The sequence below is a fragment of the Myotis myotis genome, unplaced genomic scaffold, assembly GCF_014108235.1.
Source record: "Myotis myotis isolate mMyoMyo1 unplaced genomic scaffold, mMyoMyo1.p scaffold_m19_p_5, whole genome shotgun sequence".
Lineage (NCBI taxonomy): Eukaryota > Metazoa > Chordata > Mammalia > Chiroptera > Vespertilionidae > Myotis > Myotis myotis.
The window spans coordinates 4,033,528-4,105,616 of record NW_023416357.1 but is presented as its reverse complement, the minus strand read 5'-3'; positions in this window follow the sequence as shown (position 1 = coordinate 4,105,616).

The following is a 72,089-nucleotide window of genomic DNA, read 5'->3' as shown; positions in this document are numbered from 1 at the left end:
ATCAAAATTTCAGCAGATTTTTGATAAGCTAGTTTATATAAAAAATTCGTAAGAAATGCAAAGGACCTACAACAGCCAAAACAGCTTTGAAAAAGAAAAAAGGTTTAATGCTCCCTGGCTTCAAGACTTAAACTAACGCTATAGCAATCGAGACAGAGCAAAATTTTGACATCAAAACAGACACATTGATCTGGCCCAACCACGCAAAACAGAAAGTTTAGAAATAACCACCTATTTGGAAAACTGTGTCTTGACAATGCTGAAAAGGAAGTTCTGTGGGAAAAGTGTAGTCTTTTCAATAAATAAAAATAGCTCAAAATACATCGTAGACCCAAATGTAAAACCTAGAACCATAAAACTTCTAGAAGAAAACCCAGGAGAAAAAAGTCTGTGGCTTGGAGTTAGGCAAAGATGTCTTAGGTACAGCCAGGGGATACTCACGTATTAGGTAGTCATCCAAATGCTCCATAAAGGTTATTATTAAAAACACATTAAGCATTTGCTCATAGCAAACTGGAGGGAATCCCATGGACCCCAGTTTGAGCAACACTGCTCTCAGCAGTGTGTAATCCTGAATAGAGTTCGTTTTTCTGTGGCCAAATGAAATAGACAGATGAGAAGACTGGCAATCTAGACCCTAATATCCCTCCTGGCCGGGCGGGGGGGGGGGGGGGGGGGCGGGGGTGCTGAGAAGGGATGGGTCACTTCAGTTCGCATGAATAAAACCATTTCATGATGGACATTATGCTTCACTCTTTCCTGCCGTGAGATAGTCAGCAGCTTTCTGTCACATACCACAACCCTTACCCTCCACCCCAACACACAGAAAAGGGTTCTTTCAGAACTTCCGCCATTATGTTTTCTCCGACTACAGGTTCTATTTGTGGGAATTAAAACCAACAAAGGCAAAATCTAAACAGTAATCTAAAACCCTATTCATTAAAAACACCTCAGATGAACTTTCCGCATCACTCATGGACACATCTAAAGGTAGCCCTTTCAGCGGCCAGCTATTTTTAAGGCAAATATTTAAGGTTTCTGACAATAAGCACTGCGGTGGAGCTCTGTTGGCTTCTGCATAGATGTGGTCTTGGTAAGTGTTGTGGCCTCACAGCCTGTGGCCTCTGATGTCATATTCTTTGGGCCAACACAACCTTTGATCTTCTCCAGTGAGTTGTGTTGTAAAGAATCATCATCCCAAATACTGCCACAATGGGGTCCCTGGCTTTAGAGAACTATTTTTATGTTAGCATCTATTCTGGCCATCCCGGCCCTGCTTTATCAGAAAGCGTGGGGAATACACAGGAACACAGGGAGGCTGGGTTGCCGGCTGCATATTTCATACAATGACTCCTGGCTCTCCAGGAGAGGAGAGATGGGGAGCTCTCTCTCCTCACGTTTGCACGATTGCCTCACACCCGCCCCACCCACAGATTTCTGTTCCTTTCAGCAGACAATGGTGTCATACCTACATCTTTTAACTTTAATGTGTGTGATAGAAATCTCAGCAGACAATGGTGTCCTGCCCACATTTTTTTTTTATATTTTATTGATTTTTTACAGAGAGGAAGGGAGAGAGATAGAGAGTTAGAAACATCGATGAGAGAGAAACATTGATCAGCCGCCTCCTGCACATCTCCTACTGGGGATGTGCCCGCAACCCAGATACATGCCCTTGACCGGAATCGAACCCGGGACCTTTCAGCCCACAGGCCGACGCTCTATCCACTGAGCCAAACCGGTTTCGGCCTGCCCACATTTTTTAACTTCAGTTTGTGTGATAGAAATCTGAGTATGCCTTTTCAACTAGAGCATCCCACTCACATCTCCATCTCTTCTAAATGGTGTTCCACAGCTGCTATTCACTGCACTCTTTTGCCAGTTTGCTCTAAGAGGTTATTAAGATGTTTGTCTCCACCTTAAATACCTCCAAACTGCCTGTTTTGTTTTGTTATTTTGTTTGTTTAATTTTGTTTTCTCTTCCCTCCATGTCAATGTTATGTGTCACTATGGGTTGCCCACATTGTTTTGACTTATAAAAGCCCTCTTTTTGAGGCCACTAATTTGTTACTCTGATGTACTCTTGGGTTGGAAAATAGATTACTCACCTTATTAAAATTCTACATAAAATAAAAAGTAACCCTGACTGCATGTCATAGGGTCTTTTCAGTGGCACTGAGGGTCTTTAGCCTTCTTTTCGGGTACTTTTAGCAATAGCTAGAGATGAGAGATGACAGACAAGGGAGCATGATAGAAATACTAAGAAAGCTGAATATGGAAACCCAGCAGCCCCAGCACTAGCTACGCGATAGTCTCAGAGATCTCTGTGAAGGCGAGTAGACTCCCTCAACACCTCCTCTTGGCAGATGCCTTAAAATATGAATTGGAAGCCACACTAAAGAGCCCTATAGGATTGCTCAGCCTCCAAATTCAACAGATAAGACAGAGATTTCATCCTTCTCCAGTGTTACGCAGCCAAGAATGCCTGCTGCATTGCAAATATTCCTGGAAGTAATATCGCATTTAGCTAATCAGCTGTCAATATCTGACTATGGAATAGTCTCTCCAGTTAGGCACCATTCAAAGCCCTAACAGGACCCCAGGCAGATAGATCCCGAGAGAGAGGGGGGTGATGCTTCACAGGCAGCCCGAGGGGTCTGGGGCCTGGAAATGGAAGGATGAGGAAGGAGAAGTCCAATGAGGAAAAGGGGAAAGAAACCGCGTGCAGCTTCGCTTCCTTCATGATTCCCTAGAGATGGCTCTTCAGAAGCTACAGGGAAGGAAAGTTATGTGCCATTCTTATAGATCTTACTAGAAAGAAAAACTCCTTCCTCAGCATTTCCCTGAGATTTTATAAGTCTCTTACCAGACATAATTTCATATAAGAACATATTTCAAAACATAGATTCCCTGAGTACCTTATTGAAAAGCTACTGAGGCAAAAAAGTTCTTCATATTATATATGAAGTATACAGGTACCTCAAAGGTATGGTGGGATTGGTTCTAGAAACCACAATAAAGTAAATATCATAATAAAGTGAGTCACAGAAAATTTTTGGTTTTCCAGTACATATAAAGGTTATTTTTACATTATACTGTAGTCTATTAAGTATGAAATAGAATTACATCTAAAAAATAGTACATACCTTAATTAAAAAATACTTCTAAAAAAATAACCATTGCCCTGGCAGCTCAGTTGGTTGGAGCATCATCTGTACACCAAAAGGTTGTAGGTTTGATCCCCAGTCAGAGCACATACTGGGGCTTAAGGGAGGACAACCAATCAATGTTTCTCTCTCACGTAGGTGTTTCTCTCCCTTCCTCTCTGTTTAAAATCAATGAAAACATATCCTCAGGTGAGGATATGATAATAATAATAATAATAATTAGTAATAATAAAACAACCACAATCCTCATCTGAGCCTTCAGAGAGTCGTACTTTTTTGCTGGTGGAGTCTTGCCTTGATGTCGGTAGCTACTGACTGATTGGGATGATGTTTGCTGAAGGTTGGGATGGCTGTGGAAAATTCTTAAAATAAGACAACAAAGTTTGCCACATAGATTGATTCTTCCTTTCTGAAGGATTTCTCTGTGACATACAATGCTGTTTGATCGCGTTTTATCCACAGAACTTCTTTCAAAGCCTGCCCATGCTTTATCGATGACTTTGTGTACTGTTCTACACCCTTTGTTTTCATTTCAACAATCTGCATAGCGTTTCCCCAGGAGTGCGTTCTGTCTCAAGAAGTCGTTTCCTTTGCTCACCCATAAGAAGCAGCTTTTTATCTGTTAAAGTTTTATCAGGAGATGGCAGCAAGTCCGTCACATCTTCAGGTTCTAATGCTAGTCTTTTGCTGTTTCCACCACATGTGCAGTCTTGAACCCCTGGTTTACTCCTTTTTTTAATTTTAATTAAATCTTTATTGTTCAGATTATTACAGTTGTTCCTCTTTTTTCCCCCCATAGCTCCCCTCCACCCAGTTATCACCCTACCCTCTGCCCTTACCCTCCCACCCCCACTGTCCTCATCCATAGGTGTACGATTTTTGTCCAGTCTCTTCCCGCACCCCCACATTCCTTTCCCCCCCGAGAATAGTCAGTCCACTCCCTTTTTATGCCCCTGATTCTATTATATTCACCAGTTTGTTCTGTTCATCAGATTATTTATTCACTTGATTTTTAGATTCACTTGTTGATAGATGTGTATTTGTTGTTCATAATTTGTACTTTTACCTTTTTCTTCTTCCTCTTCTTAAAGGATACCTTTCAGCATTTCATATAATACTGGTTTGGTGGTGATGAACTCCTTTAACTTTTTCTTATCTGTGAAGCTCTTTATCTGACCTTCAATTCTGAATGATAGCTCTGCTGGGTAAAGTAATCTTGGTTGTAGGTTCTTGGTATTCATCACTTTGAATATTTCTTGCCACTCCCTTCTGGCCTGCAAAGTTTCTGTTGAGAAATCAGCTGACAGTCGTATGGGTATTCCCTTGTAGGTAACTGACTTTTTTTCTCTTGCTGCTTTTAAGATTCTCTCTTTGTCTTTTGCTCTTGGCATTTTAATTATGATGTGTCTTGGTGGGGTCCTCTTTGGATTCCTTTTGTTTGGGGTTCTCTGTGCTTCCTGGACTTGTAAGTCCATTTCTTTCACCAGGTAGGGGAAGTTTTCTGTCATTATTTCTTCAAATAGGTTTTCAATATCTTGCTCTCTCTCTTCTTCTGGCACTTCCATAATTCAGAATTTGGTACGCTTGAAGTTGTCCCAGAGGCTCCTTACGCTATCTTCATATTTTTGGATTCTTTTTTCTTTTTGTTTTTCTGGTTGGGTGTTTTTTGCTTCTTCATATTTCAAATCTTTGACTTGATTCTTGCGATCTTCTAGTCTGCTGTTGGAACTCTATAATATTCTTTATTTCAGTCAGTGTATGCTTAATTTCTACTTGGTCCTTTTTTATAACCTCAAGGGTCTCACTAGATTTCTTGAGGGTCTCACTACATTTATCGGTGGTTTCTAGAGAATTCTTGAAAAACCTTAAAAGTGTGGTTTTGAACTCTATATCCAGTAGTTTGCTTTCCTCCATTTCTGTCATTTGTGACCTGTTTCTTTGTCTCTGCATTTTTTTATGCTTCCCTTGTTGATAGAGTGGCTTTCTGTGCTAGGTGTCCTATAGGGCCCAGTGGCTCAGCCTCCCCAATTACCTGAGGTAGACACTCTTGGTGCACCCCCTTTATGGGCTTTGTGCACAGTCTTGTTGTAGTTAAGCCTTGATTGTTGTAGGTATCACTGGGAGGAATTGACCTCCAGGACAATTGGCTGTGAGAATCAGCTGTGTCTGCAGTGGGAGAACTTCTGTGCTGGAGACACCCTTATGGGGCAAGACTTGCTTCAGTGGGGCTTTGGTGCTCACTGAGTCTGCCCTCTGAGTGTGCCCCTTATGGATTTGAGGAGTTGTAATCTGAATGGTCCCACTCTGACCACTGGGTACACTGGCTCTTGGATCTCTAAGGAGGTGCTAATTTCACCTCTGCCTGAGGCTACGCAGCAGGAGCCCAGCTGTGAAGCAATGCAAGCTGCTGTGGGGCCTTGGGGCTTCTTTTGGAAGTTCTGGATCTCTCTGATGCAGCTGCAGTTTGTTAGGTAATTTTCAGGTTGCAAAGGGCCAAGCCTCTCATATGCAAAAGCCTCTGCACACAGCGTGGGTGGGGCGGGGTCTCTGGAGATCAACAGGGCGGAGCAAGCAGCTATGGCTGCTCCTCAGTCCTACCCTAAGAGGCCCTGCTTCTCAGTGTCCGCGTAATCGCTGCAAGCACCTCTGAGAGAAAGCCGCCCTCGAGTTCCGACCGATGTCAGACAGTCCAGTTTCTTCTGTATGAGTCTGGGTCCCCAGAGACTCACCCGGAACTGGAGTTCAGGGCAGTCAGGAGCTTGAGACTCCCTCCTGATTGAAAAAGACAACCGTGTCCTCAGTTTCCAACTCTTTCCACGTGCGCCGCGTCCTCAGCTTGAACCCCTGGAATCTTGAACCCCTAAAAGTCACCCATGAGGATTGCAATCAACTTTCTCCAAATTCCTGTTAATGTGGATATTCTCATCTCCTCCCATGAATCACGGATGTTCTTAATGGCATTTAGAATGATGAATTTTTCCAGGTTTTCAAATTTACTTTGCCCAGATCCAGCAGTGAAATAGTTATATATGGCAGCTATAACCTTATGAAGTATACTTCTTAAATATTAAGATTTGAAAGTTAAAGTTACTCCTTGTTGACCCATGAGCTGCAGAATGAATGTTGTGTTAGTAGGCATGAAAAGAAAACATTAATCTCATTGTACAGCTTCATGAAAGCTTTTGGGCTACCAGGTGCATTGTCAATAAGCAGTAATACTTTAAAAGGAATCTCTTTTTCAGAGCAGTAGGTCCCCACAGAGGGCTTGAAATATTCACTAACCAAATGTGCTCTCATGCAGGCTTGGTGCTGCATTTCTAGAGCACAGGAAGGGTAGATTCAGCATACTGCTTTGGGGCTCTGGGATATTCAGAATGGCTTCAATGTAAAGTCGCCAGCTGGAGTAGCACCTAACAAGAGAGTCATCCTGTCCTTTGAAGCTTTGTCCTTTTGCTGATAGCACAAGGCTCTTTAAATTTAGGACTCTGATTATAATAATGGTATCTTTTCTAAATATTTAATATACACTGTTCTAAGTATTTTGGCCATATTATTTCATGTAACATAAAATTAAACTATAGTCTATCAAAGAAGAAAATAGGCCGCTTGAAATATATAAAATGAACTCAAAGAGCATGTGTATGTAATTCACTCCAAAGGGATAAATACTATTTTGCTGCTTGTCCTTCCTCCATGCCCTCTCTTTTTTCTGGAACATTCTCCTTATACCTCCAGTCAATCCCTATCCCAGTACCCTGTCCCTTGGCTCTTAGCTATTCCTGACCCAACTAGAAAAGTACTTTTTCCTTTGTAATCTCCTCCCACAACTGGGTTAAATTCCCTTTTATACACTCCTGGGAGGTTCTTATACCTTCAGTTATTTATTACATTTATCACTCTCTATTGAAATTGGCTGTTTAATTATTTCCCTCTCACTTCACTGAAAGCACAGAGCTTCATTTTTAAGGAAGGGGCTGGCTTAGGTTTCTGGAGTTCACATGGGAACCTTGTAGCCTCATCCAAGCTTTCTCAGACCCATGAACAGGCAGCCATTTTCTTGGCTTCTGGTGATGCCTCTACCAGCAGGAAGATGACCAAGAAGCAGGGATCTAGGAGGCAGAAGAGAGAGAGCTACAACCTGGGTTCCTTACATGGTGACCCATAATTGAAATGGGATAGGAATGGGAAGGAGATACATAAAAACAATATCCTCTCAGAAGACTGGAACTAGAGGGGGACTTCCTCAACCTGCTAGTGAACATCTACAAGAAACCTACAGCTAACGTCATATGTAATCATGCGAGCCCAGAGGCTTAGGTTACTCAGGAAATGTATTGCAAATACAGTTATCAAACTAATAAAAAAAACAACTTTGTGATATAGTAATCCATGTGTTGCCATTAATGCATTTATACAAGATCTAGTGAATGAAATATACATGTTCTGAGTTACATTTTATATATTTCAAGTAGCCTATTCTTTGACTAGACTATTAGTGCCTTACCTACTTTAATTGTGAAATGCGATAAGTATAAATAATAGTTCAAGATTCCTGCACCTACTGGAATATATGAAAATATTTCTTATTTCTATGAGTGCAAAGTTACAAGTACCAATACTGCTGTGGTTTGTTGCCTACATTCCTAATTTAAGAAAAACTTAAATTTCAGGTAGACATTTAAAAAAAAAAAGTTGTAAACTGTTTCCATCCAAGTTTGTAGGCTGCACACACTTCCACCATCGCCTGTATTTTATGCACAGTTTGGAAGTTAGGAATCCCTGGGCTAGGAAAGTGCTTGCCCCTGAAGCCTCTCTAAGGACCATAATTGAGGTTATATGAAGCCAGTGGTCTTCCAGTCTTGGATTTGTGTCTCTGTTTGCACATAAATTAATTTTCTGAAAAATCCTGTACCTGGTGACTCTCTCCTTTACCCAACACAGCTCATCTTTGAGTGTTTTCTTCTCTCCCCTGATGGGATGACTGTGGTACCCTCATTTAAAAGCAGAGCTGAATCTGAGTGTTCATCACTTTTTGTTATTCACAACATGAGTCTAAACCACATTTGTTTCTGTTTTCTCTGTGTCCTAACTCTCCAGGTAACAAGCCCCACGGGTTTAACTCGGTAAATGATACAGAGTGCTTCCTGTCAGTTGTCCATAGCCTCTCCACACATTTTCTCTGAGAAACAGTGAAAAACAACCCATACTCAATCAACTTCCTAAGGAATGATACTTGTATAGATACTGCTAACCTGTGGTACTTTACAACTTAGCAGTCACAGGTACTTAAATAGCCCTCGACAAGTGGCTTTCAAAATGTCTCTTACCAAGTTACTAAGAAGAGAAATCCCATGGTATCTACGCCATACCACCCAGAACACGCACAGTACCCTGCCCAGAAACGGCCGGTGGCAAGCAGCTTGGCGGCGCCAAGCACAATGTTGTAGGCAAACACTTAGATGTATTCCCCGCAGCTTTCTTCATCTTCACCCAGTTTACCTGCTGACGGTACCTGTCAGTGCCTCCTTCCCGGCAGGCGGCGTCAGCCCCACAAATCATAGTTTCTGTTTGCTGAGAGTAGAGCCTGGCAAACGTTCAACCACAAGAAATCTGAAAGCATTTACCTGCCTAAACCCATCTTTCCCTGGACACGCCGGCTCAGGTGTTGCCGAGCTTGGAGACGTCGCAAACAATGCATCTTGTTTCTGAAAAACAATTAATCTACAATGATTAAAGTCTGACAAGATGTCCTCAAGCCATCCCTCATTTTGTTTTCTTATAGGCAACTTTTCATAAGCAATTTAATATCATAAAGTCTGAAATGGGTTAGATGAATTCAAGAGATGTGGTTGGCTCATTTCTATTTGATTTTGACCAGATACTTCCGACTAATTACTGATTCCTGGTAATGCCGTCATGTTAAAATATAGACATGTGGGTTTGTAAGTGCAGAAGCTGTTTGATTTTAGTTTTATGCTCAAACAAATATGCCTGGGCTTGCCGAGTGTCGGTTCACTTAGAAAAGCTGGCTTTCCTGAAATATAAAGGAAGCGTGTACCTGGAGTGGACTTTTACTTCTCTGTGACCCAGTGCTGGAGACCGGGGACAAGAACCTGTGTTAGTAAGCTCAAGCTCCGCTAGCTCTCCCCGGCGAGCTCTCTGCCAGTGGCTGGGGTGTCCCCTGCCTCTCCCTGCTCCCTGTAGTGTCAGGCCTTAGCGGTAGGTGCGCAGCGCAGTGGAGAAATGCGCTCAGCCTGGGTCATGTCAGCCCCACCCCAGCAAAGTCAACTTACTCTCCTCTAAAGGAGTTTCATCTGTAATGTGAGGGGCCTGGGCTCCAGTGTCATGAGGTTATCTTGATCCACATGCGCTCCCCAACCCTAACCCTAGCCCTGGCCCTAACCCTAACCCTAACCCTAACCCTAGCCCTAGCCCTAACCCTAACCCTAGCCCTAACCCTAACCCTAACCCTAACCCTAACCCTAGCCCTAGCCCTAACCCTAACCCTAGCCCTAGCCCTAACCCTAACCCTAACCCTAACCCTAACCCTAGCCCTAGCCCTAACCCTAACCCTAACCCTAACCCTAACCCTAACCCTAACCCTAACCTGTGAGCCAGCCTGGGGTCTGCAGGGAGCAGATGGCTGCAGGGCGTGGCTCGGGACACACAGACTAAGAACAGCCCCCCCCCCCCCAAGCTGCCCCCACCTCTGGGGATGCCGGGACCTCCAGCCAGCTTCAGGCTGCAGTGAACATGGATGTCTGATACTGATTGTTCTCCTCTTGTTTCTGAGAAGGAAAACAGTAGCTCGTTTTCATCTTTTTCATTCTGAACTGTGCTGTATGGCCTTTGGTTTCCGTAGAGCTGTGAGTCCTTGCTTTTTTTGACCTACCCAATACCAGTAAAATCGAGCTGGGACTTCCATAAAGATGCCCACTTTTATAAGTTTAAGGCATGAGATGCCCACTTTTAAATATGCCAGGTTAAAGGCATTAAAAATACCACTTCTCTCTCATATCACTTTAATTTTGTTAAAAATAAAAGAATATTTTGATGTCCCCCTCCCCCCAAAAAGGATAAGGAAAGACATGATGAAGAATAAAGAACAACTGTTTTATTAAGTTTTATGAAAAACTCATTGCCTGTCCTCTTTGGGCTTGTTTTGGTCTTGTTTGTGTTTTGTTTTACCACCATCTAGTCTAAGTCTCGGGAATGATTGCTCTGGAGGATAACTGGCTGGGACAGAACATCAGGAACTAGACTAGGGTGCAAGCCTGTGGCAGCCATAAAAGCCTGCCCTCACCCCTCCCGCTGCAGTTAGGCCTGAGGAGGCTCAGCTGCCCTCTGGACCCGCACTCAGGCCCACTGCCCCGGCTGCTCCAGCCGACCCGCAGCAGGGCTCACGAGGCAGACCCATCTGGGAGGGGCAGGACTCCTCTGATGGGTGACTCTGGCTGAAGGATTCCCTTGGCAGACAAAGCTTTCTTAGAACTGAGCTGCACTCTGAGACTCTCTAGCCCCCCCCCCCCCTTCCCCTCTCTCCTGTACGCTCATCCCTGACTTCTCTAGTGGCTGCAGGTCTCCTCCGGTCTTGGATTTTCAGGGACAATAAAGTAGCAATAATTGGGTTGGAAGACAATAATCACACTGAGCTCTCTCCCTGTCTGTCTCTCTCTCTCTCTCTCTCTCTCTCTCTCTCTCTCTCTCTCTCTCTGTCTCTCTCTCATCTCCTTGGTTTACTCTCTTTCTCCATAATTTCATATTTCTAAAATGTATTGTCACCAGCACAAAGACCCACTGCTAGGAGATTATGATTCAAGAGCCCCAGGTCCTTCTGTTGTATTTTGGTGGACTTCGTCCAAATGTTTGTTTTTTACAGGGGACTAGATGTGGAGTTCATCCCTTCAGCACCTTAGGGAATCTAGTGAAATCAAACACCATGTTCTTTTGGGAGTTTCATGGGAATTCCCACATGTGCATCTGCCTATCTGCATATTTTTAAATTAATATATTTATTTACTTATTTATACTGTTGCTAAGATACCCTCTCTATCCTTTCCTACCCTGAGCCCTGCAGCAGAGGGAGTGATTCAGGTGTGATTAAACTTCGTCTTTTGGTTGCTATAGCAATCATTTTCATCTCATTTTTTTAAAGTTAATTTTCATTTTGATTCAGAAAGTTTCTGGATCCCATTCAAATCACCAGGATAATTCTCTAAGTCACAGTGTCATAGAATTTTAGAGCTAAAATGGATTATAGAATTAGCCAGTCCAACTTTTATGTTACATACTAATTCATTCAGGTCTTCAAGAAGCATGTATTCTGCATTTCCTGTGTGCCAGGCACTGGGCTAGTTACTGAAGTTATATTCTTTTAAGAAAAGGAAACATGTAAATAGGCACTAACTAGTGTGGTTCAAGTGCAAAGCAAGCCCAGAAGAAGGATCTCCATCTGCCTTGGGGGTGGTGGTGGTGGAGTGTGTATGGGGGAGGGGGAGAATAGACCAGGAAGAGCTGATAGAGAAAAGAACACCTAGAAAGATTCTGGCACTTGATGTGTGTGTGTGGGGGGGGTGTTCTTCCCATTCTGTGCTGGGTCAGCTCCAAGTCCTTAGGCTAAGAACACCTTCATGCCTCACACAACTTAAGCGTAGACTATTGTCACCCCATCTTAACGGTGAGGAAGCGAGGCACAGGAGGCTAAGCAGGCTCCGATGAGCACGTCAGTAAATGGCAGGCAGGAGTGTGCCGTCCAGTGGGCGTGCACTTAACCCTGCACATCCTGCAGCTTTGACTTGGCCAGATCTCCCGGGCTAACCACTGACAAGCCAGCGCTGAATCAAGGCGTCTGATTCCCAGACTGGCATTGATGTCTAACTGCTAAGACCCCCGAGTAAGTGTCTGTTTTTCTCAGTGGTCTGTCAGAGGCTGGTGACTCCCAAAGTAGCTTCTTACAAGAAGGTAAAGCATGCCCCTGAATAGCAAGCTCGGGGTCCTGGTTTAGAAGTACGGGGGCTTGGAGGGGGGAACATGACAGATATAATACTGAACAACCATTGAACAAGAATGTCCTGTGAGCAAAGCCTGTGTTTGGGCGAATAGTGCCTTTCTACCACCGCATGGTATAATAATAATCAGGTTTTCAAAACACTCGGCCAGACTCCGCGGGCCTCGCTAACATAGAACTGCAGACAGATAAAAGACTGTTCAGGTTTTATTTTAATCTTTGCCTCCCTGCTTGTGGTCTCGGAGGCCTTCGTATTGAAAGAAAATGATATTTCTACCTTCTTCCCGGGTCAGGAATTTGCATTTTAATTTTGGAACACTTAGGGGGAAATCCAATGAAATGCTTTTTTTACTTTTTTGAGATTTTTTCTTCTTCTTTCCAGGAATAAAGCCTGTTGCTTACTGAGTTGTAGACTAAATACCATGCGTCCCAAGGCAGCAGGGGCTACTAGAGCTGTAGGAAATGTGTCTGAGCTTCACCCAGGAGAAGAGAGCCAGCCCCCAGGGGTCGGGGCCGGGAAGGGGCCTGTCTCAGGGTTTGCATAGGAGTTTGTTTACCTTGAACTGAACTTCGAATCAGGAAGTTTATACATAAACAAGCGGGAAATAAACTTGAATAAAGATGTGCTGAGAGTCCTGCTTTGGTAGGGAAAGTGATTTACGTGCATTTTGGTCATCTGGTTAGCAATTCTGAAGCCCTTCAGAGGAAAATGACGACAACATAGCTACCAGTGCGTAATTCTTAGAGTTGGTCTACACAGCCCGGGCCATACAATTTATCACTCAAGCTGGACCCTCAGAAAGCACAGTGAGTGCCACTATCAACTGCCAGGCAGAGCAGCAAAGGAGCACGAGTGGTCAGCCTAATCAGGGCAAAATGCCCTTTTTTAGCAAAGAAACTGAATCTGCTGGCAAGGGCAAAGCCACACACTGAGTGAAGGGCCAGGAGGAGGGCGTTCCCCACCTGGAACTGCTGCTTTGAACACAGACGATTAGAGCTGGAGGGACAACTGTGATCTACTTCAACCAGACCAGGGCGTCAGAGGAACTAGGGAGCCACGTAAGCTCTTCACAAACTGGAGAATCCAGGCCTCCTGACTCAGCTGCCTCGGGGGTATTTGCAGAGGCTCAGCTTCGGGCTGAGTGCTAAGGACCAGTGGAAGGAGTGTTGGGTCAGTCACCTCCCCTTCCCGCAGCACTGCTCCTGCCCGCCCTCCGTGTGGCACCCTCCACATTTCCTCCCAGCTCTGACACAAAGAGCACGTTCTGCTCTTCCTGTTGGAGAACTCATAGATAGTAACACCTGTGGGTAGGAGCACCCATCATTGGAGCAGTGCACTTGGAACTGAGCAGGCCTGTGCTCATTAACCAGCACACTTATTAATCACATCTCCAGAAAACCAGTTAGCTACCACCTAGCAGGAAACGGAGGCTAGGAGTAAGGACACATAGGGCGCGTTGGCTTTTATGTGCGAGACAAAGGTCCTCGGGAGCCTGACACTGCGAATAAGAGATGATAGATGTTGGCCAGGGCGCCTGAGAGTGAGATTGGGCTGGGTGTGGGCTGGGAATGTTGGAGCGGGTGTGGCTCAGAAGGACGGGAGAAGGAAGAGGGGGTTCAGAAGACACCTTTGCATACTGTGGCAAAAGGATATGTTAAGGCTTCTTGAAAGGTAATTAGAGGTATGAGCTCACAAGTAGAGCAGATGTGGGATGCCCAGAGCACCCGAGATGTTTTCTCTGCCTTTGATTTGGGGCAGGAACTCAGGAATCAAAGACTAGGAATTAATTATCCCCTTGAAGGCAGGTTCCACTGCACGGCTCTCTGTACTCTTTAGTATTCCTCCGAAAGCCAAGGTGAGTTGGCAGGAAGAAGGAGATAAGTTAACCCCAAATATAGAATTTATTTTCCTCTCACTCATGGGTAGCACATTCTGTTTTATAACACGAGCCCAGGAGAATCGGAATGGATACTGCTTGCAAATCTAATAGAAAAATAATAAAATTTGGACATTGTTTGGAATGAAAGAGCAATTCTTTCTGGGGTGTCATTTTATCTGGGACGTTATCTTTGTTGCATGAAACCAGTGCTCAGATGAAGATGGAAACGCTGAATTAGTCATTCATACCTTTAGTCACATTAGAGTGTATATTGCCCATATTGCCTATTGCATATTTGGGAGTTTATGGACAAATATTTTCATTTTCACCGAGATGTTGAATGCCGTGAAGATTGATAGCTATGGAAAGAGATCATAAAATATTTTTCAAGTCTTTTACTTAGATCTTCCTGAGTGCCACTTAAGCAGTTCCATTTTTTGCCTAACCGGCGTGACTCAGTGGTTGAGTGTTGACCTATGAATGGTTCAATTCCTGGTCAGCACCCAAGCCCAGGTTGCAGGCTCAATCCCCAGTGAAGGGAGTGCAGGAGACAACCAATCAATGATTCTCTTTCATCATTGATGTTTCTCTCTCTCCCTCTTCCTTCCTCTCTGAAATCAATAAAAATATATTTAAAAAAAGAAGTTCCTTTTTATTGGGTAGCATCCAGTGGTTCTCATGAAGTATTAGTCTGTTACACTTCAGATAAACATTTTGCATATATCTCTTTGGGGGCAAGAGCACTAACACAGTGCTTTTCAACCTTTTTTTACTACAACCCACGTAAGAAATATATGTTACCTCATGACCCAATACACACACACACACACACACACACACACATGAATCAAATGTTTCATAAAATAATATCTTTACTATATCAGATACACTTTGATATGTTCTATTTTTTAATGCTGGTCTTGTCTATAAAATTGACTCCTAATTTAGTGTGTGATGACCCGCTGTTGAAACACTATGTTCTAGGAGGCTATGAATTAGATACCTGAAATAGAGTTCGTGTCTTAACACTTATTTTCCATGAGATATTCTGCAAGCACTTTTTTGCAGTTATCCGCTGCAAATAGGAAAACAATGCTAAAACCAAGGCCTAGTCAATCTACTCAGTTAAAGAAGCCAACTCAGTTATTTTAAAAATGGAGAATTGTTTCCCATCTGAATGAACTTTCATATCTGTCAAAATGGTCAATGCTATCAACTTTCATCTCCTATATGCTCTGGAATTAATGGGGTTGGAATTTTAAATTTGTGATTATTATTGCTAAGGTTTTTAAAGTATAATCCTAAACAACTGGAAAAAGTCACCATTTCTTGGACATTTCAAAAATAATTTACAATCAATAGAAATTCCATTTGATGACCTTGTTTCATACTTGGATTTGAGTTGTCTATAGTAAAATCATTAATAAAGAATAAGAGATTTGGTTATTCATATGTAGATTTTGGTACCTTTCTAAGAAATTGAATTAAAATATCTCTTCTCCATGATATGTTCTCCAAAGACAGTTTAAAATAAAAACATTATCTTCTTTGTGACATAGGCTCCTTTGCAGAATTGAGTTTTTAAATGCATAAAACAATATGCATGGGATAATGAAATGAAATGTGATACAGTACTAAAATGTAAAATGTGTAATGTAAGGAAACTGTCAGAACTTTCCTCCCAGACCCCATCTTAACTACTTTGGTAACTTTGGGAAATAACCAATTCTTTCAGAATCTTTTTCTCATATTTTGATGCATATGTTTTTTCTTGTTTCCTTCTTTTCCCTTTAATACTTCTGCTACTCTTCCCAGCCTTTGCTATGGATTACATGTGATTTTTAAAATAAAGTGGATAGAGCTTCAGCCTGCAGACCAAAGGGTCCTGGGTTCGATTCCGGTCAAGGGTACATACCTTGGTTGCTCCTTGGCCCAGGCCCTGGTCAGGGCTCGTGCAGGAGGCAACCAATTGATGTTTTTCTCTCACATCAATGTTTCTCTCTGTCTTTGCCTCTCTTCCACTCTCCCTTAAAAAATCAATGGAAAAATATCCTCGGATGAGGATTACAAATAAATAAATAAATAAATAAATAAATAAATAAATAATAAATAGCATGGTATTACCTTTTACCTCATAGGGAAGGGGGTTCATACCACTCCCCAGAAAAGATTGGAACATAACGTGGTAGCATTGTGGTATGGGGGAGAGAAAGCCAGTTCTCACACCTCCTTTCAGGGTAGCAGACATCAGCAAGCTGCGCGGAGAAAGGAAAGACTGCTTATCTGCAGAAGGCCTCCTTAGTCTTCAGCCGAATACTCATTAGCACGTGTGTGAGAGAACTGCCAAAGTCCAGGAAAATGCTACCTGAAATAAGCAGTGAGAACACTCCCCAGAAATTAAGGGAAATAAAGTATAAAATATATAGATCATATTTGATATTGTCAGGACTACATCTAGTTCTCTTGGTTTTAACATCTGTTTGTCTTTCCTTTACAATATGGCTTGGGAAGTTTTTCTCCTAAGGAATGTAGAGCATTTTTACACGTGCCCCCACTCCCAACCTGTACACTTCTAGTCCTTGGAGAGAAGAAAAGATCCAGATGCCTAGTTTGTGTTTTTATTCATCGTTAGGTCCTTATGTTTAAAAATAAACACTTCAGTTCTGCTATTGGTATCTGTTTCTTTTATGCCTGGTAGGTCATTTCCCAGTGGGGTTGCTTCTGAGGCAATAATAGGACATACTCTGTATTTTCCAAGGACCCACATGTTAACATATGGAATTATTTTCAGGACATCTTACCATCTCCTCTTTTCTTAGAACAAACAGTTCTAAATTATCTGTCACTCTGTAAAGTCTCATGGACTTCCACAAATGCAAACATATTCAATTTATGGAAATACTACATTCCAATATTTTCTTTTTGAACTTTTTCTTCACAGGGAATTTTTCTCCCAACAGTTTCCAAGATGTGAGGTACTCTCAGTTCTTTTCTCAAAAAACAAACAAAACAAAATCACTTTTTACAAGTAATAATCTCTAGTTCAGCAACTGACCTCTAGGATTCTGGTTAACTCCTTTTTAAAATGGTTTAGAGAACAAATAACAAGTGTGTTTAATTTTCCTAAGCCTGGATGGAGCTAATGTTTCCTTTTTAATTTTAAAAATTGGTATCTTTTATATTGTTCTTTTTCCCTAACCTCCAGAATCCCATTCTCTCCCTTTTCCCTGGATGAGGCTGTCTTTTACCTCTAACAGCAACCATTTATTCAAGAACAGGCCTTTTAGCAAGAACCTGCTTAGTCTTTCCTTAAAACCCTGCTGAAAAGATTGGATTCAAGGGAATGTGCGTAGAAAATGTATTGCCCCAATCCAAATTTGGTGGAAATAAAACTATCAGTTACCCCTTAGCCTGCTCTGAGGAGTAACTGAGAAGGAAGTTTTGGAGAGCACTTTTGAGTCCTGTTCCAAAGCCTGGCATCTCTTCCTTCTCCTTCAGCTACATGTAGACCCGTCATAGTCTTACTCAACCAACCATCCACTTGCAAAATGCCCCTCTTCCGCTGTAGGCTCTCAGAGGTCTTCAACCCGCAAAACTCCCAGATGTAAGCCAGGCAGAGCTGGGGGGAGTGGGTGGGTGGTGACGCGCAGGAACAGGTGTGAGCTAAGAGTCATGGCAATTTGGACACCGGCCTTCCTGTGGGTTACACAGACTCCCAGAGACTGAGGCTGGGGCATTTGGATGAGCTGTAACTAGTACTGGATGGAGCAAACCCCAAAAAAGGTGCAATCATAAAGCAACTTTCTTTTCCTCGTGTTTTCCTTCACACTAGCACAAAGGGTTAATGGCTAATTTTTTTCCCCCCCAACTGAGACCTCTGCTTTTCTGATCCCTTTTGGATATTAAAAGTCCTCTGGTCAGTCTCAACCCAGTAATTAAATGCCCAGCTCAGTATCATAATCACAATTGCATCCTTTCCTTAAAGCCAAATCTTCTTGCCCTCGCCAATTTGGCTCAGTGGATGGAGCATCATCAGCCTGCGGAATGAAAAGTCCCAGGTTTGATTCTGGTCAAGGGCACATATTCGGTTGCAGGCTCCTGCCCCAGCTCTGGTCGGGGCACGTGCAGGAGGCAACCAATCGATGTGTCTCTCCCACATTGATGTCTCTCTCTGTCTCTTCTCCTCCCTTCCATTCTCTCTAAAAGATCAATGAAAAAATATCCTCGGGTGAGGATTAACCCCCCCCCCCCCAAAAGAAATCTAAATCTTCTCCCTCTGGTAAAGTGCTGCTCCCAGCTGAGACTCCTTCAGTGGGAAGAGGGCGTGACCCACCTCTCCATTTCCCAACCTTCCCTTTCCTCCTTCCCGCACGCACCCCACGCCCTCCAGGGTAGTCAGTTGTGGAGGTGGGGATAGCTAAGGGACGGTACTTGCCAACTAGAAGAGACATACGCCTATACTGGTGCCTTTGGCATGGCAGGTTCCTGATACTGATTATGTTTCCCATGGGCTGTTTCCTGTGTTTCCCCAAGATTCTCCCACCAGGAACACCAAATGGCAATCCTTAAGACCTTGGCAATCTGGCTGGCTGCTAAGAAGTCAACCCTTAGTCCCTGGGAACCCAGCAGTCACCACATGCAAATGTAGTCACCACACACAGGGTCCATTGCCTCACCAGTGACTCTATGGGACCAAATCCACTTAAGCTGGCCCTGGGCCAACTCGCCCCCAAAGGGTTGCCCTTCCGTCCAAGGTAAGCTTTCACATGGCCTGCCTGTGCAGTCCCCAAAAGGCACTTTATCCCAGGGCAGCCTGCGTTTGCTCTCTGCCACTTCAAGCTTTTAGAATCTAAGAAATTTACAAAAGCACCACTAAAACGGAATATCTTCCCAGCTATTGAGACTCTTCTCTATTAAACACTTCTCCCTCTTTTTCCTCTTCTTGTTTATTTGGTGTTTGAACCCATAAAAATATAGCATATAATTTTTTTAATATATCTTTATTGATTTCAGAGAGGAAAGGAGAGGGAAAGAGATAGAAACATCAATGATGAGAGAGAATCATTGATTGGCTGCCTCCTGCACATCCCCCACTGGGGATAAAGCCCACAACCCTGGCATGTGCCCTTGGCTGGAATCGAACCTGGGACCCTTCAGTCCGCAGGCCAACGCTCTATCCACTGAGCCAAACCAGCTAGGGCTATAGCATATAACTTTGACTTTCCGGGACTGTTCTGACCATTGGTCTTCACCCAACAGATCCAGAGCATGTGAGACTGAGTTCAGTGAAGCTCAGGTACCCTCTCCCCTTCTTCCTTCGCATGAAGATTTTTCCAACGCCTCAACGGCCATATCTTCCCTCTCCAGCTGCCAAGCACGGAGCTTTGGTTCTAAAGCTGTCACACCGCGCGGCAAAGTGCACATTCTTTAGTCGTCTCTGAGCCCGTTTTCCAACCCTGTCTCCTGGGAAGATAAACTGTCCAACTTAGAAACCTTCAATCCGGTTCCACTTCTGTTTCCTTAGAGCTGACACCAGCGCCCATGAGGCGGCCTCTTTCCCATCTCCTCTCCTGGGTGACACCAACACGGGAGGGAAAAGTCGTCTGTTTGAGGCAGATGCCCCTAGGGCACTCTTGACGCACAGGCCTTCAGGAACCTCAGAAAGCCTGTTCCCAGGACACGGGGCCATAGTCCATTTTGTGGAAGAAATGTGTCTTTCGTAGCCTTTGCCATTTTGCCTTTCCTAAAATATCGATTTCAATTTTAATTTGACCTCATGACTCCAGAGGCAGAGGCTTTCTCTTCCAGTTTCTTATCAGCAAAATAAGCAGAGAAGTTGTTTTTCTAAAGCAGATTTGTCTTGTGAGTAAAGAAAGAACTTTTCTTCAGTATGAAATATGCTAAAGCTTAATCATCTGGATAGCAATGTATGTCATGTCTTATATATTTGTTGACTATATAAAGCTCTACATTGATTTCAAAAATATGTCATTTCTAAAAGTCAAATAATGTCTGGTGGATTTAATAGTTATATAGCTTTATGGGAAGGAATTTATTGTTTTGCATGGAATTTTAATGGATGATAAATGAGATCTGAAGCAAGACCAAGTTTCTTTAAAATAAAACTTGGATATGGAATGAAGAAATAGTGGTTAAGAAATTCAAAAATTGAGATTCAATTTTTATTTATACTTTGAAAATAACCATTGATTGGGTTATATTAGACTTTTATGGTAAAGTACCATTATTTTATAAAATACTGATTGCTAGTCAGTACCATTAAGGAATTATAAACTCTAAATCAAAATGCTTAGGAACCTCAAACTGTTTTAGTGAAATTAATTAAGGACTGCTGTAAGACAAAAAGACTTCCAATTTTACAAACGTACATTTATAATTGATGGGAAGTATAAGCATAATTGCAGTAAATCTTGTTATAGTGTGTTCCATTTGGGGGATATTAGCCAAAATTGCTTTTAGCTAATGTAAACAGCACGAGTTTGAGTTTTGTTTTTAGAGACAGAAAGATACAGGTTCAAATTCTCTTGGCCACTTTCTAAATGTAACCTTGAGCGGTTTACTTGGCTTCTCTGAGACCAGTTTTCTCACCAGTAAAAGGGAATAATAATACTTGCTTCACCATTTGTAAAAATTAAATGACTTATTTCACTTCCAGTGAAAGCAAGCTAAGAAATTCAGACCAACTATAATATAGCGGGGGCTTTAAATACTCTTCCTGAGAGTTTGGGACAGTCAATATGACAGTGAAGAAACATAGAGACAAAATCTCAGAAAAGAAAGGAACACACAGAAAAGAAAGGAGCTCAGTGTGGGCCTCTTCTCCCCCAGCACCTGCTGGTTCTGGAGAGGATGCTGGGAGATCTGTGATCAGCTGACAGGCCTGAGGCGATGCTGGGAGATCTGTGGTCAGCTGGCTGGCCTGAGGCGATGCTGGGAGATCTGTGGTCAGCTGGCCTGAGGCGATGCTGGGAGATCTGTGGTCAGCTGGCTGACCTGAGGCGATGCTGGGAGACCCATGTCTGCTTCCAGTGGGACCCTGCCAGGCAGCTCCTCAGAAACAGTGGTGACGGGGAAGTAGGCATCCCGCCCAGGGCCTGAGGCCCAGCTCATCTGAATCCAAAGGGGATGAAGAGGAGAAAAGGAGCGCACACAGAGGACCCACAAAAGTCAAGTAACAATAGCGTTAAATTCAAGCATATCAATAATTACATCCAATTAAAATGGACTGAATGTTCCAAGTAAGAGACAAAGATAGACAGAGTGGTATACAATTTATGTATATTTGCTTACTATAGGCCAAATCTAAAATACAAGGAAACATAAAGTCTATAAGTGAAAGAATAAAAAAGTATACTGTGCAAATACTTACTGTTTTAAAAATAAGCGCACAGTCCTAGCTGGTTTGGCTCAGTGGATAGAGCATCAACCTTCGGACCAAAGTGTCCCGGGTTCGATTCCAGTCAGGGGCACCTATCTCAGTTGAAGGCTCCTCCCTGGCCCAGGCCCTGGTCAGGGTGTGTGCAGGAGGCAACAAATCCGTGTGTTTCTCTCACATCGATGTTTCTCTGTCTTTCCCTCTCTCTTCCCCTCTCTCTAAAAATCAGTGGGGAAAATGTCCTCGGGTGAGGATTTAAGTAAATAAATACATTAATAAAAGCAAAAATAGGCCCACAAATTCTTTGATACTTCTCCTTTCAAAGGTAAAGCCTAATTCCCCCCTTGAGGTGGCACTCAGTGACTCACTCCTTGTGAACAGAATGTGGCAGAAGCGAGAGGGTGGGGCTTCTGAGAGTAGGCCATATGGTGCACTGTGGCTTCCTCCTCCACCTCTCTTCCTTGGCCAGCTGGCTTGTGGGACACTGGCTTTCACATCATGTGGACTCACGGGCAGCCTTGTGAAGAGGTCTATGGGATGAGGAACCAAGGCTTTCTATCAACAGCCAGTACGAAACCAAAGCCTCCAGCCAATAGCTATGAAAGGGAACCATCTTAGAAGTGGACTGTCCGTCCTATTCAAGCCTGCAGCCCCACTCAAGTCTCTCATGAAGCTGCAGCTCCTCTGGACACCTTGACTACAGCCTCATGAGACACTAAGCTGCTCCTATATTCCTGACTCCCTTAGACTATTATAAAAAGAAATAGTTGTTGTTTTAAGCTGCTATGTCTTTGGGGTGCTTTGTTAGCAATAAATCAGTAATACGCTAACCAAAAGAAAACTGGTATAGCTACATTAATATGAGAAACATTATGGGGAAGGGGGTTAATTTAATAAGTAGGTATAATTATAAATTTTTATCACCTAATAATATAGCCTGAAAGCATATCAAGCAAAAGTGATGGAATTATAAGAAGTAATAGGCAAATGCACATTCATGCTGAAAAATTTTAAAATACCTCCTTGTAACTGGTAGAACAAGCAAGGCAGTCAAAAGTGATATAAAATATTTGAACATCCCACTTAAAATGTATGTAGTTGGATACCCAACAACTACAAACCACACATTCTTTCCAAATACATGTGGAATTTTTTCAAAAATGCTGAACCATAAAGCAACTCAACAAATTTCAAAGGAATGATATTACACAGAGTACATTAGGTGACCACAGATCAATGTATAATAAGAAGCTACATAAAAAATTCCCATATGTTGGGAAATACAAACTATACTTCTAAATAGTCTCTGGATCAAAGAAGAGATCACAATGGAAATTAGAAAATAGTTTGAAAATACTAGTTCTAGAGAAAATATGCATGGAATTCAACTACAGTCATGCTTTAGTAGGAAATATATAGCCTTAATACATATATTAAGCAAGAATAAAGCCTGAAAATCAGTGATCTAAGAATTCATTTTAAGAAGTTAGTAATAGAATGGTAACTTAAACTCCTTAAAGATAGAAGAAAGAACTCATGAATAAAGGAGCAGAAATTCATGAGACAGAAAACATATAATAGGACCAGCAAAGTCAATATTGATTCTTTGAAAAGACTAAAGAAATTTATGAATTCTTAGCAAAACGTATTAAGAACAAATTAAGGCACAAATTAGTAATATCAAGATTGAAAATGTGATATCACTACAGATCCTATACTCATTTAAAATATAAGATAATATTATATATACTTCGCAGATCAGAATTTTGTTATCTCTCCACAATCAAGGTTATCTTCTTGTTTTTTAGTTTTGTATTAACCTTCACTTTCAGACTAGTTTTTTAAAATTACTGGTTCCATTTTCTTCAGTTTCAAGTCTTCTTATGGCCATTATTGAAAAATGTTATCTAATTTGATTTTTTATTGTCTCCATTTCATTTTGGCCTAGTCTTACTTAATAGAGGGAATATCCTATTTCATTTTATTGAGGAGAAAAAGGCCACTTAATTTTTTAAACTTTTTTCTTTTTTATGTAAATCAATTTTAGGACTTTTCACATGCTGTTAGTTCCTCTTCTTTTTCTACCAAAAATACTTTTTCACAGTTTTCAGATTATTTTTGTTGGTTTTTTGTAATATGATCCTCTTTGAGATTTTAAGGTTTTAAACTCATCCAGAGCATCAAACATAAGTGAAGTGGATCTTGTTGGGACTAAGCCAAGGACAAGCCTATATAAACAAATGCCCCCAACATCTCTCTCCTTCCTATTCCCCTGTACACACATGCAGTTTGGTGTTCCCAAAGGATTATTGCAATAGGGACAAGGTTCCAATCTCAGAAGTCTATAAATGTCTCAAAATCAAACAGAAAAAGGCTTCTCTTTTATATATAGAGAGAAAGACTAGCGGGAACTTTGTAGGGGAGACAGGCACAAGGAAGGGGTGAGCAGCTGGCAAAATCAAGGGGCTCCAACAGGAATTGTGTTTCTCTGGTTGGCTAATTTGCAGAATGCCATGGGTGGTGGTGTGTGAATATGTAGAGCAGAGACTCTAGAGCTTAGGAGGCAGGGTAGGAAGCTATGAAATAGTCCTTGCGAGGGGAGGGAGAAGAGACAGTGGAGGAAAATGGCCTTGCGTAAGTGGAATGGGCAGGACATGGAGGTAGACTCAACATGATGAAGAAAGAAAAGCACAAAGTCATGATGTTGCAAAGCTTCCAGATTGGAAGATTATAAGAATGGTAGCTCTGTAAGCCAGTGCAGGGACCACAGAAAGAGGAACAATAAAGTTTTCAATTCTGAAAAAATGATGAATTAATGTTCATCTCTTTAGAAAGGTCCTAATGCTACTTGAAAACACAGGGTGTGAGCATAGGGGAGCGCTAGAACTAAGAGAATGCTTCATCTTGTTTTTTAAAATACATTTTTACTGACTTCAGAGAGGGAGAGAGAGAAAGAAACATCAATGTTGAGAGAGAATCATTGATCAGCTGCCTCCTGCGCGCCCCCTATATGGGATCAAGCCCCCAACCCCAGCATGTGCCCTAATCGGGAATGGAACTGTGACCTCCTGGTTCATGGGTCAATGCTAAACCACTGAGCCATGCTGGCCGGGCTGTTTCATCCTTTTAGGAGTGAGAGTGCAAACATATCATAGGAATGAACCAATGATGAGTCTTAGAGAAGGCCCCAGTTACAAGAAAACAAGCCGTCTTGGGAAGGAGCGGATTAATAGTGTAGCCAGTTGGAAGAATATCCAAGAGAATGTGATGACACAAGGTGCTAAGAAAAGTTTGTATTCTTGCCATGGCATGAACAGACTTGCTCCTTTGGCCTGACTGAATAAACAGGCTCCAGTAACCAGGGGAACCATTTACTCCCAGAATCAACAATCGGATGGAGCCTTGCTGTCTAGGATAAGATGGGGTTGGCTATTCATCCTAAGACCTTCCTTCCTGCTTCTTGACCTGTAACCTGGCCTCCCTGCAGCTCTTTTATCTTGAACTCTTAGGGAGCTAAGAGAAAACTGCCTTTCTTCTCCGGGCACCTCCTCCTGTTTCTATTAGGTCTTATCAGCTGTGATACTGTCCAGGTTGTGATTCCAGACAGCAACAGCTGTGGACCTTCCCTCTCCAAGGCCAGAGGTTATCCAAACAGCCAATGGGCAAAGAGAAATGTCTCTCAAACAATAATAACGAAAAGCGTTAACAGCTAACACTGAGGCTTCCCTGACCACCCAAGGACACGACTGTGTGGATTGATCTCACTTCAAATTCATGACCACTAACCTCCCATGGGCAACCCTGCCACACATGCTTGGTGTATTCACTTCCCTCTTCTCCAAAATTACTAGTGCACATTTTCCCCCCTACCCTCAAATCTCCCACTTCCCCATCTTTCCCATCGTTCTCGGTGGTGACATTTAAGAGACAATAGGAGCAGTTACCATCGGCTTTCCGCCATCAAATCTCTCATTATAACTGCATTCAGTACCCAGACTCTGCATTTCTTCAGTGACACTGAATTTAGCATCGTTGCTGTATCAAAATTCAGTCCCTCCACCTGGATCCCATGCCTTCTCACCGCCTCAGCCACTTTGCTTCTTTTGTTAGCCCCTGTCCCCTGGAGCACTTCTGCCGGCACAGACACAGACTCGATGGCTCCTGTTACTTTTCAGAGCCTCAGTGCCACCAGTGAGAGTAAGAATAGAATGCCTATTCTCTAAACGTTCAACTTCTTCCAACTCTGTCTTCTCCCCTCCCCATGTCTTCCTCAAAGCCCTCTTGTCTCTATTATATTTTATTGGACACACTACAGATGAAACCATAATTGTGAATTTAGTCCCTGCTTTTGCTGATTATTCTCTCATTGGCTTATGGACACAATGCACTTCCTAAATCTTGCCCAACCTTCTCTAGATAATGCTGCCAAGAGATGGGGAAGGACAAACACCATCAATTCTTTATTTATTAACTACAATTTGTAGCATTTTAACTAAAGCCAGGTCTAGTTTAAAATGAGTGAAGCTTAGGAAAGAATCAAAAAGATTATTAATATGGTGAGAAAATTACACCTGAAGGATGAGGTTGAAGTACTGAGCCTGTTAAGCCTGGAGATAAGAACACTAAAGACAACTTTAAAATGGTCTTTTTTAAGTAGGAGAATTCTACTTTCTCTTTAGCATTCATCATCCCAATGCTAGTGACCTTAAATAACTTGTAAAGAACAATAATTATCCCCTATCATCTCTTATATAAAGCTTTGCTCATATTAATTCATGTGAATGCATGTCAATAACTTATATTGTAGATTCTCTGTAAACAGAATACTGTGCTTAAATTTAGATTCTACAAAAGATAGTGAACATCTTACCCTGAGGTATAGATTGTTACCAATATATTTTGTTTATTCTTCTCTAATTGGTGGGAGGAATGGCTTATTCCTAAGAAATTCATTCAATCTTGTAGTCTATTACAATGTACTAGTATGTCTCAATCTAGAATTCTGGAGGGCAATTGTATAGGTCCGCAGTTTGGGTGATAGCTAGAGACTAGAGCAAGGTTCATTGTAGGAGCAAAAACGTAAACACATCATGGGAGAGGATGGGACCTTAGGGAAGGCCCTCAGTTAGGGGGGCTGAAGGTAGAAGATTAGCCATAATTATAACAAAGCAGATAGGAGAACCTACCACCTAGGAGAAGGTAGTGTCACAGAAGATGGAAAGGAGTCTTTGGAGCAGATGCATCAAGAAAGCTTGTTTCTTTGTGAACAAATGCAGCATGCTTTGCTTCCTTCATTACCAGGGCTGCTCCGCACACTGCCCCGCTGCTGCTGCATCCCCAGGCACTTCCACGTTCCTGACTTTATCCTCCCACCCAACACTCCATGTTTCCATGATACTGTGTCTGTAGCAGAAAACACGATCAAGACCTTTTCTGAAAGTAGTTTCTCTGAAAGTCAGTCTTCTCTTGTAAATGTGTTCTCCTGAGCCCTACTGAACCATAGATATTTAAGACTTCGTGGTCTCTCCTTCCTCTTCACTTTGGCTCGTTGGTTCTTGACATTTGCATGCCAAGCAGCAGAATCCATTGGAGCCGTGGCAGCTAGAGAGTACACAAGCTAAAAAGAAAACAAAATGGCCCTAGCCAATTTGGCTCAGTGGATAGAACCTGCGGACCGAAGGGTCCCGGGTTCGATTCTGACCAAGGGCATGTACCTTGGTTGCAGGCTCCTCCCCACACCCGAGTCTTGTTGGGGAGCATGCAGGAGGCACCTAATTGTGTTTTTCTCACTCCATATTTCTCTCTGTCTTTCCCTCTCTTTTCCATGATCCCTAAAAATCAATGGAAAAATATTCTTGGGTGAGGATTTAAAAAAGAAAACAAACAAAATGAACCTTAGAAAGAAGCAGGCGCTTGATATAAATTAAAAAAAAAATGTGCTCAACATCTTAGTATTTTTCAATGAATTTGCATCAAAGGGACAAGAATGTTTTCAAGTACAATTCTCTTTGAGCTGCTATGTTCTGGTCCCATGTTGCCCTGAGAAATGTTCACGTTTATAAGTTGAACCAGATACCATCAGATCTCCTTCTCCCTGGGGCCCAAAGATACTCTTCTTTTTCATCTTGTATTTTGATCATGGAAATGTTTTCACAGAGTTCACCCCCGATAGTAAATTCCATTCCAGTCCTTTGAGTCAGAGCAATGTTTTAACATGCACACCGACATCAGGGTTGCTATTTTGCTAGTTTTGCCTGGAGATGGGGGACTTTTAGAGATAATTTAAACGGTCTCAAACCCACATGAACATGGGACAATGAAGACTCATGATGATTGAAAGATGGTTTTCTGTGCTTTGAAGAATCCTCACCCAAATGATGAGAACTATTTGGTATTTTCACTTCACAAAGAGGAACAGAACTAAACACAGAGGTTAAAATCGGAAGACAGTCCTGACAGTGAAGGCTGGTGTATGCATACATTGGAAATGGTTCCCAAAGCTGGTGCGGAATCTTCTAGGAAGGAGTTAGAACTTGAACAGATTCGCACCGGTCTGGGAGAGTTTGGGTAAGAGAAGTTAAGTCATCTCTGTTTCCTTTCCCAAATATGCAACTCAGGAATAATACTGAAGCATTATGAGCATCGTGGCCTTAGTCTTCAGCTATCGAAAATAATTCAGGGAAAAGCATTCACAGCAGAGAAGACAACACTTTTTCATGCTTGAATGGCATGGTATTTGCAGGTGGCATTCAAAATTAGTTGGAAGCAATTCTGGATTTTATAAAATTTAAAGTAAAACAACTGATAAATATTACCTAAGTATAGGTAGAAATTTATTTCCACTGAAATCTAAAACCTATATGATTGTGTCACCTCAGTTAGACTTATAATATAATTTGAAGGAATTCCACTTTCACATTTAGAAGTAGTTATTAAGTCTGTAAATTCAGTACTTATACTAGACTTTGAGTGTACAGTGATAATGAAGATGCTTTTATCTGCCTTCACAAAGTTTACTATCTTCCAGAAATAGATAATAAACAAGCAAACATATAAATTACAAATGGAACTATTTGAGGAAGGAAATAAATAGGATACCATGATGGGCACTAACAGGGCAAACTTAGAGTAATCAGAAACAGCCTCCTAATTCATTTTTAGATTTTACAAAAGGACCCAAAGGTATTTTATGTAATATATTAAGTGGAGCTATGAGAATTTGCTATTATCTGGCCATACTTAAGCTACAGAAATGACTATTTCATATAGTTCAACCTAATAAAAAAAACTGAGCCTTCTTAACTAAACTAGTCAATTAGGGCGAATTAATAAAATTTCAAATTAGTAAATTCCCTAGACATGAACATGCAAACAAACTTGTATAATGCCTTTTCACTCCACTAAAAACCTGAAAACTGGCAAAAACTGAAACAGAAAAAGTTGGAGACAGGACAGATTTTTATTTCCGTATTTAAGATGAGAAAATTGAGACCAAGAGACATTAAATGACTTACAGAAATCCTAGTGATTCCATGAGGTAGCAGCTGTTTAAGACCAGATCTAATAGCTGTTTCTATGTTCTACTTTTCATTATTGTCTAATTGACTGCATTTCGTATTAGGCTTTGTTAATTATTTTTCCGTGCCCCTATATCTTTCTGTGTTATTAAAGGCTGGGCTTGCCCACTGTGGCTAAGACTGCTACATTATTCAAATTCCAAACTTCCTTTTCCTCAGGGACACACAGCCAGGCTACATTTCATGATCTCCCTTGCAATTAGGTCTGCCCGTTCACCAGGGCCCTGGCGACGGACTGTGGGTGGAAGGGACGTGTCATGTCCAGGTCAGGCTCATGCAATCTTTCCACACAGTTCTCCACACACTTTCTCCTTCCACACATGCCAGTGAATGGAACTATATCAGTTGAGGTCTCCCCGAAAAACAGAAACCACTTTGAATATCTAAAACAGGGAGTCTAATGCGGGAAAGGACTTACTCCAGCAACGGAGAAATGGAGAGCCAGCCACACCACCCGGGTGTCCTCTGTGAGCTACATCTTAGAGGAATTTGAGGCCACAAGATGGAAGAAAAACTAAGCCTTGAATGACTGTATGGAGGGTGACAGACCAGAACATCTGTCTGAATTCTATGGGTTAAGTCATAAATTTTAACTATATTAAGCCATGAGATTTTTCTAGTTTTGTTATTGTTGTAGCAGCTAATATCACTTACCCTAGCTAATACACAGCCATTGTTATTTTTTAAGCTTCTTTTTTTGGTGTTCCACAGGCATAGCCTGAGTTAGAAGGTGTGTACTTTTCTGTGGGTGCTGTAATAAATGACTGCAAACTTGTGGCTTAAAACAACACACATTTATTGCCTTGCAATTTGAACCTGGGTCTTGCTAGGTTCAAATCAAGGTGCCAGCACAGCTGTGTTTCTTCCTGGAGGCTCCAGGAGAGAATCTGTTTTCTTGCCTTTTGCAGCTTCTAGAGACTGCCCACATTCCTTGGCTTGTTGCCCCTTCCATTTTCAGAGCCAGTAGAGTCTTTCCACATCATGTCATTCTGACACGGAGTCTTCCACATATAAGGGCCCTTGTAATTACAGTTGGCCTAGATGACCTAGAAAACCCAAGATAATCTCCTTATTTTAAGGTCAGTTGATTAGCAATCTTAAATCCATCTGTAAGCTACTTCCCCCTTGCCAGGTAAACCCACATCTTCCTCACAGGTTGCAGGGGTTAGGGTATAGGCACAATGCAGTGGGGGTGCATTATTCTCCCTCCCACTGAAAGTACCTCAAACATGGCTAAGGTGGAATTGAGCCTTAAATTTAAACGAAGGATAAGCTTTGTTTTTAGCCAGATCTTAATTATATTCTGATATCTCTCAGGGTAAAAAATTAGTATGTCTCATGCATATGACATTTGCTATCAAATGTCTTTTAAAAGAATTAAGAGTGTATTTACCTAGCATCACATAGTCATTATTTCATTTGTACATTCTTTACACTTCCATATTTTTCCAAGATGGAGTTGAGCCACATTTGAACCACATTTCAAAGTAATCTCACCTATGGGAAAAATTTGGAAAAGTGATGCTGTAAACATCTTTACGTCAGAATTCTCAGTTAGAACAAACTTCTAGCTGTGTGTATATTCATATGCATAATCATTCATGCACATGCATTCATACATAAGAAGCAAACCTCTCCCCCCCCAAAAAAAAAAATAAGTTGTGTGGGGGGGAAGGGACTTGAACTGAAGGTATAATGAGAAAAGACACTGCAAAAATAACATTGTGGCTCCTGTGGGATCCCATATTTATCCTCTCAGATGCTTCCAGAGCAAACACAGTTCATTTATAAATGAATGCAGGACTTGCTGTCAACCTCGAAGCCCCACCTGAGATCTGGGGAAGGAGGCCCCACCCTCACTCACCCTCACTCTTTTAGTCACTGACCTCATTGCCTGACGCAAACACCAGCACCCCCACCCGAAAACCAGTCTTGGCCTCTGAGAATGCAGGCGTGGCCATCTGTGCTCACCTTTGCAGTACAGAAAAGGAAAGCATTTAGTATTTAAAATTACCCAGGAGGGATGATTTCAACATAGCCGTGTTTCCAACCTCAACAATTATATCTGAAATGACATTCAGCTTGAATCAAATATTAGATTCCCGTGAACTCTAGTCTTAGGATAGAGTACAGAGACGCTACTCAGCAGTGCCCTGGGTCCCACAGGAAAGGTGAAAAGGGAAAGTGAGTAGTTCGGAAGGAGAGGGCCTCCCCTCCCTCCAGGGCTCACAAGAGGTCAGGAATGCAGTGGAAAGAGCAGAGGTGAACAATGAGGGGCGGGTTTCAACCCTGGCTTCGCCATACTTAGTGTCTGACCAGGAGCAAATTCTACACACCCTCTAGTCCTTTAAAGTTGTAATAATCATCTTACCTTCCGAGAAAGCTTTGTGATTAAATGAGAATATGTTTGTCAGAGATCCTAGCACAGTTCTTGACCCATAGTTTAAGAACATGAAGTACATTTTATAACTATTCTGCTGCTCGAGAGCCACATGCGGCTCTTTGGCCCCATGAGTATGGCTCTTCCTAAGCCTTAGGAGCACCCTAATTAAGTTAATAACAGTGTACCTACCTATATAGTTTAAGTTTAAAAAATTTGGCTCTCAAAAGAAATTTCAATCGTTGTACTGTTGATATTTGGCTCTGTTGACTAATGAGTTTGCCGACCACTGCCCTAGCCGGTTTGCAGGCTCGATCCCTGGCCCCAGTCAGGGCGTGTGCGGGAGGCAACCAATTGATGTGTCTCTCTGTGTGTGTCTCTCCCCCTGCTTTCCATGCTCTCTAAAAATCAACAGGGGAAAAATATCCTTGGGTGAGGATTAACCAAAAAATAAATAAATAAAAACATTAAAAAAAAAACAAACCCAATTCTGACAGTGTTGAGCGACCAGCCCTCAAATCTATTCCTCAGTCTTCTCCCATCTTCCTGTCTCTCTTGGGGAGGACATGGCCCCTGCAGGCTACTGGCCCCTGGCTGGGCTTGGCCCATGGGAAGCACTGGGGAAGTTAGACAGTCAGGGGCCGGGGAGAATCCAAGGTGCACTTCCCTTCCCTGGCCCCTACCTTTGGTGGTTTCTCTGGCAGCAGCTACACTTCCTTTATGGTCCCACCTGCTTGCAGACAGGCCCACCGTGATTCCAGCTCTGAGCAGGCGGTCTCGACCTCCCAGGCATGGTTAACCCCATCTCCTTCCAGACAAGAGATGGTGATGGCCATCGAGTTCGTTCACTGAAGATGCTCGTGTGGCTTGATCTGGCTCTCCCTTCTCCATCACTTGTGTAACTACTTTCCTGTATTGGGCTCCATGTTTTAGATATTCAAAGGGGTCTCTGCTTTTCTGAGGAGACCTCGACTGATACAGCTCTTTTCCTCTTTCCTGAGCAATGCAGAAGAGGGAGTGATACAAAGTCAGGAAACATAGCCTTCCTTGGATATATTTTATCACAGCGAACTCTTAGGACTTTCATCCTTGTTTTCACCTGTTCCCTTTATGTGATCAATATGCTTATGATCTAATGATCTATAGAGAGGGAAAATACCAGGAATCACCTGAGTAGCTCCTGGACCTTTTAATCTATGCCTCCCCATCTATTTGCCTATCTACGTGGATGGTTTGAAGGGTACCATCAAGAAAAGCTACTCAGTTTAATTGTTTGTCATCATAGAGATCAGAGAGCAAGGCTTCCCGTCGTTTAAAATAACTCATGGACAATAGACTGGACGTGTTGTGATGGGCAGAGTGGGTGGACCAGATTGGGAGGGTTAAGTGCCTAATGAAAGACACTTAAGGGTCCTTCAATTCGCTTCACTCTAGTGACACCTCTGAGAAGCCGTCCCTGACCACCTAGTCTAGCCCAGTGCCATCACCATCACTGCTGCCTTTCTCCTTTTGCTGCAAAGCACTGGTGAATCCTGGATTTCACATCACACATGCAGTCACTCCTGATCTATTGCCTGTACTCATAATAGCGTCTATAAGGTCAGGGGCTTTGTCTCATTCATCACTAAGTATCGAGAACCTCGCAGTGTACATAACTCAGTTGGCACTCAGGAAACACGTTCAGTGAGTGAGTGAATGAACGAACGTGAGGACACAGGGCGCCTCGTGTCTGGATTTGCCTTTCTCCCCACTGCACACTCCCTGCCTCAGCCGACAGCACTCATTCCCTCCCTCTACCTATAAATCCCACGGGCCCTGCCACAGGCCCTGCTATGCCTTAGCTGCTTAACAGAAGGCGTGTGACGGCTTCTCAAGCAATGGCTCTTACCGCTTCCCAGAGCCCTTTGTGCTGTTCACCTCTCCCAGTCCGCCTGGTTTTGCCTCTTCAGTTTTTATTGTTGGTTTTTTCCTTCCTGAGTATCTCCTGGGCCCGTTCATCTGTGCCTTCCCATCTACTTGCCTGGATACCTAGCGAGCTCTGGCTCAGTGTTTGCAGCCTGCCACGAACTCAGGCATACGTTTTGGCTTCTTACTGCTGACCTGCTGTCAACACCTGACCTAGACCCCCGGCTCCTGGATTTCCGTTTTTCCATACACCCAGGTCCCCTCGTTTGTTATTCTTTCTGACAGAGGTCCACGTCCCAGCAGTCTCCCGGGGCCACTATGCTAAAACAGTGGAAGGGAAGAGAAGACACAGCAGGAAAAGGAGGAGACGCTGAAAATAAAACACCTTCTGTCTAGGAATGGACTTGGCCAAGAGCACCATGAGTTCTGATTTGTTTGAGCTGAGGGCTTCATAGGTAACCGTGAGGCAGGTTATTTGAGCTTGTGGTCTAGCTGCCCCAGGGAAGCTGTGGTATAAAGCAGGAGGCTCTCTGCGAATGCTGTGCGGCGCATTCCAGCCGCTAATCCTGGGCTGAGAAATAATAAGTAAAATTAGCCCTGCTAATCCCTCGTTGCTGCGGGTTTCGATGATAGATTCATGCAGCTGAAGTAAAACTTTTAAATCCTTTTCTTAACGTTCGTCTCCCTAATATGGAGCCAGCGTACCCCTTGGTGGGATGGACAGGGACTTGGCCCAGGAGCATACAATCTGGGTTCGGTTCCAGCCCTGCCACTCAGCCTCCATGTCCTCAGCTCTGAATGAAAGGCTTGGACTTGGATGATCTCTGAAATTATTTTAAGCTTCACGATCCTATGCAACCCAGGAAATAAGTGAAGGCGCTGGTATGTGTAGGGTTTGTACTAAAATAACACTCAAAACAGCGTCTTGACTGTGATATGGTAAAAGGAACTCTGGAATCTGGTGCTATTGCTTTTAGTAATTTCCTTCCACTTTCTTAGCTCCCATTTCTTTCCCTATAAAATAATAGTTTGAGCAAGAATATATCTAAGCTCCCTTCGTTTTCTAAGGTCTTTATTATTCCTGTGTTTCCATAACTATACAAAGTCGATTTGCCTAGCATAAACTGTGAACAAATGTTCACATCTTTGAAAACAGCCAGCTATAAAAAGGCCCTTGGTATGTGGGTGAGAGAGGTATAAAATCCTTTTCATCTTAAGAACCTTTCTACCTAGTAAATTTCATGAGGAGAAAAACTTATTTCATTATAAGGATGGATAGATAGAAGGAGATAGAGATTTTAAAATAGAGGGGCCAGAAAAAGGAGAAGTAACCAGCATGAATGCCATGTGACTTAATGTGATTGCTCATTTCAGACCCTAGCAAGATTTCATCTTTAATGAAAGGAGGTGCCCAGTGGATCCAGTCCTTGTCCTTGTTGTATTTCTCACATTTTCCAAATTGCACTCAGGCCCCAGCATTTGATCTGCTAGAGCCAATAGATGGCCAATATCTCTAAGATGGATTGTTTTCAAACAGAATTATCAGTGTTATCCCCACAAGAGCCTTCCATTGACACTGAGAAGAGTTCATTTCTTAACTTTATCTGAAAATATTAATGGAAGTTAGATTAAGAATCACAGTGCTGCCCTAGCCCGCTTGGCTCAGTGGATAGAGTGTCAGCCTGTGAACTGAAGGGTCCCAGGTTCGATTCCGGCCAAGGGCACATGCCTGGGTTGCGGGCTCGATCTCCAGTAGGGGGTGTGCAGGAGGCAGCCGATCAATGATTCTCTCTCATCATTGATGTTTCTATCTCTCTCTCCTTCTCCCTTCCTCTCTGAAATCAATAAAGAAATATATATATTTTTAAAAAAGAATCACAGTGCTTAGAACCTCTGATTCCAGTTTCCATTATTTTCCAACAAGGCAAATGATACTAAAAGAGAGAGAGAGAGAGAGAGAGAGAGAGAGAGAGAGAGAGAGAGAGAATGTCCTATTTCTTACCGAGAAAGCAAGTGAATGCCATTGCCTATCTTAAACAAAGACTGTTATGGATAATTAAAAGGAAGGTATATGTAGAAGCCCTTAGCAGAGGGCCTGGACATGGTTAGTGTTTGGCAAACGTGATCTTCTTCCTTCCCTAAATGGATTCCTAGCCAGTCCTCAAGATAATCCTAAACCCCGAGAGTTCTAAGTCTTCCCCACTCAATTCGCTCTGCCTCTGCTCTTTAACGAGGCCTAATAAAGAGCTCTGTGCTTCACATCCCCGCAGGCTGTTCGTTTCATTCCGACTAGTGCCTGAGCCGATGACAGGCACCAGACATGCAGAGTCAAGATGCAGCGTGCTTTGGGGATTCTGCCCTCCACGGGGCTATTTTTAAGCCGTGAGCTCTGAGAACACATTGTATATGGAAGTGAGCACTGCTTGTTCACTCTCCCTTGGTTTGGGACCTTGTCCATGTCCTTCTAGGATAGTGAGGTTCCAAAGACGTGCGTGGAGATGAGCACCCTCTGTGGGGCATACCTATCAAATTTGCTGTTGGGCCCGTGGGTTTGGGGCACAAGCTGGCAGATTTCACAGGCTCTGACACCCCGTTACCTCACCCAGGCCAGAGGTTACTGAGTTCCATTTCCCAGTCATTGATTTATGCCTTACTGGTTTTTTTCTAATGGTAACTAAAACTATCTAAGAATATACTCTGTCTATTTGTATGTATTGATTTATGATAACGATACATTAGACATTGTTTACGTATACCCATCCTTTTTATCACAAAGGATTGGAATGGCTTTTAACGAAATATATTATAAATTCAAGGTAGAAAAAGGAGAACTCAAGTGTGCCAGCTGTAAGGGTAAAGTGGTTGCTGTTACCCATGTTTAATTATAAACCTCTAGAAGCCAGAGCCATAATTCTCGTCAGAGAGGAAGAAGTAAACCAGTGTCTAGAAATGAGATAAAACTATCTTTAGCACGAAATTCTAAACAGAATGATACACAGGCCTTTACATAAGAGATCAGGAGTTATTTATGGACCAAATCCTCATTATATCTACAGAAAATTAAGAAGGGATTTCAGATGGCTGTTTTTTATGGTAACTGTCAGTAAAATGCTCAGAGCATAAGAGTAATATGTGTGATATCGTAAAGGGTCGAGACTAATTCCGAAACTCTCTGGACATGCAGCTAATCCGAGGGAAGAATGTGGGGTGCACAGGGAAGTGGACAGACTATGTCTCTTCTCTTAGATAATTTATCTTCAACTTCACTCCTCACAATTTAACTGCTGAAGAAAAGGTAGAAGATATCAGACTAGGCTGGGCTTCTACCCCAGGAGCTTGGAGATTCCGATAGACAAGGGCCACGGCGCCAGGAGTCTAACTCAGGCTGCAGCCCAAATTGAAGACCACCCACCTCTATACAGGATTTGACTGCATGTAGATATGAGGTGAAGGATCTTCAAAATAATCTTAGCCAAGCTAGAGTATGCTGAGATATAAAATCTATCAATCTGGGCTTTCCATGCACCTTCCCATCCAAGACCCACGTGTCACTGCAGCAGAGGACTGTCGTGACCTCCTGGACTAAAGTGGCCTCCCTAGTGCATGTCCCCGGCCAACTACTCATCGTACTGCAGTTATTGTTCATCAGTTAGTGGTTTTCCTTCCTCAGGGAGGAGAAGCAAGGGAAGCAGTCTGTCCTTTTCATTATGGGTGCCGCTGGTCTAGAATAGCGCCCAGTTTATTATCCGTCTCTAAACCCCACTTGCTGAGTGATTGAATGCGTAGATAAAGTGGCTACTTTTCAATGTTTCAGGACTTTTTGGTAAAAGATCATTCTTCTCATCAGGAGTGAGCTCATGTGGTGTGTATGATGGATGTGCCATCGTTTAATCCCTAAAAACACTCTATGAGAGAAATATAATCACTGTCTCCATTTCACTAATGAAAAGCCTGCGGCACAGAGAGTGGCTAACCCCCAGGTGGTGCTCTCGGGAAGGGGTGGAGCCGGGATCCACTGGCAGGCAGTCTGGCTCCAAATCCCACAGTCTCAGCCACTGTCCAATATGAGACTTAGGACCAAATTCCCTTTAAGGTTTTAATAATCTCACTCTCGCCGAGTCCCCTTCTCACCCACTCTTGCTGACTTTCAGTAGTACCCGTAAGTCATTGCTTTAATCCACTTTTCTTTGATAAAAAGTTGCGATTAAATATTGTTTCACTGTTCATTAGCTCCTTGTATTTCTTTAGGAAATTAAAACGTATGTTTTCATTGTTGGAGATAAAGGATAAAGGACCAATAAATGGACTGTTGTTCAGGGTGGACCAACAGGCCTAACTGACTAGAGCATTGCCCTTTGGGACTAGGAGGCGTGGGGGAAGGTACCAACAGCCAAGGTCTCTGTTTATGAGGTGGCCGTTAATTTATCCTCCGAGCTAGTGCTCTCCACAGAGGAAAGGGGTGCTGCAACTAAGAACATCAAGACAACAGGCATAAGCCAGGGCCTTCCCGGGCGAATGGGGTGTAGTCACTTCACCTGACTTTTACCTTAGCGTGAGGCTGGTTCCAGGTCGGAGGTGTGGTGGCTGCTACTGGTTACCCCAGATAGTTGTATTGAGCATGTCATGTGGGCCGTGCTCATTGTTTTAGCATTTCAGGCCTTGCACAGCTATCTGTACTGCCCCTTCGCTGTGCCCTCTTGGGAGGCACACCTACTCTAATGATGTTGTAATTGTCCACAATGTTTTCTGTAATTCTATTTGGCATGCCTTCGGAACCAGTTCATGGCCTCTTTAAAAAGTCAAGATGAACACATCTTGCTAATTTTTTATGTCACTTAGCTCCTTGCATGGAGAGACACTTAGTAAATATTTGCTGAATTCAGTGACATGGAATTAGATTCCAAAGCTCAAAATTACCCTCAGAGGATGAAGATTCATTACCACTGAGTCTATTCAATCAGCCACAACTCAGAAAAAAAGAGACTAGAAAGAAATATATGTTAATCATGCTTACCCCTAGGGTTCAGAATTATAAATAGAAATTCAGAAAACAATTCAAAAATCAAAGTTTTCAGTATGAATGTGTATTTCTTTTAAATTAAGAAATGTTTATGGCATTCCGTTTTTACATAGTCTGTCTCAGGTAATTCCAAGAATGTCTCAGATGGGTTACATAACGGGACCGTTTGGGGACTGTGTGTACAGCGCTTCAGTAGTGATTACTTTGAAGGGGACAACACACATTTAGGTGAGGACATTTTGTAATGTTTGCTTAGAAAATAGTCCCCTACTTTATAATCATGCTTCTATTTTGGCTATTTTCATGAATATAAGTCATGACATAGATCCGATGAGGGACATGATTTTAAAAATAAGAGAAATAAACAGTCAAGAAATAAGCAGATGACACCTGGGGCCAGGGCACACCGCCAGCCGCCGGGAGCGGTCCCGAAGCCGCGCTGTCCCCAGGCCTAGGAGGCGGCGGCCGCCCGGCCGAAGGCCTGCCCAGCGATAAGCAGTGTGGACATCGGCCTGGCCAGGTACTTGGGGGCTGAGAACAAGCTTTATCATTCCGGTTTCAGGGAATAGAATCAAAGCATGGAGTTGCCAACAACTTGCCTTGCTGGCAGTGTAACGAGGGCCTGGGAAGCTTCCAGACCAGAGCGTGGAGCGGGCGCACACAGGGGACCCACATCAATGCACATATATTTCTGTCAACTGCATACCCAGCTAAACAGCCACACCCTCAACACAAACTGCCCCAGAAACCGAGAGCTAATGAAACACAAACAGAGGTGCTATCGCTCACCGCGGCCTGGAGTGCTGCGTGGTGAGGCGAGGGGTCCTGAGCTGGAGTGAGGTGCAGGTCAGTGATGCGGGTCTATGAGGAGCTTTCCTAACCACCTGGTGGGAGAATGGGGAGAGCAGAGGGGAGGGCGCGGTGCTGCCAGCCCGGGCCGAGCCAGGGCGGCCATTCTCCCAGCTCCTGGGGCCAGGGCCACGGGCTGGGGCCACGCTGCGAGCAGATGTGGCTGCTGCCTTCTCTGTGGGTGACTGTGGGGCTGGGCTGTGAAGGCGGTGGGGGCAGCGGGAAGCCAAAGCTGGTTCCCCTCTCCCCATGGAGAGGAGAAGCGTGCTGCCCGTTGTAAAAAGAAAACATTATAAAGTGCCTGTTTATGTGCTGAAGTAATTTCTAATTACTGGAGGCAGGGAGCGTGGTCTGCTGTGGTTACAGAAGGGCGCTGAGGCCCGGGACAGTGACCATTCTGTTCTCCTTCCTGCCCGAACCTCCTCCTGTGACTGGCTGAGCCTCACCCAACCTCCTCCTCTCAGAGCTCCTCTCCTTGGCACTCAGCATCAGGCCTTCCCAAGGCCTTTAGAATCTTAGACTAATGAGCAGTGTCCCTGGGAGGCCGGAGATGTCGATGATGGAGACGATGATGCTGTCAGTTGATGGTGATGGAGGCAACAGGAGCTGAAGGGGTTCCCCCCCAGGGTCTGGCCTCTCTAAGCACGGGGAAGAGCTAATCTTGGGCTATCGGCTGCTCCAGGCCACACCCTCCGACCGCACGGGGAACTCACAGGGTGCTTTGAGGATAACTCAGATTAGGTGTTAAAGAAATACAAAGCATTTCTAACACAGGTGGGGCGTTATTTTCACAGAGCCGCCCGAGGAGTCCTGACCCCAAAGCTCACCAGGCACAGCTCCTCTCTTCCTGGCCCTCTTCTCCACTGGAGACTGTCACCAGGACGGGCTGTCACCAGGACAGGCTGTCACCAGGACAGACAGTCACCAGGACAGGCTTGTGGAACTAGATTGAATCATTGTTCCCTCACTGTAGTTGTTAACTTTTCTCTTTAAAAAAATACAACAAACTCCTTAAACAATAAAGTTTAAGAAATTGGAAAGAGAGGAAATAGAACAATATTTTCTCAGCACTTGTCCTAAACCCCTCGCCCCCAGCCATCCCAGTCATATGCCCCAGTGCCAAACACTGTCCACTTTCCTGTTTGCCCTTTTGAGCAATCGCAGACTTATTAATAAACATTTGGGAGGCCATATAGTCTGACTGCCAATTCCATTATTTCCTACCTGGAAGCTCTCTAAGCTTCAGCTTCCTCATCTGTGAAATGGAGATAATTATATCACCTACCTCATAGGGATATTTTAAAGATTAAATAAGATGACACTTTGTACAGTTAAATAAATGTAAACTATTATTTTTAGGAATATATGCACTCCTTTATTTTACAAAATAAGATTACTCTAAGCATGAGTTTTGTAAAGTATACCCAACCTTAAGCCAGAGCCCATAGGATTTCTCCCCTGTAAGGTGAGGTTATGTTCAGAACATTAACAGCCGGTCTGCCCCAGACACAAGCAGTCAGGAAGAACACACTAACGAGCAGAACACACGTCAGGCCCTAACAGCAGGTGGCTGCCAGCTGAATGTCAGCAACGTCTAGCGAGCAACCTATTCTCTTCTGTCAAAACGATGCCTTCATTTTCTTTTGAATGTTTCATCATTTTTAATAGTGCTTCCAAAACAGACTTCTTCATTGATTTGTGACTTGTTTTGTGTCAAGGAACATACTCTATATGACTTTGATCCTTTGAAGTTATTTTTGGCCCATTACATGGTCAACACATTTTTGGAAATGTTCTCTGTGTGCTTGGAAAGGGTGCATATTCCACAGTTGTTGGAGGTATGTTTTTATTTGCCCACAAAGTCAAGCTAAATATTACAACCTTCTCATGACTATTCTTTGAAGGAATTAAAGAGGACAGGCCTACCCTTGGGGGGCAATAGTGCAGGGTCACAGCAATGACTTAAAGATGCCGGATATGAGGTGCCAGTAGTTGAGCAGCAGAAAGTGGGACAGTGGTCTGGGGGGTCCCTGTTAGGAGTCAGATGGCCATGGCGATGAGTGGGAAGGCAGGGGCCAGCACAGGAGGGCGCCTGCACCTAACAGGGACACTATCGCTCATACATATGTTAGAAGGAAAGAAGCCTTGAAAGAAATCATGACCCCACTCTTTACCGCTAAAAGGTCCACTGGAGTTACATTCATCTTACAGAGAAGGAACTAAAGAGGACAGAGATGAAGCAGACAGTTTAAGTGAACCTGTGAAGCTAGTTAGTAGAATTCATAGGAATGGAGCCCAGGTCTTCTGATGGCCAATTTCCACCATTCCAAAAGTTGTATCTCAAGGGTCAGAAGTTTCCATTAAGAAAATTGACCAAAGGCAAAAAGCAGTGTAATCTCATTTTATTGCTGTTGTAGTGGGATGCTTCCCTGTTTATGTGAAGAACTTGCTAACATCCTAGAACTCTGATCTGAGCAATAAACGTAAGCACAGACTTTGCTGTCCAAACTCTGTGTTCTGTATCACTGTCTGATTCCACGTTTCAGAAATCCAAAAACTGCCTGTCTGGTGAGAGCAGTCAGAAGGGGAGTGAGACGGGAGCCAGGGGACTGTCTTGTTCTGTATCTTATTACAATCATTGCAACTCATCAGAGCAAGTACCTCAGAGCAGTGAGTGGCATTGTGTATTATTTAAACCTAAATAAAAATATAAAATAAATAGGATTAGCCAAACCACATTAAATTAAATTAAAACTATTACTCTTCAGCGGCACGAGTGAAGACTCCAGGCTCAGAGGTGAGCCTCTGTGTCCTTCCTGCTGCGAGGGAAAATGTTTCCCCACTGGACTGTCACGTATCTGTCCCCTTTCCCTATCTCTCTGTGGCTGGAGAACAATGCCATCGGCAGGCACAGCGCAATTATCAGGGAAAACAATAATATTATTGCTGGAAAAATTAGCAAGTTTTTTCAACAGAAAAATTCTTTCCCAGTCATAGGGTCGCATTTTCTTTCCTCCTATTCTCTGACACTCCAGCCTCTCTACTACCGATTTTTTTTTTAAATAAACTATAGTTCTAAGTGCTGTGTAGCTCTGTTCCTCTGTGCTCTAACTCAGTAGGATTAATTCTGAGTAAAGTAAGTACAGAGTTGGGGTTTTTTTGTTTTTGTTTATTTTTGCTCTGCTTTTGAAAAGTTTTACACTTTTTTTTAGTATATTTTTATTTATTTCAGAGAGGAAGGGAGAGGGAGAGAGAGATAGAAATATCAATGATGAGAGCATCATTGATCAGCTGCCTCCTGCACACCCCACACCAGGGATCGAGCCCATAACTAGGGCATGTGCCCTAACTGGGAATCGAACCATGACCTCCTGGTTCATAGGTAGATGCTCAACCACTGAGCCATGCCAGCCAGGCTACACTAACTTTCTTATTGGTCTTTTAAAAATAAACATATTTTTTTCTAATCATATAGAAAATATACCTTTGGTGTAAATAAATTTAATTCCAGAGTTAACTGCTATTCACATGTAAATGTACTTTTCTTTTGTTGTGTTCCATAGTTGAGATCATGCTGCATACTCAATTTTTTTTCACCTTTTTGTTACCTAACATTATAGCATAAAATTTTCTGATACTATTAGAACTACTTTCTAATGCTGGATATACTTGGTAATAATTGCTCCTTTATTTTTAGATTGGTCAACTAATTTTGTCAACTTTCACTTGATAGTTATTTTCCTATTACATCAATTAATAAATCAGTGTCTGTCAACAACATTTTTTCAAGTTTCATGTTAATCAAAATTTGATAACCTGTATGCAAAATAATGGACAGATTGGGAGCAAGTTGAAGGCAAGGATAATATTGCCTCCGTATTTGAATTCTCCACAGTACCAACACATGATAGGAATTAAAAAGGCATTTGTAGATTGAATGAATGAATGAACTAAAACCATTGGATAATATTTTCAGGAATCAAAATGTGAGAGTAGGTGAATAGTGCTCAGTACCTATTACTTGCCTTCTGGAAGTGACATGAAATGTTCTGAGAAGTCTCAGTAAAAGTAGAGTAACTTTTAGACTATTATTTTCTCTTCTGGATTTGTTCGCCACCTTTTCACACCAGCGTGAACTACACATTGACACTGCTCAACAAACTTTGCTTAAGGCTCTTAGATGTTCTAGCCATAAATTTTCTAGTTTCTTTGTAACTATTTTTTACTGAATAGAAGTTGAAATTTCATGCTTTATGATGGCCCTTCATATTATTATATCAGTTAGTTCTTATTTGAATATCATAAAGGCATTTTAGAACAGAAATTCAGATGTTCTAGAGATTCTTTATTCATAGGATTACTGAATCTTAAAAAGAAGACCTACGTGATTATTTATTTCAATGTCTCCTTTTAAAGAAGAGCGAGGTAGCCAATTAACTTACCATGGTCACTGGACTAACCAGACTTATGTAGCAGCATTCTGACTCCCATTTTTGTTTGTATGACAATACACTACCTCAGGGGATCTAGTCTATGGTTCATTAAAAGCAACTCATGTTAAGGAACAATTTTCATTACTAAGATCAGGATAATGGAGGCCTCAAATGGATTACTAAAAATAAATATTCCACATCAGAAATTATTATCTAAACTGCTAAGTAAAAACTCACCTTAATTTAGAAAATCAAGTTCCTTCTCTTTTACTTCTAAACCGGTGCTGACTCCTGGTAGATGGTCTGTAAGGACTTCCATAGTTATCTGTAGAACCTAGAGATTTTTGAACCCTCTAGAGCAGCGGTTCTCAACCTGTGGGTCACGACCCCGTTGGGGGTCGAACGACCCTTTCACAAGGGTCACCTAAGACTATCAGAAAACACATATATAAGTACATATTGTTTTTGTGATTAATCACTATGCTTTAATTATGTTCAATTTGTAACAATGAAAATACATCCTGCATATCAGATATTTACATGACGATTCATAACAGTAGCAAAATTACAGTTATGAAGTAGCAACGGAAATAATTTTATGGTTGGGGGTCACCACAACATGAGGAACTGTATTAAAGGGTCGCGGCATGAGGAAGGTTGAGAACCGCTGCTCTAGAGGAACGTCTGTAAGGAGGCCAAGAAGGGCCACAGGGAATGTTTTTTGTCTTTCTGCCTATTTCTCACTCTAAGGAACATTTATAACAATTACCCTAAGTCCCTGGTTAGAGGAACCTATAGAACCGTATCAGATAAACTAGGACCCTGTGCATGGAGCATTACATAGCTCACATGTCACTAGGCAGATAAGAACTAAGCTACATATGGTCTTTCTTCCTCATAGGAAGAGAAGATCACTGACTTGCCCCCTGGCTTTCAGGGCTAATGATTAGATGGAGCTTAACAAAACCTATGATCCAGAGAACATAGAAACCTGCGTCAGGCAGAAAGCCTGCGGGATGAGCTCTCCAGAGGAAGAGGCTTTATTCTGATCTCCTGCACCTCCCAGCTCAGGGTGGCCCTCACCATTCACGGGACATCTCCTAAACCAGGTGGAAGGTGAAACTGGGAAAGCTTAACATATACGTGTAGGAAAGGTGAAAAGAAGTGAAGAAAAATAGAAAGTCAAAAAAGGCACAATAAGGAAATGGAAAGGACAAAGAATCCAGCAAGATAGCTTGCTCACTCTTGGTCATGGAGCGACTTTCCTTTTTTAGGTGGTGCCTCATTCTCCCTGCATCCAGGTGGTGGCAGTGGTGTTCTTTCTGCCTTACCCCGTGGGCAGCATCCAGCTTGTCTCCCTAAAAGAGGAGGATGTCTGGGAGGTTGAAGAGATGAGAGACACCTGGCTACCTAGTGTTGGGTCTACTGAAACTAAGCTTCCTGAAGGACCATTCCTTCGCAATGCATTACCTGAACGAGGACGTGCTCATCTGTGAGAGAGAGAAGAAAACCAGGAAGGAACTGGGACTGTAATGGAATGTAGCCTATGGGAGGGAGCTTTCCGAAATGGATCGGGGAGATACTTCAGTTTTTAAGGCAGTTAAAGATGGTTGGATTAGGCCATTATAATATGCTTCATTTGTATCCCAAGTTAAGCAGATTATAGTGATAAACACAGATCAGTTTCTATCATCCTCAAAAACTTGTATAGCCCCCAAACCTATATAAACTCCCCCCATTCTGTTCCTCTGTCTACCTGGTGTCTGGTTTTACAGTCAGAAAGAAAAAAAGCATAGAGAAGTCTGCTGACTTAGGCAAGGTCACCTCACAAGTCACCAGTGAAGTTCTCTGGTGGGAAAGACATCAGGTGACAAAGACACAGTGGCATGACTGTGCTCAACTCTCACTTGGAAGTGTTTTGGTTAAGCTAAGAAATTCTCTACCATATCATAGATGCTTTTGGATACGTCCTTTGCAAATAAGCATTTTTCCCTGTGTTTCTAAAACTCAAGACTCAAACATAGAAATGGGTACAAATAGCAAAGAGACCATCTCAAGCTTTCAAGTGGCCCTAGAAGAATGGTCACTAATCTTGTTCATCAAGCAAATGTATTGCATGGTGGCCTACAAGTAAGATAAATAGTATTCCAGACACTTCTGTTTTGTGATTCCTCAGTAAAGCTCCAGAGAAAAAGAATTCAGGTGGGCACTATCTATATCTATAAAAGCCTAAGCAACCATTAAGACGGAATGACTGGAACAACCGGTCCCTATGACATACACTGACCACTGGGGGCAGATGCTCAACACAGGAGCTTCCCCCAGCCCACAGGCCCCGATCGCTGATGGGGCCTGCCGGCCACCCTCCTGGTCCCTTCCCCCACCAGCAGGCCCCGATCGCCCGGTCACGGCCAGGCCCCCAGGCTGGGATGGGGAACCGGGGGTGGGTGGCAGTGGATGCAGCCCCTTTCCAGGGCGGCCGAGAGCCAGCTCCCTCCTTGGGTCTGGCGGCCAACCTCCTGGGTCCCTTCCCCCATCTCTCCCCCTTGCCAGCAGGCCCCAGTTGGCCTGCCATCCACCTGCCACGGGGGCAGTTGGCCCCTCCCCCTGCTGGCCAACTTCCCAGTCCCTCCCCAGGCCAGCAGGTCCCAATTGCCCAATCTGGGTCAAGCCCCAGTCTGGGATGGGGAACTGGGGGTGGGTGGCAGCGGACACAGGCGGCAAGGGAAGGAGGAGGCGGGGAGGTGGAGAATTGCCTGGTGGCGGTGTGCAGGCAGGGAGGGAAGGAGGAGGCAGAGAGGCAGGGAATCTGATAGGCCCTGATCACCAGCCCGGCATAGGGACCTTACCCATGCATGAATTTCGTGCACCGGGCCTCAAGTAAAATATATAAAAACACTGGTCTTGGAGACATACTGGTTTCTAGCTCTCCCCTAGTCTCTGTCAGACACATGTCATCTTGTGTAAGCCACTTAATATTCTCTCTCTTAATCTCCCCCAATTTTCTTCTCTGTAAAGCAGAGTTCAATTGGATTAATCTTTAAATTTCATCTATCTTCAGCCAAACATCATGACTTTCCCAATACTCTCTTTACAAGCAAATGTTCCTCCACTTGAAAGTACATCTACCCAGAGTTGCTTCCTCAAAGTAGTTTATCCTAAGACCACCCTGGTAGGTTTACCTGCCTGCCCTCGACTTTCTCTGTGGCTTTTCTCACAGTGTTTCAAGGCCACTGTAACACTGCTGCAGTATGTAAACCTGAACTTTGACCAGCGATGTCCTTAGGGTCTGTGTATTTAACTGTGTGTCTTGTTTAAGTACTCACCATTTCCATGGTAACCTACAACTCTATTGTCAGCTCTCAGTTTTTACAGACAAAACAGGGCTGTAAATAATCTAAGAATGATTGTCAGTTCCAGGAATTATCCTACCACCCATTTTAAGTAAGTGTGACTGGAACTCACAGGGAAATTTATGGTACATGTTTCTTTAGTAGCAAAAGTGATTTTTTTTTTTTTTTGGCCAGATATTCAATGGTCTTGGGTAATATTATGCTAAGTTAATACAAGCTGTACTGTGTGTGTAGTTTATAAAAGAAAATTTTTGTATCTGTGGCAGATTTGAGTTGATCACTAAATAGTATTCATCTTAAACAAGGGAGCGCACAACCTCAAAGTTAAAAGAGCGTTTCTACCCTGGGCCATTGACACCTTTTTGTTCATAGTGACTCATAGATTTCCTTCCTGCTCCCTGGCTCTGTGCTCTCTGGAACCATGGGGTCACCAACTGATATTGGTTGATCTGCCTAATTCTTCTGATTTAATGAGAATCAGGCAGGCAACAGATATGATTCTGTTCTGACTTCTGGAAGTCCACATGTAGCCAAAGGACCTGATCCAAATATTGGCTATTTATCTGAAAAGTAGACTGATCCCACGAGCACAAGTGATTCAAGATTCATTCCTGACTATCTGTTAAGAGTTTGGTGGCATCTTCTCTCTTATAGATATTACAGAAAGAAAAGAAAAAAAAAGATTTTTGACAGAGTCTTGAAAATGCACTGATAAAGTAACTAAAGAGATACGTAAATTGTTGTTGCTTGGATAATATGTTCCTTCCAAGTTTCTCAGAATTCACTAACACTATCCACATTCAACTTCCCTTTTGGCCCCTTTTCCAATTTTGCAGACCAAGCCATTTTCCTTTAAGATGGAAGGTTATGGAAGGAATGTTTATAGGCCTTTGATCATTTGTATTCTCTGGAACCCTAATGGAAGTATTAATGGCTTACAGCAGGAGAGCAAGGTAACCTTAAGCTCACCCAGGAGTTGCTGGTTTTGAGAGGTTTCACCTAAGTAAACAAGGTGCATTTTAACCCTTTTCTGCTCTGACCCTTCTTGAAACCTTGCTCTTTTTAGGTTCTTTTTTGGTGAAAAAAAGTCATGTGGGCGGCCCCCAACTTCGCATTACAGCATCAGAATGCTGTTGTCTCCCCAGCACCATGTTTCTCATTCAGATTTGCTCCTCTCAGATGCTCAGAGAAAGTGTTTCTCGGCTCCCCAGCCCAGTGCCTTTCAAATGTTTACAAACTGCAAGTCTCTTTTCTCAGACATAATCTGCTATGGGCTCTCAGCAGATGAGACAGGTAAGATGCCTGCTGAATGTAGGTAGAGGGCCCAGAGCCCCACTTGATCTGTCATCTGTACGGCTCCCCATCACCCCACAGCTGCCCTGGAGGGGGACTCATGAACCCCCAGGGCAGGGAGAGCTCTGTTTAAAAACTATCATCTTCTTCAAAAATATTTACTTCTTTCCTCTGTTTCTAACATTCATTCATTTACTCACTCATGCAGCAAATATGTACTGAGTACCAACTATGAATACCTGGCACTGAATTATGTCCGCACGTTAACGTGTGAGAGGCCCTGCTGTCTGCCCCTGAGCCCCCTTAGCCTCTCCCACCTGCCTTCATGGCACCGCTTGCTTCATTGCATTGTATTGTTCAATGTTCCAACATGACATTATACTTTACATAAATATGTTTAGAGTTCCTTAGCTCTTTCAAAGCAAATTCATGAGTCGATTAAAAATATAATTTAACCATCTTTGTACAGGGAAACCAACCCCTAAGAACTTGAGATAACACAAATGTTCTCCTGCTGGGAAACCTGGCATTCAAAGCTGCTACTTAAAGAGAGGAGGCAGTCCAGCCAGCATGGCTCAGTGGTTGAGCATCAACCTAGAGACCAGGAGGTCATGGTTTGGTTCCGGTTCAATTCCTGGTCAGGGCACATTCCCAGATTGCGGGCTCAATCCCCTCCCCAGTGTGGGGCATGCAGGAGGCAGCTGATCAATGATTCTCTCTCATTCTTGAAATTTTTATATCTCTCTCCCTCTCCCTTTCTGAAATCAATAAAAATATATTTTTTTAAAAAAGAAGAAGAAGAAGAAAAAGCAGGCAGAAGGAACATGCTTAGGCTATTATCAGAGATACATGGCTAGGCAAGGAAAGCCCACGGCAAGACCCGGGAGTGTGGGGATCTGAGCACACAGGGGCCTAGCCCCAGTGAAGCTTTGACAAATAGCACAGGGAGCAGTTGAGCACTGTGGCCTCAGGGGGCGGGGGGGTTGCCTCTGTCCTCCAATCTGCCTTTTCTGGAGTCATAGAAGTCATGGCCTTCAGAGAAAGGACAGAGTGACAGAGGAAGGCTGGCATTCTTTGATGCCTCAGAGGAAGCATGAGGAGCTTGCTCATTTGTAAAGCACCAAAGAAATTCTTGAGGTGGTGAGGCCTGGGGAGGAATGATAGTGGAGAAATACAGCTTTAGGCAGCAACATTCACAATTTTCCATCGAGAGCATGTGTGTGTGTGTGTGTGTGTGTGTGTGTGTGTGTGTGTGTGTGTGTGTTTCATCTTTGATGTGGAAATAATTTCAAACATTTAAAAAAGTTGCAAGAATGTCTCCTATTGTTAACATATTCCTTCCATATACTTTATCAATTATATGTTTCTCTTCCTTCTTTATTTGCTTTCTTCCTCTCTTTTTTTCCCTCTCTGTCAATAGATAGATAGATGATAGATGATAGATAGATAGATAGACAGACAGATAGATACACACATATATAAAATTATTTTTGAACCATTTGAGAGTAAGTTGCATACATCCTGCCCCTTTACCCTTATATATTTCAGTGTATTTTTAAGAACATGAACATTCTCTCACATAACCACAGCTATAACTTTAAACTTCCTAATTTTTCATGGTGACTGCATCTCTCTTGGCATTTCTTTGACCATTTAGATGACCACTTCCTGATGAATATCTTTGGAGTTGTTCTCATGTTCTGACTCTTAAGCATTTTTCAGTGTGATTTATGATTGTGAGTAAAATCTCCAGTATTACACCAAGTTTTCCCTATAAGCTCTTGGCTCTGCTGAGTCCATATCCCCTCCACCAGGCTACCTCTGACCATGGGGTAGTGATGATGCAGCGTGGGGGTGGTCACTGCACCTTTCCACTTGATGGGCCAGTTGAAGCATTTGATCTGAAATCCACCCGTTATCCTTAGAGGAAAATTAGATAATATATTCAAGAAAAAAATCAAGCCATTTGTGCTGGGGCTGTGCCAGGATGTTGGCTGTGGTTTTAGATTAGTGTCCCTGAAAAACTGCAAGAGGTGAAGGACAGAACTGAGAACAGAAGAAGTCACACTGAAATACACAGGCAACTGGATCAACCTCATAAATTAAAATGCGGAAGCCCAGCTTTTCCAATTACAAAAATAACATTTCTCATTTTATGTATTGCTTTTTAAAATACAGTTGAGCTGAGCCATAACATGTCCTTCCAAAAGAGAAAATGTCTAACAAGCAGAAGGAGGCAGTGTGCATGAGGAGAGGGCAGCTCTTTCAAAACTGGTCTCCAGGGAACTTCATGAAGTCTCTTAAGTCTCGGACTGAGTTTGTGCCATTTTATAAGCCCACTATCATCAGTAAATATGAGTGATCTTTACTCTTTTTTCAAGTATGTATTCTTGTGATTCACAAAACAGTTTCTAAATTTAAAAAAAGGCATCTAAATATATGAAACTGGTCCCAGATTGGTTTTCATTATTTTGGAATGTTAGGCCTAAATTCTAATCATGGCCTCATGCATGATTGAGTCCTACATCCAGGGAATGGTTTGTCCAAACACCTGGTCAGCGTGTAGAGCAGCCGTGGGCAAACTACGGCCCGCGGGCCAGATCCGGCCTGTTTGAAATGAATAAAACTAAAAAAAAAAAAAAAAAAAAGACCGTACCCTTTTATGTAATGATGTTTACTTTGAATTTATATTAGTTCACACAAACACTCCATCCATGCTTTTGTTCCGGCCCTCTGGTCCAGTTTAAGAACCCATTGTGGCCCTCGAGTCAAAAAATTTGCCCACCCCTGGTGTAGAGTCTAAATTTCCGTAAAGTTAATGGATTCTCATCACTAGGGATTCTTCCCACCATCATTCCCCAGTAGGCTGCCTGTCAGATGACTTTTGGTAAGTTAAACTAGCCTTCATAAAGACATACCACATTATTAATTAATGTTTCTTCATCATCATCGTTGTCGTCACCATTTCTTTCAATAGAATGTTTGAACTTATTTTATCTTCCCTGAACCATTTAATTCCTTTTTTCTCCTATGAGATTTGCATCCCAATGTGAAGCAATACTCCTCAGCCCCCTTTCACCCAGTCCTATAAGCATAAACTTCACACAGTACACTCCACTGAGAGGCTGCCGTCAGCATTATTGAAAATCTTTTTGGCCAATGAGGTATTTCTGTTGAATTTTTATTCAGCTCTACTGTCTACAGCTGGTATTACTATTTATAGTTTTACTCCTTCTGGTCTCTAAGCTCCTGCTACCCCATCCCATATTGCACCCCTAGAGCATCTGCATCCGCCTGTGCCCTCCGGGTCCCCAGCCCAAGGAGTTCACTAGGGGTGGCAGACAACCAGACCCATAATGTAACATGCTTTTTAGAATTTTCCCAGTGCATGCAGTGGACAAATAAAGGAGGGTGAAGTAGCATGAAGCAGAGATGGAGAACAGATGCCCTTCCCTGCAACTCTGGCTCCTCACTGTCCCAACTGCTTGTTAATGCGCTCAGTCCTCCTACTCACCGGACAGTTGTCTTTTGCCCCCTGCCAAGATCCTCCACCATTATCCCCTCCCCCATTAAAATTCCCATTAGCTCAAAAATAGGATTTTAATGAACTATTTTAAGAGTAAACAGTAGATCAAACGAGTTCACGCTAAAAGGGGTCAGTGGCTGCTGCCTCAATGGACTTGTTCATTCTGTTTCCGGCTCTTTGTAATGAAATTCCTTCCCCTGAGTGTGGTTATAACAGTGTGAAGAGAGAATGCCAGTGTCCTCTCAGGGAATCTACATTAAAATCTAGAGCTAGTTATCCCTAAGGGCTACATTCCCAAAGGTGGCATTTCAGAGTGACTGGCCCATGTGTATGTGTGTTTGGAGTGGGAGGCAGGAGGGAGGTTTGCCTGGACATGAACAATTGCCCCTTACATCGCTCTTTGGAAAGTAGGAATTTTTTGCATATTAAGTGGTCTTAGAGTAGGCCCTATCTATGAAGAGAAATTTTCAAACCTGATACATGTATTACTGAGGCATATAAATGGTCCTTTGCAAGTGTATGAGTGTCCTTTTTACAGTAGGTGGCTTGTATAAGGGAGAGACATGATTTAAAATGAAACGTAGAAGTAGGGAATGATTATGAAGTTTCAAGGTAGATTCTTAGGCTGTTGGCATCTCTGAGAAATAGAGCTTAATCCAAGATGATTTGAGAAGATGAATCAGAGGTTAAATAGCACTACACAAATACTTCTGCTGTCTAAACCTAAATTGCTTTTGGGCATTCCTCCATCTGTAAAGAGTCAGGAGACAAGATTAATGTTTGTTTGACATTCTAGCCATTAGGTATAAAGTTTAGTCTTCAGTGAGGAAAGGGAATCACTTGTAGTTTCAAAAAATGGGAGACAAAAAGCCTTCAGCCAAGGAAGGGAAAGTTTAGACTAGATATTAGGAAAAAGAATGTTCTTATGCACAAGAGCCACAAAGTATTAGAGCAGGTTCCCAAAAGAGGTCAAAGAAGCTTCTGTGCAGGAAGAATGGTTTCATTAAGATGCCACAGGAATATAAGGCACGGCTTGAAAAATGCAAGTGGAGGCAAGCAAGGCCTTTTCCTGATTCTATGGCCTCAGAGGTCAGAAGGCTGGGCCACTCAATAGCTAGCTGTGTTCGCAACCACAGCGAAACCCAGCAAGTCCTGGAGGAATGACATTCTCCTGATGAAAACGATAGAGACTAAAGAATCTCCTCCTTCACACTGACATCTGAAAAGTTTTCCAGAAATCCACTTAGATAAGCGTAGCAGGTCAGAGGGGAAAGAGTCAAAGGTGAGGATGAGGCCCAGAACTTCAGAAAATTTCCAACAGATGAACGTACACTTTTACTGGTAATTCCCTGAAATGTGGGAACAGAACCATATTCTGTGAACCAGCAGATCAGTTCATGGGAAGGTCAGAAGTCGGGCATGGTTTGTACATACACAAGTCAGCTATTAGAGTGATAGGAAGGCCTTCAAGAAAGACATCCAAGGTTCCAGTTCACCACCTAAAAGCGACCCACTGTACACCCATTGCCAGGTCTATAATCGCAGGTCCCGTTAAAGCCAGCAGAACTTATCCCACACTACAAACAAACAAACAAAACTGTAAAACTGGGATCCCGAAAAATCTAGCTTATGTTGTTGAGCTTCCAAATTTGAACTTAAGAACCTCCTACATGTCAGCCAATCAGTTCTAAAATGAAAAATCCATTCAATAAGCCACTTGTGTTGGCACAGCTCCTAACATGAGTTCTGATACAGCTCTATGGTTATAGTGGTTTTGCAGGGCCACAAACTATGGGGATGTATGATGAGCAGTCAGTCCGAGACATCTGACTCAGTTCAAGGCGAAAGTTATTTGGTTCATCTGATTGGCTGAGCTCATGATACTTCCATCCCACACCTGTTTTCATTTAAAGAAGGTAAACATCCTTGAGAGCAGAAAACTGTTGGAAATATAAAGGAATTCCACTGTTCCCGTTAGTATGGCCGTGTAACAAATCATCCCAAAAGTGTGTGGCTTAAAACAGTAATAACTGTTCATTATTTCTCACAGTTTTTATAGCTCAGAAGGTCCGAACCTGCTCAGTTGAGGAGTTCTGACTCAGGGTCCCTCACGAGGCTGCAGTCATCTGAAGGCTGGCAGATGCATTCAAGGTAGCTCAGCCAGTTTGCTGGCAAGCCGGGGCTGGCCTCTGGCTGGAGCCCAGCTCCTCTCCCTGTGGACATCTCCACAGCTGCTTGAGGGTCTTCATGCATGGAACCGGCTTCCTCCAGAGCAGGTGGCCCACGAGAGCAAGGCTGAAGCTGCCATGCCTCCTATGACCCAGCTCTGGGACTCACACACCATTGGCTTCTGCTGTACCCGTTGGTCACACCAGGGCAGCCCTGGTCCAGTATGAAAGGAGCCACACACGTACATGAATAACGGAGGCTAAGATTTTTAGGGCCATCTCAGTAGCTGGCTACCACACTAAGCGTAGGCAAGGCATTTGTGGGTATACAGATCATTCTTTGGATCTAAGTTTGCCTCATCCACCTAGGGGAATTGATCTTTTTACATTGATTTTTGTTGTTTTCACATGCAGGCTTTTTCTTCTCCTTGGCCTGTGGTTACCCTGTGTTTCTTCTCTTCCTCATTCTTAATTATCAGGTTCATACTGAAAATGCCTATTTTAATAGGCACTAAAGCACCATTGGTGATTCTAGCCTCCAAAGTTCAATGTCTACTATGTACAAAGGATACAATGTTGAACGAGATAAGCAAGGTCCCTACTCTCTTGGAACATATTCTAGTGGAGAAAGACAAACCATAAAAATAAGACAAATAAAATAAATGTGTCACTTCTGGGCCAAAGCCTTTATTTGTTTTTTTTTTGTTTTGTTTTTTTAATTAAATCTTTATTGTTCAGATTATTACATTTGTTCCTCTTTTTTCCCCCCATAACTCCCCTCCTCTCAGTTCCCGCCCCACCCTTCGCCCTCACTCCCCACCCACTGTCCTCATCCATAGGTGCACGATATTTGTCCAGTCTCTTCCCGCATCTCCCACACCCTTTTCCCCCCCAAGAATAGTCAGTCCATTCCCTTTCTATGTCCCTGATTCTATTATGATCACCAGATTATTTATTCACTTGATTCTTAGATTCACTTGTTGATAGGTGCATGTTTGTTGTTCATAATTTGTATCTTTACCTTTTTCTTCTTCTTCCTCTTCTTAAAGGATACCTTTCAGCATTTCATATAATACTGGTTTGGTGGTGATGAGCTCCTTTAGCTTTTCCTTATCTGTGAAGCTCTTTATCTGACCTTCCGTTCTGAATGATAGCTTTGCTGGATAAAGTAATCTTGGTTGTAGGTTCTTGGTATTCATCACTTTGAATATTTCTTGCCATTCCCTCCTGGCCTGCCAAGTTTCTGTTGAGAAATCAGCTGACAGTCGTATGGGTATTCCCTTGTAGGTAACTGAGTTTCTTTCTCTTGCTGCTTTTAGGATTCTCTCTTTGTCTTTTGCTCTTGGCATTTTAATTATGATGTGTCTTGGTGTGGTCCTCTTTGGATTCCTTTTGTTTGGGGTTCTCTGCGTTTCCTAGACCTGTAAGTCTATTTCTTTCACCAGATGGGGGAAGTTTTCTGTCATTATTTCTTCAAATAGGTTTTCAATATCTTGCTCTCTCTCATCTTCTGGCACCCCTATAATTCTGATGTTGGTATGCTTGAAGCTGTCCCAGAGGCTCCTTACACTATCTTCGTATTTTCGGATTCTTTTTTCATTTTGCTTTTCTGGTTGGGTGTTTTTTGCTTCTTCGCATTTCAAATCTTTGCCTTGATTCTTGCGCTCCTCTGGTCTGCTGTTGGGAGTCTGTATAGTATTCATTATTTCAGTCCGTGTATGCTTAATTTCTAGTTGGTTCTTTATCATAACATCGAGGGTCTCATTAGATTTCTTGAGGATCTCACTACATTTATCGACGGCTTCTAGACAGTTCTTAAGAGACCTTAAAAGTGTGGTTCTGAACTCAATATCCTCCATTGACAGTTTTGTCCTGTTTCTTTGTCTCCGCATTTTTTATGCTTTCTTGGTGCACCCCCTAGTGGTCTTTGTGCGCAGTCTTGTTGTAGTTAAGCCTTGATTGTTGTCGGTAATACTGGGGGTGATTTGACCTCCAGGCTAACTGGCTATGAGAGTCCCCCAAAGCCTTTATTTGTTAATGAATAAGCTGCAAGTCTCTCTTCCTCTGTTGTGGCACCTGAGAAGGTTATGTGCCCCAGTCCCAGGTGGTAGAATGGTGGGGCCTCTGTTAAGACTGTGTTCTTGAGTGTGACTAAGGAACGCAGAGCACCACCTAAGCACACCGACATGCAACGTGTAAAAAACACCTTTTGTGCGTGTCTTAAACAACAGAGATTTGGGAGTTGTTAGTTCACAGAACCTAGCCTAGATACGTCTGACTAATATGCCTCTGAAATGTCCTCCAATGAAAAATAATTGCTAACCTGAATGGCTGTCAGTCCGCCCAAATCATTCTTCCCTAGCCACTAGTGTAAATTAAATCCTCATTCCTTCTGATCTGAGGTTTCTCTGAACAGTTTCCTATGTCGGCTCCCACCTTTGTCATTGGGAGGCACACGATGTCGCCACCGCTTGGTAATAAATAATAAGATAACATTTATAAAGCCTGGTTTTCTTGTTCAGCAGGGGAGTGGAGTTCATCAGCTGTGTTTGGTGAGGAGAGCTCACAGCTGCTGCTATCTAGATGCTGAGAATTCCAGAAGGGAAGGCAGAGCAGAGAGCCGCCAGCCCCATTGCTCTACCGAGGCAGCACTGTAGTGTAAAGACTTCTTTCCCAGTCATTTACCGTGTGAGTTCTTAACCAAGTTTTGATTGTCAACTCATATCAATAGTAACAAGTAAAATATTTCTAACTAATGTATTTGCTCTATTTATGGGATATAGAAGTGTATTTTGAAAATGTAAATTATTTGAATATACTAGAGGCCTGGTGCACAAAATTCGTGCATGGGTAAGGCCCTAGGCCTGGCCAGAGATCAGGGCCGATGAGGGCCTTCCAGCTGCCAGCTGGAGCCTTCCTTCCAGCTGCCGGCTGGGGCCTTCCTTCGTTCTGTGTCACCCTCTGGTGGTCAGCACACATCATAGTGAGTGATTGAACTCCCGGTCTCCCAGTTGAACTCCCGAGGGGACACTTTGCATATTAGCCTTTTATATATATATAGACTAGAGGCCCGGTGCACAAAAATGTGTGCATTCTGGGGGAAGGGGGGGCCCCTCAGCCCGGCCTGTGCCCTCTCACAGTCTGGGACCCCTCGGGAGATAACGCCCTGCTGGCTTAGGCCTGCTCCCGGGTGGCAGAGGGCAGGCCCAATCCCTAGGTGCAGCCCCTGGTCGGGCTCAGAGCAGGGCCGATTGGGGAGTTGGGGCGCCGCCCCTGTCATGCACAGAGCAGGGTGGATTGGGAGGTTGCAATGCCACCCTCAGTCATGCTCAGGGTAGGGCCGATCGGGGGGTTGGGGCACCACCCCCTGTCACACTCAAGGCAGGGCTGATGGGGAGGTTATGGCTCTACCCTGTCACACACAGAGCAGGGCCCATGGGGGGTGGGGGTGCTGGGGCGCCACACCTTGTCACACACAGAGCAGGGCCGATCAGGGGGTTGGGGTGCCGCCCCCTGTCACACACAGAGCCGCAGGGCGATCAGGGGGTTTGGGTGCTGCCCCCTGTCACACTGATCCCGGTGCTGGGAGGCCTCTCGGCACCGCTGATCCTGGTGCTGGGAGGCATATTACCCTTTTACTATATAGGATAGAGGCCTGGTGCATGGGTGGGGCTGACTGGTTTGTCCTGAAGGGTGTCCTGGATCAGGGTGGGGGTCCCCACTGGGGTGCCTGGCCAGCCTAGGTGAGGGGATGATGACTGTTTGCAGCTGGTCACACACCCTTCAGGGTGGGGGGTCCCCACTGGGGTGCCTGGCCAGTCTGGGTGAGGGGCTGAGAGCTGTTTTCAGGCTGGCGGGTGACGGAAGCTCCCAACCGCTCCTTTTTTTCTTTTTTTTCGTTTTTTATTCTGGGCCAGCTTTAGCTTTGAGGCTTGGCTCCAGCTCTTAGGCCTCTGCTCCTGAAAGCAGGTATCTGGTTTGTTTCGGTTCTATAATTGAAACAATGTATAACTCCAGCTCTGAGATCCCGGCTTGCTGAAAGCAGGTTTCTGGGGTTTTGTTTAGCTTCTATATTTGTTACAATGTTTCTTAAACTGCAAGCTCAGAGGCCGGCAAGGCAGGCGGGGAACATTGGAGTCCTCTGTCACTGAAGCAAGCAAGCCTCATGTTAGTTTCAAGCTGCCTGGCTGCCGGCCGCCATCTTGGCTGGCAGTTAATTTGCATATCTTGCTGATTAGCCAATGGGAAGGGTAGCGATCGTATGCTAATTACCATGTTTCTCTTTTATTACATAGGATATAATGGAATTATCCAATGTGATCAGTTAGGGTGGTTGATTGGTTAATTGAGAATCAATTAATCAGCAATCCACCAGCAATCCAGGAAGATAACTCTTAGCAGAAACCAATAATGCTTTCACCTTGATCTAGGACAGTGATGGCGAACCTATGACATGAGTGTCAGAGGTGACACTTGAACTCATTTTTTTGGTTGATTTTTCTTTGTTAAATGGCATTTAAATATATAAAATAAATATCAAAAATATAAGTTTTGCTTTACTATGGTTGCAAATATCAAAAAATTTTTATATGTGACACAGCACCAGAGTTAAGTTAGGGTTTTTCAAAATGCTGACATGCCAAACTCAAAAGCTTTGCCATCACTGATCTAGGACTTCCCAGACTCCAGAACTATGAGAAATAAAATTCTGTTGTTTAAGTCACTTAGTATATAATATTATTTTATGGAAGCCTGAACAGACTTATACAAATATTAACTCAAATTTCAAAGACCTAAATAAAGGTGCTAAAACTATAAAATTCTTAAAAGAAAACATATTGCCCTGGCTAGTTTACTCAGTGGTTAGAGCATCAGCCTGCAGACTGAAGGGTTGCAGGTTTGATTCCCAATCAGGGGCATTTAAAAAAAGAAGAAAGAAAGAAAACATAGAAGTAAATCTTCATGACCTTGGATTTGGCAATGGTTTCTCATAAAAATACAAAGAAAGAAAAAAAAGATAAATAGAACTTCATCAAAATTAAGACCTTTTGTGCAACAAATGACACTATCAAGAAAGTAAAAAAGACAACCCACAGAACGAGAAAAAATATTTACAAGTAATATATTTGAAAAAAAGATCAGATATCCAGAATATATAAAGTATAAATTCCCTAATTAGAATCCTACATAGTTTTTCTGCATATATTATCCTCCTAGTACATCATCTACAGTTGCTAGTTTTAGCTTCTTTAAAGTGGAAATGTGAGTCCAGACTTCTATATTTTTATAGTCTTTTCCAACTTTTGCAAATTGTCTTGCCCATACTGATTTAATAGCATTTGTCTTACAAGCTCCTCTTCATCAGATTTTTCTAGAGTATTCCATTTAGTAACTCTCTTTTCACCCTCCTAATCACAGATTTATAGAAGACTTAACTTGCATAATTTCAATAACCTTTACAACTGACCTAAGAAGGCTGCTTGGCGGGCACCGGCTCAGCCAGTGAGAGGGGTTGGATGCGTACCAGAGTACAGTCTGCCAGTCGTGAGCATTCACCACAATGTCCTCAGACAGTATGCCTTCCCGCGGGAAGGGAGAGAAGCAGACGCTAATGCAGGGAGACGATACATGGAAGTTGATTAACAGAGCGTCTACTGTGTTTATATAGACATAAACATATATTTTTAATGGCCGATGACTATTTTGAGAAATTTCTAATTTTGTCAACTTAAATATACTTCCACATCATGGAGGTAGTAGCGTAAGCAGATATGACTTGGCAAACTGGCATAACATGACTCAGCACCTAGGACTTGGGGAGTATTTATGGGACTTGGCTAGCTGGGGGACTCTGAAGAACCTCCTTCACTCAGGGGGATCCAGAGGCAACGTTCACCTGAGTGAAGGAGGCAGGTTCTATGGCCCAAGAGCAGAAGGACCTATTTTGTAGCTTGAGAGGAGCAACAGGGATCAATTTGGTGAGTCAAGTTGCCCAGACTCAGCAGAGAACACTTGCTTAATGGACTACAGAGGCTGTTTTCTATGTTATTTAAAAGATGACTTTCCTGTGGTTCAAGAAGGGAAGATCAACAAGTCCTTTGGTGGCCTCAGCAGTTTCACCTTCACACATGGTGTGCCCAGGGGCCACCGTCCTCTCAGGATTTAACTTGTCCTAAATCTAGTTTTCCTGGATCTGTCTTCTCTCAGATGGAGTTAGCAAAGCTGTTTCTCCCTTGTTGAGAAAGAGGGAAGAATATTCTCGGGCATTCTCAAAGGGAAAGCCACATGGTCCAAGGGAGACTGGGACAGGGTTATCACTTGGTATTCAAAGCTTTCCAGTATGAATTTGTATCTATGTGCATGCCACCGTCTACCGGACCTACATACCTGCTGGTGCAATATGCTTGATTTAATATGTTATTGTAAGTGTTTAGCTTCTCCCACTTCTAAGAACATGTAGTGAAGCAGAAATGTAGTTGTCTTTTCCCCTTTCAATCACCTACTACAACGATATCAGGGCTCAGCTTTGAGATCTATTAGATCTAGATTCATGCAAGTTTTAATTGTCATGGCCTTTCTCCTTTTATGGATGAGAACACTGAAAACTGAAATGTCGGAGATCACACAATACAATGGAAGAACTGGAGCTGGAATCTGGTTTCTTGCCTTTCCACTACACTATCCTTTTTCTATTCCTGGAGATTTTTTTTTTATCTCCAAGTCAAGAAAAACATCATCAAATTTCAAATGCAAGATCCACAAACCTCCAGAAATTATCAGAAAAATGTCACATATTTAGGCACATTTTTCTGAAAAGGGAATAGGAAATTTGAACAGGCAGGAGAAACCAGGGATGCGCATGCACTGAGGAAAGATGTGGGGAGATGGCGGGAAGGCAGCATCTACAAGCCAAGGAGAGAGGCAGACCTCAGGGAAAGCCTTGATCTTGAACCCCCAGCCTCTAGAACTATGAGAAAGTAAGTTTTAGTTGTTTAAGCCACCAGTCCGGTGTTCTGTTATAGCAGCCCTGGCAAACTAATACAGTGTCAAAGCCCTCTGTTAAAACTGTTACCAAAGATGAATAGAAATTACTTTTAACAGCAGGGTAGATTTTATGTACCTTTGGAAAGTTGTTTCAAGTTACTTATTTTTGCTTTTTTTGCTTAACATCAGAAATGCATTATTTCATGGTTCTGAAAGCTCAAGTCCTAGATGAAGGTGTTGGCTGTTTCGAGTTATTTAGATCATTTGTTCCCCTTCCCCCGCCCCAGCTGATTCTTTCCAACTTCCAGAAAGTGATTTGCTGATACTCTTCTAACACGTAAAACCCAGCTAAATATTGGAGTTGGAAGATACTTTTTAGTCATTCTACTCTAACCCCTTATTTTACAGAAGGGAAACGAGGTCTCAAAATCACACCATTAGCCATTTCTGTAAAATAGAGGCCTGGAGGAGGACCGAGGGCCTTCACCATAAGGGTACTGTGAAAAAATGTGGGCAATGCCAGCAGAGCACCTGGCACAGTGCCAAGTAGGTAGCAGGTCCTCGGGATAAAGGAGCTCCTTGTCATTGAGAAAGGCAGGCCCTGGGTCTGATCTGGTCTGGTCACACCGCTAATTGTTGGTAAATCTACTTTACAACAATGCTTTTGGAAATGGGAACTTCCAAAATTCCCCCAAATCCAAGGCCGGTAAGTTTTCCCAATAGTAATAAACCTGATCTAATTTAGAGTAAACTTGTGAAGAGTCTGATGAGTTCTTCGATAGGAATTCTTCCAGGGGAACGACAAGGATGCAGCCCTGCTCACAGAGCTTGCGCTTGGTCCTTGGACTCAGTCAAAGCCAGACCAAATGACGAGCCTACAAGTTAACCCACCCCTCAGGCCCCTTCCCCTGGGATGACAGCAGAAGCACAGAGGCAGCCCAGCTCCCTTCGTGGGGCCGCCCCCAGGGTAGCAATCAGTAGCCTGGGTTTGATGTGAACCAGTCTTCACAGTCCACCATCCCCCCGGCCTGATCCACTCCTAATCCTTACACACACACACACACACACACACACACGCACGCACGCACACACACACACACACACACACACACGCACGCACACACACAAAAGAAAAAATAAACAAACAAAATAAAAACATAGGCCCTGGCTTTCCCTTTGACCCTTGTCCTGGGCTGTCTCCATGAATCTCTCCAGCTGTGTTTAACCGTTCCTTTCTACCTTTTATCTTTGCTTTCCCAGCATTTCCTGTGCTAGTAACACAGGCAGATGCTCAGACTCAGAACATTTCCCAATTTGCAGTCTGGATTTCAGGGGAATACTCTTTCATGTTAAGCTTTGAAGGCCATAGTAAAGATTTCATTGGGGGACAGTTACCTGCCAGCTATTAACCATTGCCTCTGGTCTGACCTGAATTCACAGAGGGTCTGGTCACCCGACAACTTAATCAATGAGCCCCTTTGGCTTTAGGGCGGCAGGGCCAAGAGCTCCATCAAAGAAGCCTATGTGCTCTCAGCAACTCAGAAGATTCCAGTTGTTTTCAGCAGGCCTGAGAGCTTAAAATAAACAAATATGAAAATGCCAGATTGCCCTCTCATTTCTTCTCCTACCCAGTGCCAGCCAGGGCCAGTGCCGGACAGGCTGCCCCCAGAAAGACCGCCATGGTGCCCGGGCGGCCAAGCCACGCGACCAGAGCTGTCACTGCACTAAGTGCCGGCCTTTCTCTCGTCGCCCCACTCTCCATTTCTAAAAATGCATAAGATTCCCATTGCTGTATAATCACCAAATAAATAAAGGGCCGTCCAAGCCCTCCTCCTGGCCCAGATCCCACCCGTCAGAGGCTGCAGTTGGCAGCCTGAGGGACACGAACACTTTGGGCAGTGTTCGGACTCAGCGCCTCGCCTCGTGCAGAAAAGCCCAGCAATTGTTTGTGTTCGCAACTGTCATTGGTTGGGATTTTCCTGTCCCGGAGCAGCACAGCCTGGATCATGGGCGAGAGCTCGGTGATGGCCTGACAGGGCAAATACACATCGCTGTATGCCCTCGGCCTTTGCAGTTCTCTTTCAAAAGTTCATAAACATATCTGGCTGCCAGGGAGCTCACATGAAAGAGGCCGCTCACTGCGTGAGTGTTCACGCTCAGAGCCCTGTTCATAGAGCAGCTTCTGCCCAGCAGCGGGGTCACTCGCAGACGCATGGATCGTCCGAATTGGAATGGAACGAAAAGAATTTCCATGTGTTTCTTGGTTACAGTTTTAAATGCCAGCATTCAGTCTTTACAAGTCAAGAACCCAGTGTCCCTCTGATTATGCCTATGATTAGAAGAAAAATTGTGTAAAACATTTACAACTACCTGTCTACCTGTACCCTGGCGCTGAATTTGCCATGTGTGTGCCTTGGGTTGGTTATGTGGATGCATGAGGATAGGAGGTGGGTAAAGCAGCATCTCCCTGTAACTTAGGGGCAGTATTGCCACTTAGGCTCTGCTGGTAATCCTCTCAGAGTTACCAGTGATTTCCTAATTGCCAAACCCAATGGCCACTTCTCAGTCCTCCATCTCCTTGATGTCCTGGGAGCACCATACCACTAATCACCTTCCCCCTCTCCCTCATCATTCTTTTTTGCAAAAGCATCTAAACCCTCCACCATCCTGATTCTTTCTGGTCTCTCTGACCCATCTTTCTCTTGCCTTCATTCTCTTTTGTTCACTATGAATGTACATAAAGTAAGTAGAAGTCATGTGAGCAACACACAAGAAAGCAGCCTTCTGCAGGGCGGGAAAAGAGCTCTTACCAGAACCCAGGAATTTTGGTGCCCTGATCTTTGACTTCCAGCCTCCAGAACCATGAGAAAATAGATGTTACTCAAACCATCCAGCCTATATATGTTTTTATAGCAGCCAAGATGACTAAGACATTCATTATACATCCCCATTGTTTCATGAGTGCCTGATACATCGTAGGAACTCCTAAATATTTGTCAGATGAAACAATGAACATATGTGTAGAATATGTGTCCAATATTGTCTTTGATCAAATGAAGCTAGTGGGCTCTCTGATGCCCAGAAGGGCTTGTCACTCAAGCTCCTGCATTCTGACTTCTCCCTGCTGATCCCAGCCTACTTTTACCTCAGCCCAAACAGTGCAAGTTAACGACTCCTTCTAAGCCAGAGACAATACACTGGCAGTCCAGAGGCCCTGTGTTGCCCATGATTGCTTTTACCCAACATCATAATGTTTTTCCAATTTTGACTTAGTTACCAGTATTTTTAAATTGGGAGATTTCATGTAGAAGTATGGATTGGAGGCAATGGCGGACCCTCATGACCACGGGCTGCCATTGTGAGATGGGGCTTGTATTCTTCAGCCAGAGCCACAGCTAGTTTGTGTTATTTGCTTGGTTCTGTGTAGCTGCTGGAGTTTGAGGAGTATCTTCTACATCGTTTCCCACTCTTCCTCAGCTCTGTAACTAAAAGACTCATTTTCTGTATCTCCAACTTTGCCCTTCTTCACCTGGAAGAATTCACCAAATACCACAGCCTGAAATTGCCTTTTCTCGTCTATTTGAATTTCTGTATCACAGTAGAATTGGCACAAGTCTGCTGGGAATTAGGGGAGAGCAGCATTGTACTCTCTCACTTTTCTCATTTCTTCAAATAAGGAAGGTTAACAGTAAGGCTCCAGAAAAGTAGCCAGTGGCGTTAATTCTCACAAATGGTGTCTGACAGCACTGGCATTCGAACCCAAGTCTGATGACTTCAACTTTTGTTTTGTTTTTCTTAACGATGAGTTCTTTCTTTACTGGTTTTTGCTGTCTTCTGCAATTCAATCCAAATTAATTCAGCAAATATTTATTGAGTACTAATAGGTTAAAGAACTCACTGTTCTCCAGGTGTCATTAAATATTTTTATTCTAATTATTGAGAAGTCTCATTCTTTGACTGGAGACCCTGCCCATAGACAGAAGACAGCCAATAGAGATAAATTCTTTCTTATTATGTAATGAACACCTTCACTTATTATGTAATGAACACCTACTTTGTTTAAGTACCATGTAGATCCTAGGCATCCAGTGGTGAATATACCCAATATTCCCTTGCCCTCATGGGACTTAAAATATATTTGCCTTTAAATTCTGTTTTCCCAACAAATTATAAATCCCTATAAGGAGCTGAGTCTTAACTATTTCTATGATACAATTTTTTTATTTATGGCAAATGTTCTCAGTTACCTCCCTGGGGAAGCAGGGCTCGTCCTGCCTTCTCTACTGCCCTCCAAAGCTGGTTCTTAGAGTTCCTGGTTCTAAAGACAAGAATAGGGAGGGCCAGCTTCACGGGCATGTAGCCTGTGCAGTCACACAGGCCCCTATACTCAGAAGGGCCCTGTGCTTGCTTTAATGCTCTGCTGTTGCCATCTTGAAATTCTTAATAATATTTTAAAAAGACCTGCCAATGACATAGACTGCTCTGAGAACAGACTGGGGATGACACCGATATAACTTCAATGTGAACACCTTGAGTTTGCCAGCAGGCTCCTCTTCAGTGTGTCTTTTTCTGCTCAAATGCAGAAAAACAGTAGGTAGGGACATAGTTTAAAAGGTATCTCCATATTTGAGGCTATTTATATTCCATGGTGCCTAACAGAATGCTATGTCGTAAGGCCCAATAGAAACAACCATGGCCTAAGACAGTAATGTCACGTTTGCTCCCCTAGAACACTGACATCTTTGCGCTCAGGATGGCAATGCTTCTAAAAGGGCGGCAGCACCGCCAGCGCCTGAGAACATGATGAAATGCAAAGTCTTTGCCCCTCCCCCAGACCTGCTGAATAAGACATTCTAAAGGTGGGACCCAGTCCTCATGTTTTAACAAGCCCTTCAGATGACTCTAGGGCAGGGGTGGGCAAACTTTTTGACTCGAGGGCCACAATGGGTTCTTAAACTGGACCGGAGGGCCGGAACAAAAGCATGGATGGAGTGTTTGTGTGAACTAATATAAATTCAAAGTAAACATCATTACATAAAAGGGTACGGTCTTTTTTTTTTTTTTAGTTTTATTCATTTCAAACGGGCCGGACCCGGCCCGCGGGCAGTAGTTTGACCACGGCTGCTCTAGGGTATGCTGAGAGCTGGCAGCCAGGGGACGGTGGCATTGTCAGCCCCTGGAAAGCCTGTCTCCTCCTGCCCTCTCCCTTCTCCTGGTTGTCAACCCGATGGGGGTATTTTGTACAGACCCACTGCAAGACAATGGGGAGATACTTGGGCTTAGAGGACTCTGCTTTAATGAACTTGTATGAATCGAGGGGGAAACAGCAGAAGGGATTTTTCTCTTGGGCAATGGATTTGTTTATCCTGCTCCTTTGAAGCCACAGCCAATAAGGCAGAAGGCTTTGGTGGCCACAACTTGACATTCGAGTGAAATAGAGAGGCCTTCTTTTAATTGCTCCCTCACACATACACACGATGAAGAGACACCATGGAGTCATTTTGCTGAGTAACCCCACTCCCACATTCTACAAATGAGAAGAAGCAAGGCCCACAGAGATGAACTAACTTGCCAGAGGTCACCCAATGTTTCTCCTGGCACTCACTGAAAGAGAAGGCTCATTAAGGCAGAAGTCAGACTCACCTTGCTCAGGGTTTGGTGCCCTTCATGGCTAGACACTTAGGAAAGCAGCCACCCTCTCCAGAAGCCCTATTAATTGCATTGCCATTGAGCATTCAATTCCTCCCTGTCTGCTTTTAGGTGGTTTGATTTCAAAACACATACACATCTTCAAAGAGACAGCCTGCACGTTCTCCTTCAGTGTAGAATGCGCCGTTTTTCCTTTGCCGTGGGACACCTCCCCACGGCAGACAAGGCGGGCCAGGCTCTGTCGCTGGTGACTGCCTCTCACCCGTTGGGAGGAAGATGAGCCCTGCTTGTAGGTGGCCGTGCTCAGCTCCAAGCTGCTTTTCTCCACACCTGGTTCTCGTTTGTAACACTGAAAGTATTTCATGCTTATTAAGCATCATCTGGACCCAATTTTTAAACCACAAGTTTGGCTTGGTTTGTTTTTAATAAGCGGTTACAACAGAGTCCACCTTTGCAGTGTGCTGATGTCTCTTAAACCCAGCGATGGCATCTTGGAGATTCAGACTGATGTGGCTGCTACAGGAGGTTAAAGACATGAGGGACACAGATCCTGAAGTTTCTGACTGTATCCTGCCTAGATATGACACAGATTGATTTTTCATCACATGTATTTGAAGAAAAGGATGGTCATGTTTAAGGGAAATTGTGTAACGGTCTTTACTTTTATGTGGTAGTCCACATTTCTCTGCCCGATTTTGAATTTAAAGAATTCCTATATTTTATGCAAAATAAGTTTGGGGGAGGGATAAAATATTGGAATTCTTCATCATTGCTCAATTTCTATGTCTCAGTGTTCTACAATTGGTATCGCTGAGCTTTTTGACAGCCAGTGGTTCTTTATGTGGTATTTTGTCACTGCACTTGGCCAACAGAAGAGAGCAGAGTTGAGACATTCATCTTCTTTTAAGAAGAGTGAGTCAGGAGCCTGCTAGTTCCAAGTTAAATATAATTGTAAAGTCACAAGTTTTAAAAAGGATATGTAACTGATAGTTAAATTTTAACAGGATTTTCCAGGTTTCTTTATAATGCATTTTTAAATGCCCGTTGCCTGGTATTAAACACTCATAACCATTCATGTATCGAGCGAGGAAGTTTTAATTGTAGCATGTGAAATGCCTTGATGTTGGGTTAGTATCACAGGTTGGGACCAACGTGGCCCGAGTGTGAAGCCATCTCAATTCTCTGTCCTTAAATCAAAGGCCAGCCTGGATGGGTGGAAATATTTACTTTTAATTATAAAATAACTGTAATGGGTATTTCCAAGTTCTCCTGCCCTCAGGAGAAACAGCCCTCGTATGAATGACCAATAACTGAGTCTAAATCCTCATCCTGTGTGATTTCAAAAGTGTAGTCCTCTCCGCAAGTAATTCCAAGAAGCTCTGAAACATGCTTGTATGTCTCACATATCTGTCCTAACATAGCCTTTGCACCACCATATTCTTCTGATTTAACTGGTCTGTGTCTAAGCTCTAAGCTACACCAGTCGGCGTCCTTCTTTTACCTCTTTAGTGTTGTATCCTCAGTGCCTACAATAGTGTCTGGCACATGATAGATAACAACTTAATTGCTTGGCTAATGGATTGAATGAGTGACTAAAGGAATGAGTGCATATGATGGCAATAAGCTATTGTGGTGATCTCACTTAAGGTTCAAAAGTTAGGTTTTATATGAGAATGAGCAAAAAGAGGGAAATCACATGAATAGTAATCGAAATTTCTATATTTTCCCCAGGGACTGTTTTCATTGTGTGTCCTCCTTGGTGTTGCCAAGGCTTAATATCTAGCTCAATTGCAGCATGGATCACATTGTAACATTACTATATACCATGAACTCCTTGAGACATGGAACTGTGCCTTATTCATGGAGGTATGTCTCCGCTACACCCTACTCCCTCTAGTATCTAGCACATTGGCCGGCATTGATACTTAATTCCGTATTTGTTGAATGAATGGCAAAAAAAACCATTTTATTTGTTTTCATGAGCTGGAGATAAGAATAGGGAAAGTCAAGAGAAGGGGTTAGGAAAGGTGTAATCCATGAAACACCTTTTGGGGGGTTTTCTACAGGCCAGGCATCATTCTAGGTGCTGTGTAGATATTACCTTGTATCATCTCCATGGTAACTTCGGAGGCAGCATTATGATCCTCGTTCACTGGGGACAAAGAGAAGACATCCCGAGTTCAGTCACATGCCCTCCGTCACACAGGCTGAGGTTCAAGTCCTATGAATGCCGGTGTTGCCTTGCCTTATGCCTACGGGGGAGCAGCAAACCACAGTCTCTGTGGGCCTACAGATTTTTTTTTAATTGAGTGAAACAAGTCCATTTAGATTAAGATGGAGAGGTGAGGACTGTAGCAAACTCGAGAGCCCAGACCCATCTAAAGGGAATAGCTCTGTGACATGAGGAAATGCACTCTAGTGAAGTTAGAACGTTGCATTTGTTTCATGAGAAGCGAAGAATCTGGACTCTTACCTCCTGAATTTCAAATGTTAGTAACTAGTGCTAATTAAAAATTAAAACATCTGTAAACAGGCTGTCTATCGCTTCACAAACTTTAATCTACTGCCTCCCCCTAAATGAGTTTCAAGCAGCCAGGGGGCAGCATGGGGTGTAAAGTGCCATTGGAGGACAAGCTGGATGAGCTGGAAGGCAAGTCTGGTCCATCCACAGTTTTGCAGATGCAAGGAGCAGGAGGTCACCTGGCAGAGCAAGGCCTCGGTGCAGGGAGGGGGAGGGTGCAGGGAGGGGGAGGATGAGGTAAGGCCCGCTGCTGGTGCGCATTCCATGGTCTCCAGGCACCCCCGGAGGGCGCATTCCTCAGGGCCACGCAGCAGAGCTGTGGATTTTAAAGATTTTTCAAATATTCTGTTCAACCCCAGCAGGTTTTTCTTGCCTTGGAAATATGATACCTGGACCATCCCTTGGACTGCGGGGTGTCGGGAAAGTGAGTGGGAAGATGGTCAGGACTCCAGACCCCGGGCAGCGTTTCCCGGGCCTGGCGGGTCCTCAGCCAGTGCTTCCTTCATGTCTCCCCACCTCCCCGGGAAAAGTGCCTGTCACCCTGCCCAGCCACAAGCTACCTCTCCATCCTTCCCCACAAACGTCAGCTTCCGCAGAAAACTGGGAGGCTGACTCTTGTCACATAGCAAATCCGCAGTCTGTTTGCAATGAAGTGTTCACATAGTTGCAAAGTTGCATACAACTGCCTCTGGGAAATCTAAGTAGCTGACCCACAAGCCCATCTTCCTTGAATGCACCCGGCTCCCTGCGATCATAGGGCATTTGGGTTAAGGATGGATGAGAGGCGATGAGGCCTGCCTGAGAAGCTTCCCACGCAAGGTCCGGGCTGAGGAAACAGCCAGCTCTTCAGAGAGTGGACTGCAGGCTATGGAAGGAAAGGCTGGGCCTGGTGGTGATCCTCTGGGCAGGGCACCCATCACCGAAGCCCACCCCACCCAGGGGCGCTGGCCTGTGCATTAGGAAAAGCGTCTCTGCTGTTTCTAATATTCTCTCCTCCCTCCCCCCGCCCCCCCTCCACAGCCCCTAAAGCCCATCTGAGCATCCCTGTGGCAGCAGCATCCTGGGGTAGAGGCTGCGGCTGGCCACGCTGGGCTCAGAAAAGAGTGCCCTGCTCCCAGGGAAGCTGCGGAAGGTGCTGCTCACTGCACCCTCGCTGTGCCTGGCAGCAGCGTCACAGTCCCTGGGGCGCTGGGATCAGAGCCACTGCTCCCTAGAGCGATGCCCTGTTGTTCCCCTAGACCAGTGATGGCGAACCTTTTGAGCTCGGCATGTCAGCATTTTGAAAAACCCTAACTTAACTCTGGTGCCGTGTCACATATAGAAATTTTTTGATATTTGCAACCATAGTAAAACAAAGACTTATATTTTTGATATTTATTTTATATATTTAAATGCCATTTAACAAAGAAAAATCAACCACAAAAATGAGTTCGAGTGTCACCTCTGACACACCTGTCATAGGTTCGCCATCACTGCCCTAGACTCTAGGGTTGGGTTTAGCTTGTACTCCAAAATTGTGATATTTCAGCTCAAATATCACAGTGGGACTGACTAATGAGGAAGAACAGGAAACTAAGGGAAGGAGAATGAACTGTGCAGTCCCTGAGCAACTGAAGGAGATACGAGGAAAACACAGAGTTAGAGAATTACCCTTGTGGGTAATATCACAGCGATATTTCAGCGCAAATATCTCAGTCCCTCTGAGAGCACAGGCCCCCGAGAGGGCGCCCCAGGGCTGTGACCCTCATTTCTTTATAACAGTCACAGCCAAACCCACAGGGCTTGCAGGTACACACCCCAGAGACACTGCTCCTTCCTCAGTGAAAAAGATTTGGGGCTGCGCTCAGGTCCCCTGCGGCACAGAACACAGCATAATGCATCCCATCCCGCATGTATTCCCTCCACTGCACCTGGGCGTGCACTTCAGGAGCAGCCCTAAGGCGCACACGCTCTCCTCCTTCAGCCCCCCTCCCCCCCAGGGCCCTCCCCTCCCCCTTCCTGCTCTGGTACATTCCTGACAACAGCCAAGGATGCTCCGGCCCTGGCCTCTGCCAGTCCACCCCGCAGCCTGCCCCGCAGCTCCCTTCATGACTCCTTCATGCACCCCTACCCTCAGCCTCATCTCCGAGCTCTCTCCATCCCCACACCGGGCTTATGAGGCCAGGCTGTCCTCCATTTACAGATGAGGAAATGGAGGCTGAGGAGTTAAGGGAGTAATTTACCCAGAATCACAATTTCCCCAAAATGTAAATCCAGGTCAGGTGGGACCCCAAAGCATCCCTCCTTCCGTCCGCACACCCAGCCCCTCCTTCCTCCCCCATACCTTGGCTCACTCTCTAACACGCAGTCGCGCTGCTCTGACCCCTTTCTTGTCGCTGCCGCTTACTCAGCGCCCTGATAAAAAGTCCTCTCTTCTTTTTCCCATTCGTCCTTGCCCGGCTTGTTCTGCATGTGAAGTGGTACCAGGGACCTATCAAAGAAAGCAAAAGTTGTGCCTTTACAAGTAGAAACAGACCTCATAGCAACCACACTATTCCAAGATGGAGAGGTACCCAAAACTCCTTTGGAGCTTCTGCAGGAATGTGCATCGGCGCTCTCCTTTTCTCACATGCGCTAGCCTTTCCTTGGCCATCAGCGGGAGCTGTATTCTTTCAGTTGGGCTTAGCTTGTACTGCGAAATGGTGATATTTCAGCTCAAAGAGACCTTTGCAGGCTGCTCTGGGAGCCCAACCACCAAACATGCCTTGGTAACTCAGGAAAAGGGTTTCTTCAGGCCCAGTGAAGCTGGCCGGGTTGGTGTGGGGTGTAGAAATGTATGAGATGGACGTGCCCATGTCTCATGTCTCCTGTGCACGTTTAAGTCAGGACAGCAGCCTCCCCCTTCCCTGATATACACTGGAGGGCCATCGCTTATTTTTCCCCACAGGGTAATTCTCTAACTTTCTAACTGTGTTTTCCTCGTATCTCCTTCAGTTGCTCAG